This window comes from Rattus norvegicus, chromosome 14 (genome assembly GCF_021556685.1).
Source record: "Rattus norvegicus strain SHRSP/BbbUtx chromosome 14, alternate assembly SHRSP_T2T, whole genome shotgun sequence".
NCBI classification, from domain to species: domain Eukaryota; kingdom Metazoa; phylum Chordata; class Mammalia; order Rodentia; family Muridae; genus Rattus; species Rattus norvegicus.
In genome coordinates this window covers 44,524,537-44,596,625 of record NC_141547.1, presented here as the reverse complement: position 1 = coordinate 44,596,625, position 72,089 = coordinate 44,524,537, and the positions used below count along the sequence as shown (strand labels likewise).

The 72,089-nt window shown below is 42.7% G+C and overlaps 1 protein-coding gene and 1 pseudogene across 2 annotated transcripts; one reads left to right on the top strand and one right to left on the bottom strand.

Annotated features, from left to right (window-relative positions):
• Window positions 1–23,969: 23,969 nt before the first annotated feature.
• Window positions 23,970–24,138, bottom strand: LOC120096845 (U2 spliceosomal RNA; annotated as a pseudogene).
• An 8,787-nt stretch (window positions 24,139–32,925) lies between these two features.
• On the top strand, window positions 32,926–66,457 carry Pgm2 (phosphoglucomutase 2). Of its 2 annotated transcripts, XM_087582521.1 has the most exons (15): window positions 32,951–33,100; window positions 35,687–35,875; window positions 36,911–37,078; window positions 37,898–38,004; window positions 39,984–40,068; window positions 40,484–40,567; window positions 40,672–40,865; window positions 42,680–42,869; window positions 43,851–43,948; window positions 44,862–45,042; window positions 45,429–45,522; window positions 46,990–47,119; window positions 48,430–48,619; window positions 52,463–52,596; window positions 66,161–66,457. In XM_087582521.1, the coding sequence occupies exons 3-15, from the start codon at window positions 36,992–36,994 to the stop codon at window positions 66,261–66,263; spliced, it is 1,677 nt and encodes a 558-aa protein (XP_087438647.1). In that variant the 5' UTR covers window positions 32,951–33,100; window positions 35,687–35,875; window positions 36,911–36,991; the 3' UTR covers window positions 66,264–66,457.
• The last annotated feature ends 5,632 nt before the right edge of the window (window positions 66,458–72,089 follow it).

The window sequence follows — 72,089 nt, the reverse complement described above, 5'->3', positions numbered from 1 at the left end:
TCCTCCAAACCAATTATTATCCCTTGATTATCAACCAATTATTAACCAATAAGTACCCCTTTGTTTTCCACAGGGAAGTTAAAATCATGATGACTTTTTTTTTTTTTGCCATTGTTAAATGTACTTAAGACATCCTCCTCACCATTTCAAGTGCTAACTTTTTTCCTTCTCTTTTCTTTTCCTTTCTTTTCTTTTCCTTTCTTTTCTTTTCCTTTCTTTTCTTTTTTTCCTCCATAAAGTCAGCTGTCTCCCTAAAAGGAATTCTGGTGCCAGGTGTGCAGATAAAAATATCCTCTACTTTCCTACATAAAATATAAGGCATTTCTAAATCCGATCCTAACACTGAGTGGTGTCTCAGAGATGGAAAACAGGATGGTTCTGCCAGCACTGCTGAGGTAATGCTGCTCAGGAGTAAGAATCGATCACAGAGTCAGGGATGAGAATCCATCACAGAGTAAAGGATGAGACTCCCTTACAGTACTGACTCCTTCTGACTGGAAAGCACTCCCCAAAGGCTGAGCTCTTCTCAACAAAGAAGGTCATTGTCTTGGGCTCAGGCAACACCCACTTTGAGGTGACAAGGTAAATATTAGACTAAAGCCCCAGTCTCTGCCGGCTCTTCTAAAACCCTGAACTGGATCAACCATGTGTATTTGGCTTTAAAAATACTTTTATTTAAGATTCATATTTATATAGAATGTGTTTGGATTCCCATTCTCACCCCTCCCCCCACCATTGATTTCTAAATTGGCCATGTCCATGTTTGGCAAAGAAAGTATGTTCAAGGTTCATACACACATACACATGAACCTCCAGGGACCTTTGTTCATAAGTCTTGTGACTTCAAATTGCCTTTTGGAGTCACCACTGCTTTTCGCTGAGCTCTGGAAGCCCTTTCCACAGAGGACCCATGTCTCACCTTCCAGTAACTCCGAAGCACCAGATTCAGGGCTCATACAAAAGACATTGAGGCAGTTAATAAGCAGATAAAGTATACATCGCAGATCTGCGTACTTAAGGCTGTGAGTCTGCTGTTTTATGTCCTTGATTCCCAGATTGGCCATATTGATTGACTGGGAGGAAACACATTTTGCCTCCCTCAGAAACTTCTTCCTACAGTAAAGTGTCTTAGGTAAACTTGGCTGTGCTTCATATAATCCAGTCAGGACCAGAGAGAAACTGGATCCATGACCTTCAGCGATATAGTTGATGTAGAAAAATGTCAACAAGCTTAAGGAGAAAATGTCAACCAATTAAATGAACAGACACAGTTGTTAAACATTAAGACTTCATCAAGTCTATTTGTGTGAATCCAAAACCTGCACATTCCTGAGGCATGAGAGCTGACTTTCTAGTGTTTTCTTTGAAATAGAGCAGGCAACACAATAAGGAAAAACAGCCCAGGAGAGATGTTTTCGCTTCCCTATGATCAGCTACCTGTTAGATGCATGCTTGCCCCTAAGTCAAAAGACTGGCCTCAAAATAAGCCGACATATGAACTATGAAAGTGTTTCTTTCAAAATAGAAATGATATCTTAAAAATCAAATGGTCTACCCTCCCATATGGTACGAATTTTTCTAACTTCCCATAAATGCATCGTTTGTAAGTAATGCCTACCCTCATCACTGCGGAGCTGGTCTATAGTCATTTATCATGGGCTGTTCATTCCTAAAGTGTTTTTGCTCAACCAAAATGGGAAACCAACACATCTCACAGTTTTGAGTATCCCAGACTGCCAGCCCACTGTGGCTGTCCCAAGACACCATCCAGGATTGAAATACTCTGGGGTGCATGTACTTCTGTGGGCAGTCTCTTTCTCCATTAGGTAAGGAATCCTAAGCAGTTGATAAAGGCTGGACCCAAAACAGAATCGAAGGAAGAACACAAGCCTGAATGTGAAAGTGCTGGGCCAGTACCCTTCAAATTTATCATGAAAAGGTCAAGGAGATGGGTATTAGACTCGGTGTTGAGCTGCAGCTTCAGTTCATGAAGAGAGAGAGCATGGAAAAGGTCAAGGGACGAGGGAATAAGGAGAAACAGGCCCTTTGGAAGCAGCCCTGCAGCCTGGGCATGCTGAGCAGCTCCCTCCCTGTACAGACGCTGTGACCACGGTAGGAAACAGCGTGGGAACACAATTGTCCTTCCTTCCATTTAACCCCTGTAAGCTGATGCTCCCCCAGCCCTTTGGATCTTCCTAACCTATTAACAGTTCTTCCACTAAATTCCTGTCCACTGCTACATGGGGACAAACTGAACAATGACCTGTGTCCCTTGCAGCAAATGAGGAGGAGGATGTCATCAGTCCTAATACCAGGGACCAAGTGAAGCTGAGTTCTACACGGTTGTATCGCTGTTCACTTCATTGGCCTGACATGGAAGCTTCCAGAGGAAGATGGAGTCAGCTACGGTATGTTCCAGGATCAGTGGTGGAGAGAATGGGACCAGGAGCCCAGGAAGAAAGTTCAGCAGTCACGTGACTAGCTATATACTGCAATCCAACTATAAATAGCCCGTTACTCAGCTTGTAAGTTTGGCACCAGCGTTAAGTGAGACACTACCTACTGAAAATAGCACATGGGGAAAGGAAAGCTGCTTCTAAGATCTAAGCCACCTCCTGGTTGACCGATAACAAAATGGCTAGTGGTTAAGTTCTCGGTAATTACATGCAGAATGAAACATGCAGAATTATGCCTACCCGATATGCTCTATGTGTACACTACATATAGAAGTATGCACAGTAATTCTTCAGCATTTCATCATTGAATAGTACTGTATGTAATACATGCTGTGCAGCAGAGAAAACTAAGGCTTAGAGGGATTTAGTGCCTCAAAGTCACACACTGAGCTGAGGTTCTAGATCTCGGGATCTACTAGCTCAGGTGTGAGCTGCTCTGACAGATGAAACTCATGAATAATTACAGAGGCCTTCTTTTACCCCTGTCAGGTTTCTGTAGAAAGAGTGGCTCATGGAACTAGAGCCTGTCCCACTGAGGTAGAGAGTAGGGGATTTCTCACCTCCTCCTCACTGTGTATTTCAATGTTGTCTGCAGCACTGGTACACAGAAGTGTGGAAAAGGGGGGTGGGAGAGATGATGAGGGGTGGGAGGGGAAAGAGGTGGAGGGTGAAGGGGAGGAAAAAGAAAGAGGGAAGAGGAAGATGAAGAGGGGAGGGAGAAGAGGATGGAGAGAAGGTGAGGGAAATGGGGAAGGAGAAGGAAAGGATGGAGAATTGAATGGTTTGGGCATTTCCCAGCAACCCACTCATGCCTGGGGAATGAAGTGCACTGAGAGTTTAGGAGGACAGAGAGGATGTGATGGGCAGATTATTGCTTTCCGAATGGACAGGAGTATTCCAAGGTAACTCAGACTTAGAAGTTATTTGAAGATCAATGACTTCCATGGTCTTTACTGTTCACCATTAACCAACCTTGTGTCAATCTAGAGAAGAAAGCAGACAAAGCTGCCCTTCAAACATGAGAAGAACTGAGACTCAACAGGGGGCTGTGAGACTATGCAGAGGTTAGCAAGCAGAAGGTCCCTGTCTCCCCAGGAAGAGAAGGTCAGTAGAACACAGAGGTGGTGTCAGAGTCTCAGGGCAGAAGACAAGGCCAGGAATCCTCAACTAACTGTCATGGGGTGGCGGTGGGGGTGCAAGACCACAGGATGGGGGGCCTGGGACCTTGACTGAACCTAGCCTACCAAGAAGCAGTTAGCAAAAAGTCTGGCAAATGAAGATCCTTGCAATGCAGAAAACAGCAGAGGACAGAGAATTGATCTAAAAGCAGAGACAAGTGATTAACCACAGCATCTACACCCACCCACCTATGCCTCTTGGTCTTTAAATCTAACACCGGACACACGGACTCAAAATGTTCAGCTTCTGTGTACACAAGTGTTAGTCAGACAACTATTCAGACATGGGTAATAAAGTCACCCAGGCAAGTACATTTAATAACTCTCAGGGCAACTACTCTGTTAGGTTCAACCTTTTTTTTTTTTGTCTTATCTATTAACTACTATTAAGTTACTAAAACAGTGGTTTGTTGGACTGTGCCTTGCATCAGGAGAAACCATTTTACAGGAGGCAGAAGGATGATCTCAGCTTTCTGAGTACCAAGAAACTGTATCAGGAACACACTCTCCACCCAGAACAAGCTGATACGTGACCTATTTCTAGGGGTACAAAGGAGCCACCTTATGTAAAAATAACTTTTATTCTCCTGAAGTAACTTAAAGTTTTTCAGTCTCTGAGACTTACTGTGGAATAAGCTTACCCTTTCTTGTTCTTTCTGAACTCTGGCTGGCTGCTTCAACTCAGCTGCTTTGACTGAAGCGCCTTTCCAAGCTGACTGATTCAATCTGGCTTCTCTCAGCTTCTTCTGAATTGTTCTGCTTGGCCTCATACTAACTCTGTCAATATGTTCTAATCTTCTGGCTCCTTCTCATTCTCTGCCTCATTCTCTGTTAACCTGTGTCTGGCTTGTTCTCTCTGTGTAACCCATCTCTGCACAACTGTCCTAGTAAAACTTCTTTCTCTTCTCTCTCTGTGCTGCTCTCTCTTAAGTACCCTTCTTTCCTCTCTGTTCTGTTCTGTCAAATCTTTCTCTGATTTGTCACTTTGTCTGCCACTCACTTTCACATCACTTTCAAGCATGAGTGTCTCCTTTTACCAACTAACTTTACCTTAATTGTTTGTGATCAAAGGTGTGTACTAAGGGTGTGTGTGGATTCCAGCCAGAGGCATTAGAGGTGGGTGCAAAGGGTTGAGCCACCCTAAAACACAATCTCAAAGTTCACAATACGGTCAAATGTCCTGCCACAACCATATAAGTTTATTGAGGTGAACCAAAACCCTAGAGGAACAGGAAAATATTAAATAATATTGGGAAATCAGGCCTGAGAACTTATCAAGCCCTCCAGACCAAGGGAAGAGTGTAATTCCTTTGCCTGGACCCCATAATGAGATAGACCCCCCAGCTCTGTGATGACATGGTCCCCTACTAGCCTGTCATCTGGTGTGTGGTCAAGGACCAAAGTCTCACAGACTGTCCCTGGAATTCAACTTAGTGCCCAACTGTTGAGACCTACTAGATTGTGCCAGTCCACCTGTCTGTCTGGACCTAATCTGTCGTTTCCTGCTTCAGGCCAATCATTCACCTCAGAGCTTCACTCTGAAGCCTTTATGCAGATCCAGCAGGGGCTTCCTCTCCTCTCTACACTGCTCTTGTTATCAATGGACTCTCGGCCCACTAGAGAACTCTCTTGAATTCTGCTGGTGTGTGTGTGTGCGTGTGTGTGTGTGTGTGTGTGTGTGTGTGTGTGTATCACACATGTATTTTGGATGGGATAAATTTTTTCTTTATGCTTACATACACTATAAACAGGACAGGTATATTTGTACAATAACTAATATTGTTTCTTTTTAGTTTATTTCTCTAGAGTATGTTTCCAACAGGATGACTACATTAAAGCATATGAAGAGCACTGGAGAGATGGCTCAGTGGTTAGAGTACATGAACTGTCTGAGTTCAGTTTTTGGCTCCCAGATCAGGTGGCACTAAGCTGCCTGTAACTCCAGCTCTAGGGGATCTGATGCCTCTGTCCTCTGATGGCACCTGCACATATGTGCACATACCCACATAATAACACACACACACACACACACACACACACACACACACACACACACACACACATTTAAAGCAAACAAACATTTTTTAAAGAATGTAGAGATTTTTAAAAGACTTACTAATGAATTGTGTATATGAGTGTGTTGCTTGCATGTATGTACATAGACTGTGTGTATACTGTGTGTATGCAGTGCCTTAGAGAGGCCAAAAGAGGGTGCTGGACTCCAGGAACTAGAGTTACAGAAGGCTTTGCTATCTGCCATTTGGATAAAAGGAACTGAATCCCAATCCTCTAGAGCAGCAAGTGCCCTTAACCACTAAGCCACCTCTCCAGAAGTGAGGTATGGAGAATTTTAGAAGAACCTGAAATACCGTAAAGTGATTCTAAAGAAACATGTATATCCTATCATTAGGGGGCTGGCGCAGGAAGATTCAGAGTTGAAGCCAACCTGGGCTGTAGAGAGAGGGAGTGCAAGGGAGAGAGGGAGAGAGGGATAAATCTCTATAGTGCTTTACTAAAATCTTACCTAGTTTTTTCGTGCTGAGCATACATTTGTGACTACCCTGGAAATCACTATTTCTATCCATTTTTTAAAGATTATTTATTTATTAATATATAAGTACACTGTAGCTGTCTTCAGACCTCATTACAGATGGTTGTGAGCCACCATGTGGTTGCTGGGAATTGAACTCAGGACCTCTGGAGGAGCAACTAGTGCTCTTAACCTCTGAGCCATCTCTCCAGCCCCTTATTCATTTTTTTAACACTCTTTTTCCTCATGAATTCCTTTTCTACAACATTCCTCATGTCTTGCTCCACATCACCTTGAATTAGCCACCGAGTTCTGCCTGTCGGTGTCTATATCTGTATGTGTAGTTAGACCTTGCGGCAAAGGTGTTGACACGCGTTGCCAGTATTCATTCATTCCTTCCCAGGTTGGTTTTAATAATTCTCTGCGCGTGCACATGTTCATCTTGCTGAATGTATATGGACTGCACATCTCTGAGTTCACAGCCTGTCCTGTGCAGATTTTCAAATATTTCTCTCCACAGCTGTATTCAATTTGTTAGGACGTTTTTCTTGAGTGATTTTATTTCAGCAGACTCCAGTTCAATAAAACTGAACTCTCCGGCCTGTTTGAAGTGTACTTACGAAATGAGGATTCAAAAGATTTTTTTCTCCCCCTCTTATCTGCTTGTTTGGAAATGTTTATGTTACTGTCATTTACTCTCCATGTGTGCCCCCACCAGTTTTCAACTCCCGACAATCATTTCGAGGTTCAATATTTTGAGTACACACTAGGGGACTGTGGACTATGTCTATCTGTGGTACTGTCTACATTGTAGGAGACTAATGCAGACAATTCTAACCTAAAGACTTTCCTTTGAGGGGGTCAAGATGTATTTTTTTTCTTCAGCTCATGAGCATGTGGAAGGTAAAAGCTTTGTTCCGTTTCTCCCTCTTGTTTCAAAATGAGGGAAACAGAAGATACAAAAGGAGCCACCTATGGCAAAAGATATTCTGCTGGGAATGTGGGAAAACATGGAGAATTAAAGCATCAATGAGAAGTTAAGAAGATGACTAGCAGAGGAGCATTAAATGCATAGAAGCATAAAATCGACCACTAATAAAATATATAGTTAGTATAAAAAACACACCACTACAGCACATTATTTCTAATGAAAATAAATTCTGGGGAATGGAGAGATGGCTCAGCGGTTAAGAACACTGACTGCTCTTCCAGAGGTCCTGAGTTCAAATCCCAACAACCACATGGTGGCTCACAACCATCTGTAATGAGATCCGATGCCTTTTTCTGGTGTGCCTGGAGATAGCTAGAGTGTACTCATATACAATAAATGAATGAATGAATGAATGAATGAATGAATGAATAAATAAATATTTTTTAAAAAATAGAAAATATACTACTCACAGTGATGGCCATGCCTACAAGCTCCATGATCCAAGCCCTGGGCATCTCTTCTAAGCTCCTGACTCTCTGTCACTGTTCCCATTTATACCACTGGTAATTTGCCACGATCTGCCACCCAGTGGCAAAAGCCAGAGCTCACCCGCCCCATGCTTTTCCTGTACAACAGCGCCTCCCAGCCACCCAGTGATAGAAGGCAGGCTAAAGCTCCACTAAGGACTTCAACCAGTAAGGTGACCCCAAAGTGACTCTGGAACTGTTTAGCCAATCTGACTCATTGCTGCAAGTGTGACTTAAGACACATCAGGTGGGGTTGGGGATTTAGCTCAGTGCTTGCCTAGCAAGCACAGGCCCTGGGTTCGGTCCCCAGCTCTGAAAAAAAAAGAAAAGGAAAAAAAATGACACATCAGGTGACCGTTTAACCCAGTTTACCCAGCTGTGAAAAGAGTAGACAGACAGGAAAGGCTCAGTGTAGACAAGACCTGAAAATCACTTCCAGTCTTAGCTTTTAGGATGCCATTTCCTGCTGCTCATTTTTTGTTCTTCAATGAAGAGTGAAGAGTACAAAATTAAAAATTAAAACATCATGACATCGGGGTTGGGGATTTAGCTCAGTGGTAGAGCGCTTGCCTAGGAAGCGCAAGGCCCTGGGTTTGGTCCCCAGCTCCGAAAAAAAAAGAACCAAAAAAAAAAAAAACAAAAAAAACCCAAAACATCATGACATCATTCCCCCTTTCCTTCCTCCAAATGACCTCATCTACCCTACTTGTGTCCTCTCTCTCTCTCTCTTTTTCTCTCTCTTTCTCTCTCTCTCTCAAGTCATGTCCTTTTTCCTTTGTTTATATGGATGTATGAATATATATATTCTTATATACATTCCTAAATATATAAATTCAACCTGCTCAACTGATAAAATGTTACTGGTATGTATGTGACTTCACTGTATTGGATAACCGGTTTGGCAGCAATTCCCTGGAGAAGTGTGTGTGTGTGTGTGTGTGTGTGTGTGTGTGTGTTAGAGTCAGGGACAGCCTGTGAGGGTCAGTTGTCTACCTTAGCTTCTGGGAATCAAGCTCATCTAGTGTGGGTGGCAGGTGCAGTTTGTAAGTGAGTCATCTTGCAGGCAGCAGAACCCATTTTTGAGCCAACTAAAATCTATTTCTCCACTCAGATCCCGTAAAATTTCAGGTGATCATAAAAGAAATAGGAAAATAGCTGTAATCTTTTACAAAAATTTCAAACTAACATAAGATATAAAAACAGATTTTTAGTTTGTAGAATTTATGACATTAATCTATTATATTTATTCATAAAGCACGAAATTGTGATGAATTGCTTTGAAAGGAAAATACACCTGGGTAGAGAGATAACTTAGCAATTAAGGGCACATGACAGTCTTTTAGGGGATCTGAGTTCAGTTCCCAGCACCCACATCAGGAATCTTATAACCAACCAACTGTAGCTCCAATTCCAGGAGAGCTCCTGCTCTCTTCTGGCCTTCACAGACATCTGGATACATGGGAAACATATGCTTACAGACATAGAAACATATGCATAGATTTAAAAGCTAACTGTTAGAGAAAGAAAATTATGTCTTTTAATATATCATATATATTATATGATGTGTGTGTGTGTGTGTGTGTGTGTACTCACTATGTAGCTGCAGTTAGCCTCAAAATCACAACAATTATCTCGCCTCAGTCCCTCGAGTGCTGTGATTATGAAAAGAAACATGAAATATTTTATGTATCCTTAAAAGGTTTCTTTTTTTTTCTTCTTTTTCTTTTTTCTATTTTTCGGAGCTGGGGACCGAACTCAGGGCCTTGCGCTTGCTAGGCAAGCGCTCTACCACTGAGCTAAATCCCCAACCCCAAAAGGTTTCTTTTTTATATGAAAAAATGAAAATACTTCTTATGTAAATATTAGAACATTTATTTGTCTTTCCATCCCATCTTCATTTCTATTTGGCGATAGGCTATAGAAAAGTAAATTTTAAATTAAACACTATCATCTGTTATATCAATATTTCTATTATCAAGATAATTATTTATCACCTAGAGTTCAGTCTCTGAAGCTGCTATCCATGGACCAGGGTGCTGGCTCTGTGGGTAAAGGCACCATCTGACGAGGCTGATGACACGACCCGACTCGAGTGCTCTGAAGTATGCACACGCACACGCACACGCACACGCACATGCACACGCACACGCACATATACATGTGAGCACGCACACTACAAAATACAAAAGCCATATGTTTTTTAATTGCTACTCACTTTTGAAAATGTTTTGGGAAGAGCAATGACAATACAAATAATAAAAAAGATGTGTAAAATATTAAAATGCACTTGGCTACATAAATATGAAAAATACCTTATTTTTGCTCTAGCTACAAATGTATATTTATGCCACCCTTAAGTCTGATGAGCGCTCCCAACAGGACATCTGGGTAATTAGACCATAAAGTCTCTGCAAACAGATGCGCTGGCTCGAAGGCTCACTATAGTCCCTGACAACTAGGAGGCGAATAATTGATGTAAAACATCACCCATTAGAGATAAGGGATGCAATGAGAAGATGCTCCCCCTAGAACTGTGTATATCATAATGTTTTATACTCCCACAATACATTACATATAGAGAGCAAAATGTCAACATGTCACTTAGGGTCATGTGGAATCTTCAGTTTTCAAGGAATATAATAAACACATTTGAATGAAAGTAAATCCATTTGTTTCAACAAGCTATAACCATGTTGAATGGGGTTCTATTTCTAACAGTTAAAAGCCAAATCCCAGCTGTAAGACAATTCTTGGGAAACTCAGAGTACAACGCCTTACATATCACCAATCTTCACTATCTTCAGACTAGATTTCTTCATTTCCTGAAGAACTAGGTGTTTCTGTTTTATTGATTTTTTTTTTTTTTAGGATTTCAACATGTTCTGAAGATTTTTCCTACGTCTTCTGACTTCTGGCTTCACCTTGGATGCCATCAGGTGGCATCAACATTGCTATCTTACAGCCTTGTAGATTTGTCCACCCACCACCTGAGGCATGGATCCACACCTTCCTGCTTGCTTTCTCTGTAATGTGGCACACGACTCCTTGCACTCCTGCTGCTGTATAGATCTTCCCACCAGACTGAAGCCTTTCCTTGTGGAGGAATGGGAAGAAGCTCCAGGAGGAAGAAAACTCACAATAAACTTGAAAGAAAGACTACAGGGCCTGTCCCTGAGCGAAGTGAGTAAGCAGTGCACAGCTGCTGGGGAAGAGAAGACTTGGAGAGGTAGCTGCTACCCATCGTGCAGGGGACTCCAGCAGTGAAGACAGAGATGATTGGACTGACCCGGGGTTTTCAGTGATGTGGATTCTTTCACCCGTGTTCAGAGGACTAACTCCTCACCTGGGTTCATGTAAGTAACGCTAATAAACGTATTGATTCTTCAAGGTAGACTTTGATGGGAGTTTTCTTTGGTCTGTTTTCTTCTATATCTGAGGTGAATAAACATTGCTTCAGTCGGTTCCCAGGACTTTGATTTCTGGAACACGCTATTGTGCATCCTCTTTCAACACCAACTCTCTTTATTCAGATTCATTTTTCTTCGTACCTCAGCACCTGTTTTTGCTTCCCTTGCCCCCCTTCCCTCCTCAGCATAGCTGTTATGGTGACCATGGTTGGGGGATGGGAGGGGCGAGTCCTTTCCTCCAGCTACTACTGGCTGGGTGGGCCTGAATGGTCAGTGGCAGGCTCAGAACACAAATGTCTATAGGCTCAGACTTTTCAAGACCTTGAATTTAATTATGGTTCTTCAACATTTCAACCTTCCTTCTCGGAAACCGTGGTTGTGTTTAGAAATAGTTCTCTAGGGCGATTCCAATCTTCATTGTCAACAGTCCAGTTTACTAGCAAAACACCAAACAGGAATCAGCAGCAGCTGGTCCAGAAGAAACCAGGAGGCTCTGCAGATCGGCACGAGTCAGCAGAAATGACAAGAAGCAGCCCGATACCACCACAAGTTCTTTGGTGCATTGCTCTCTATGAAGTCATGACAAGTAAAAAATCAGTGGAGAAAGGCACATCAGTGCAAGAGGGTAGTCATCCAAGAACAGCCTCAGCGAAGCCTAAAGACCAGCAATGAGTTGCAAGATGAACCAACTCAAGATCATCATCCACTGTCTGTTGGACTGTACTCTTTCCAAACACCATGCGCCTCTCAAGCACTCACTCCAGCAAAATAGCCCATGCCTTTCAGCCACAACTTCCAGAAAAATAACACTTGCCTGTTCTCAGCAAAACATCCTCTCATAAGACAGTTTCCAGAAAAACATTACTTGACACAACTGAGTCTCCGACAGAAAAAGAAATTCCAATTCAAATGTCTAGTTGACCACTAGGGGTTTCTGATAAACCTCAAGTGCACAAGATCTGGAAGTTGCAAATAATAGAATATTTTTTAAATAAATTATTGTTTCAAAGATGATACAGGGACATCAAATAAATATTTTCATTTAATCTAATGCTACAATAATTATCCTAAACAAGTAAAAAAAAAAAGAAAATGTTGTTTAACTAAATTATGATGACAGATTTAAAAATAGATCTACTAATTATTTTTAAGCTATAGTTGCTATGACTTCAACTAAATTTGATGCAGTCATTGACTACCTGGTAATCTCTGCTTAAGTCATTTCCATATACTGCATTTTTACATTTACATGAAGGTGTGTGTTAAATATTCAGTCTAACCAGAGTCAGGCTGGCTAAGATCTTAGAGCAGAGCAGATGTTTCCTCTCTGAATAGAAACAGAATTCTGAAAATTCTTTTAAGATTACATAAGCTGTTGCGAGTATAAAAAAGATTCAGCCTCTGTCTCCGTCGGCGGTGTCATGGCAGGTCAAGAATGCCCCATGTAGCAATTCTGTACTTGTAGCTTTCACTTTCCAGGGGAGGAACCTACAGGGTTTGTTTTGTTTTGTTTTGTTTTGTTTTGTTTTGTTTGTATCAAAATAAATAGAAATGGGAATTTTCACAATATTTTATTCATTTATTTTATGTATATAAGTGTATATAAGTGCCTGAATGTATGTCTGTGTGCTGATAACATGCCTGGTGTCTGAAAAGGTCAGAAGAGAGCATAAGATCCTTATGTAGGTGCTAGGAATTGAGACCAGGTCCTTTGGAAGAGCAGTCAGTGCATATAACTGCTGAGCCGTCTCTCCAGTGCCTATTTTATTACTTTTAATTGTGTGTGTGTGTGTGTGTGTGTGTGTGTGTGTGTGTGTTGTGGGGGAGTGCTATGTGCATGCAAGAGCAGGTGCCCATTGAGCCAGTGCGGATCCCCCAGATCTGGAGTTACAGGCAGTAACAAAGGTGCTGGGAACCAACTTCATATCCTCTGGAAGAGCAGTCAATTCTCTGAGCCAAGGAGTCATATCTCTCCAGCAAATGGGGAATTTTTAAAATTTGAATTAAGTAATATTATTAAATACAAATAGAAAAAAGTCTATTCCTCCACATTTCTAAAATAATTTGAACTGGCTAAGACTAGGCATAGAATGCCTCTTCCCTCATCCCATAGTTTCTGATGTTTTTATTTATTTGTTTGTTTGTTTATGTATTTATTATAAGTACACTGTCATCAGACACACTAGAAGAGGGCATCAGATCCCATTACAGATGGTTGTGAGGCACCATGTGGTTGCTGGGAATTGAACTCAGGACCTCTGGAAGAGCAGTCAGTGCTCTTAACCACTGAGCCATGTCGCCAGCCCAGTTTCTGATGTTTTTAACTCTACGTTTTCTATAGAAATTCTTTCGCCAACATTAAGCATGGTACCCGAAGAGGGCAGCCTTTCCTGTAAAAACCAAAACCCATTTGCTAAGCCTTCAACGCTAAACTAATCCGAGACAGGTAGTAGTAGTAGCAGTAGTGCATCAACTTTAGAATTTTAATAGCAATGTTTTTAAATATCCAAGTAAATTTTAACAAAAATGAATACTGATTAGCATATTGTTTCTGTTATATCATGCAGTTTAAAACAAGGTAAGGCACTCCTACAAGCCCTGAAGCCCAGAATTAAATTTAGCACATTGTGGGATGATGTCACAGGTGAGGCAGGTACACGATAGAATGAGGCCCGTCATTGGACGAGAAGGAAGGATGGGCGGGAGAAAGGTTTGAAGGAAGAGGAGGAGATGGGAATGGAAGAGAGGAGGAGACAGAGAGAATCCGAGGCCGAGAGAGAACACGGAGGCTGACGTTAAGATTCCATGCTGTACCTTTACAGGTTGTTATGGATGTTCTTAAGGGATGGATGTGTACAGGACTTTGTATGTTTAGGTGGGCAATTATATCTTATTAATGGGATCAAAGGTTATTGTGTTGTGTGTTCTTTCATGTAGTGATTTAAGTGTAAGAAAGTGTGCGATGACTAGAGACGCTGGGCCGCCGCGGAATTGAGATGTGTGCTTCTGACAAGATATTTACCAGATATCTTGGGACACTACAGTTCCAGATCTAGAGTGGGATAAAAGACAGCTTTTTATGTTTTATATGTTTTATATTTTTACAGCAGCACATGACTAGTGATATACAGTTCAAGGGTGGGGACAAGAACTCATACTAAGCTAAATGGGGTGAAATAAGCCCCAATAACATGGAACTGACCTTGTATGTGTTTCTCAAAGTGTGACATTCACCCCATTTCCTGATTTTTTTTAAATTTTCTCTCTTTATATCAGTTTTGTGACTTTTATATAACTTAGTTTCGCCTCTGTCAAACCTAAATACCGCTGTATTGTGCTGTAAGATTTCTTCCTACCTTCTTGATCAATAGAAAGAGCTTGAGATGGACCATGCTGGCCCACGGAGCTGTGTGAGGTTCTTGCATTGCGGGTACCACATAGAAGTCATCAAATGGATACATCACACGCTACCATTTATTGCCTGTGCTAATGGTAGCTCTTTGTGTTGTTACTGTTACAAATTATAGCAACCTTCTTTCAGGACTGCAAGGGAATCTGAAGACAGGGGTCAGCTGACTGCAGTCAGTAGGGTAAGACATCTCTCTGCCTGTATTTATCTAGTTCACAACTGGTGCATGTTGTGCCAGCTAGTTCTGTGTGTCAACTTGACACAACCTGGAGTTATCACAGAAAAAGGAGCCCCCGTTGAGGAAATGCCTCCATGAGATCTGGCTGTAAGGCATTTTCTCAATTAGTGATCAAGGCGGGAGGGCCCACCCCATAGTGAGTGTTGCCATCCCTGGGCTGGTGGTCCTGGGTTCTACAAGAAAGTAAGCTGAGCAAGGCAGGGGAAGCGAGCCAGTAAGAAACATCCCTCCATGGTCACTGCATCAGCTCCTGCTTCCTGACCTGTGTGAGTTCCAGTCCTGACTTCCTTTGGTGAACAGCAGTGTGGAAGTGTAAGCTGAATAAACCCTTTCCTCCCCAACTTGCTTCTTGGTCGTGACATTTGTACAAGAATAGAAAGTCTGACTAAGACACGTGTATTTTTATACTTCTCAATTTTGTTTTGGTTTGTCTTGTTTTTTCAAAATGGGGTTTCCTCTATATCCCTGGCTGTCCTGGAACTCACTCTGTAAAACAAGCTTCCCTCAAACTCAGAGATCCACCTGCCTCTGTCTCCTGAGTGCTGGGATTAAAGTCATTTGTCACCACCACCCAACTTTCAATTTCTACTTATTATTGTGCTTGTAGAATGCATATGTGAGTACATGGACTCATATGGCATTGCATGCTTGTGGACATGAGAGAATAACTTTTAGAATCAGTTCTCTCCTTTCATGATGGATCCAGTGGTCAAATTCAGGTCATCAGGTTTGGGCACTTTTAGCCACAGAGCCACCTTGCCTGTCCAATGTTTACATTTTAAATGTCTGAAAAGGCAGAGAGAAAACACTTTTTCTCGTGTCAAAAGTTACCCACAATGCAAATATAATTATAGGTGGGGTTTTATTGGACCCAAACCCATTCATTCACACTCATGCTGTCTACCCAGCAACCACAGCGGCAGTTGCAACCTCCTGGATGGTGTAACCCAAGAGATTTACTGTCTGGTCCTACCAGTAAGCTTTGCAGGTCCCTATTATAGGTGGAACATCCCCATGAGAACCACTGCAGCAGGACGTACTTGCGCTGTTAATTTTATTGTTTTACAAGCCGCTTCTATGACCATATTCGTATCAAGGAAATAAGAGACTCGGGGTTTTCATATAGTGGAGACAAGAGAAATTAGTTATCCATAGAAGCAATTGTGTTACATTTCTGTGCCTCTGTGTGGTAGCTTGCAAAGCTAGTGCTGCAGTTTCAGTGAACTATCTGTAACAGTGCTAAGCTTTAGCCTAGCTGACCTTGGCTAACATTTAGTAATTTAGTTCTTGAATGTTGAGGTAGTCCACACTTCATCTACCCTGGGATCTTGACCAACTCCATGCCTGGGGAGTCCTACTCCTGGGTGTAGAAGAGATTTGGGCCTCTTAAGAGAATTGGATAGCCTGAAGGCCATTGGTGTGTTGCAGTATAATTAAAAAAGAGTCCCATGACCTGGTTCCCGAGAGTTCCCCTCTGTGCAGATCCGAGCACTCCAGCTGTTTCTCTGTCAACTGCTCTCACACACTGTCCCCTTGGCGTGTTTTTACCATGCCTCAGACACACATAACGTTCCACAGACCATGCTAGGATGATCCCATACCACAGTAGCCCCAAGCATTCTATAGCCTAGCATGGCTTCCTGTCGTGGACTCTGCTCACACTCCCAACTACCCAGTGAAATCTTTACTCAGCCAACTAGAACCCATAAACCAGATTTACGTGTTAAATGCTCAATGTACAATACATCCACACAATTAACTTACAACCAATTGATACGAATATAAACTGCCCACCTACATTAGATACAGTTTGTTCATCTAAACATACAAAGTCCTGTAGGCCTCCATCCCTTAAAAATATTCATAACAACCTGTAAATTTACAGAGAGAAATTTTAATCTGCCTCCATGTTCTCTCAGCTGCTCCCCCTCTAAAACATTTCTCCTGCCCATCCTTCCTTCTCATCCAATGGCAAGCCTTGTTCTATCTTATACCTGCCTTCACCTACATAATGACATCAACCTACATTGGTGTAATTGCCAATGGTGTGATTTCAACTTGGGAGTTGACTGGAGATGGTTAGCTGGTTCTGATATATTGGTTCAGATAACCTCTGAGTAACCTAAGCTAAGTTCTCATGTGCCCTGGCTTGGCAGCCCCCACCACACTCGGCATGCAAGATGTCTGTGACAGTTTAAGATCTGTTGTGCACTCTGTATCTAGCCTCTAAAAAGAGGAACTGCAGCACCATTCAAGAAAAATATGGAAAGCCTCAAACACTACCAAGGGAAACTGGTTTTAAGCTGATGACAAAATAATCATGATTATAGTATGGATATAAAATGCTCCCCCAGGCTCTGACGGCATTGTCTGGAAGATTTTAGAAGTTTATGGGCATGAGGTATAGTTGGGAGGGTAGCCTTGAGCAGTATAGGCTGGCTCCACTTCTAGTCTGAGCACCTCTGCTTCCTGATGTGAAGGCCTGTGAAAAAGGAGCCTACACTCTGGTCAGCAGAGACAAGAGCAGGTCCCACCAACAAACCTTCCCCATTGTGAAGAACTGGATGCCTCCAACCAGGAAACAACAGAATTCCTCCTCCCTTCTGTCAGATGCTTGGTCACAGAGACCAGAAAAGTCATTAAGACAACTACAAGGTGTTAAGAAAGCAATTACTGGGACTGTGGATGTACATCACCTGATGGAGCTCTTCAGCACACACACAAAACTCTGGATTCAGTTCCCAACATCACAGCCATGTAATCCCAGCATGAGGGAGTCAAAGACAGGAGGATCAGTAATTCAGGGTCACTTCAGCCACCTAGTGAGTTTGAGGCCAGCCTGAGTTACATGAGACCCTGTCAAAAGAGAAAGGAAGGAAAAGGAAGAAAGGAAGAAGAGGGCATAAGACGGAGAGAGAACTGGATTTAATCGTGTCAGAGTTTTAAGCTGTTCTAACTCTATTTCTCATGTAAACCGAGGGCTGACATCTGGAAGAAGTTAAGCATACAGGGGTGGGAAACACAGAGGATCTCATCCTTAAAGGGGGTTACTTTTCTGCTGTGTTATAAAGTGACATCACTAGGAAAAGCTTCACAGCCGTTGGGAGCTCTTAACTGGTCATGGTCTCCATAGACAGGGCTCTGCTGTGTTCTTGGGGGAAAAAATCATCAAGAAATCAACTTTCTGTCTATCAATTTTTCCTCCCAAGTTTTATTCTTCAATGCATGATAAAAAACAAAAGCAGTATGAATTTTTCAATTCTTTTTTCTTTTTGAGATTAAAATATAAAGACATATTTCTCCTTCACCCACCCCCTTTTCTTTTCAAGCACAATTTCTACCAGTCTTTCTGGCCTTAGTCCCATCTTCCCCTTTACTTCCAGAGGCATGTGGGTCCTTGGGATTCTGCCTGAGAATGAGTTGGTATCAACAGACAGTCTAACCTTAGTGCTTCAGGCTGCTGTAGGAGTCACTAGGCTTCCTCCAGCTTTCCTCCTCTGGGATTTTGTGCTGTGACCTGGCTCTCCCCCATTTTCTTTGTTATAAAATGTCCAATTTTTTTGCTCCCTCTTAGCATGGTTTTAGAAATGGTTTTGTATAGAGCTCTTTTTGTTTGTTTGGTTTTGAAACAGGGTCTTCCTAGGCATCCTATGGCTTGGAACATGCTAAATATCCCAAATTGAACCCAATCGTTTCATCCTCACACACACACACACACACACACACACACACACACACACACACACACACACAAAGACAAAACAAAGCAAACAAACAGATGAAAACAACAACAAAAACACCAGAGAAATGCCCAGCTCCTGCTAACTGAGGGCATGGCAAAGAAGTACCACCTGTTAGAATGGGGCCCTCAGCAGACATTAAATCCATTTCACCTTCACCTTGGCCTTCCAGTCTTCTAGGACTGTCAAAAATCCATCTCTGTGGTTTATAAACTGCTCCTTCAGCGGTATCTAATTAGAGTTATCTGACTGGACCAAAGCACGTACTTATTAACCCCAAACATAAATGACCATTAAGAGACAAAATTACGAGATGGTGTCTCTGTCATTCAGAGATTATTAACCTTGCTGAAAACCTTTAATTATTTAGGTGTCCAAGCATACAATTACCTGTATTAGTCAGGGTTCTCTAGTGCCACAGAACTTAGGGAATGTCTTTATATATTGAAGGAATCTATTAGAATAACTCACAGTCTGTAGTCCAACTAAACCGACAATTGGTAGCTATGAATGGATACCAAGTCCAAGTAGTTGTTCAGTCCCATGAGGCTAGCTGTTTCAGCTGCTCTTCTATATAAACTGGCAAAGAAGGAAGCCTTACTTCTTCCGTTGTTCTTCTGTAGGCCTCCAGCAGAAGGTGTGGCCCAGATGAAAGGTGTGGACCACCACACCTGGACCTAAACTTTGCTTGGAACTTGCTCTGTTCCAGGTTGGACTTGAACTCAGAGATCTGCTTGCCTCTGTCTCCTGGGATTAAAGTGTGTACTACCTTGCCTGGGCCTAAGCTTTCCGTGACCACTATGCCTCAAGATCTGAATCATAGCCTGTGTCTTCCAGCCTCAAGATCCAGAGCATGGGTGAGACTTCCATTTCTGGATTGTAGTTCATTCCAGATAGAGTCAAGTTGACAACTGGGAATAGCCATCATGTCACCTAAGCCTTTAATTTGAAAAGGAGTCTGTGTTAAAGAAATTATACTCATCAAATCATGTTTTGATAAGATTCTATCTAGTCAAACTATGTCGTCATTTTTTTTCAGGGTCAATCATCACCAGGAGCCAAGAACCAGAGACATTTTCCCCTGAGTGCTTCTTGCAAAAGTCCATTTAAGACATTTTGCAATGCCAACCATTAACATTTTACAAATAACAACCTTTATGGTGTGTGAAGAAACAATTTGAGAAAGTCCAAGTGTGGCTCTACACATCTTTAAGGAAAGGGATAGTGCTGTTTCCTTAAGGGGCTCTTACAGGTGGAAAGGGCAGAGGGGGTTAAGATCTTAAACAATGGAGAAAGACAGGATTAGGAAAAAATTGAATAGAAACGAGAATGGAAAGGATAGCAGGTTTTTAAGTTGCCATTAGTGAACTATATATAATTCCAGGAAAGAAGCATGGCTGCTGAGAATGACTGACTGAGGAGAATTTCAGTACTGTGGAGAGTTTGGAATGTCGTAGGCCCAGAGTATAGAGCTGAAGTTGGCTCCACACCCCAACCAAGTTCTCAGAGGGTAGGGATAAGGGATGCTGAGGGAGTCAAAGGGAGAGGAAGAAGGGAGAGGAATAAAAGACAGGACAGAAAAAGGGAAAGGGAGAGAAGGAGGACAAAGCCTGTGGACAGAGAGGAAGCAGACATGACCCATAGCCAAACGATGGTTTATAAAGGTAAAAAGGAAAACCCCACGATAGGATGATGCGTTGAATTTTAATTGGACATGTTAATTAGGTGAGCCAAAGGGGGCTGTTTTTTGCTGGATTACAATACTTGGAGAGCTGGACTTTTGTACTCAGCCTCGGAGGAGGGATTGGCCAAATAAGGAAATAAAACTTGGGTGCTTGCTGTAGGAATGTGATCTGGGTTTTTTTGTTTTGTTTTGTTTTGTTTTTCGGAGCTGAGGACCGAACCCAGGGTCTTGGGCTTGCTAGGCAAGCGCTCTACCACTGAGCTAAATCCCCAACCCCTCTAACTGTTTTGGTTTTTTTTTTGTTTTGTTTTGTTTTGTTTTGTTTTGTTTTGTTTTGTTTTGTTTTGTTTTGTTTTGTTTTTTGCAAGGCGGAGGGAAACAAGGAGAAGGGCAAGGCCTGACAGAGCCATGCTGGCCACGCTCCATCTGAGCCCCTTCACTAACTACTTTGTCTTGGGCCAATTATAGCCTTCTTGAACAGCCAATCCTTGCCCACTTCTGTCTATTAGTCTTATGTCTAATGATATAAAAGTCTTTCTGGAATCTATCCACTTACCAGACCACTAGCTCCCACCAGTCCCAAAGCTAAGAATACTACCGTAACTAATATTATCTCAGGCTAACGGAGAAGTTTCCCCCGTCTTGTTGTCCCACCGCTCTGATGTACTTAACCTTTATCTACTAATTTTGTTGTTCTGTAAAACTATAAAACTTTAGGAAACTGCTTCTGTGTTGGAATATGGAATCTGGGGTCCCCTAAATCTGTGTTCCTGGACCGTAGTTGCTCAAGGTAGCTCCAGAGTAAACAAACTGTCTCTTATTTCCGGTAAGATGGCTGCTGTGGCTTTTGCATTTACACAATTGTTAAACACAACAGCCTTTCAAAGGCTGCTAGGCATGCCTTTGATCTCAGCACTTAAAAGGGAGAAGCAGGTAGATCTCAGGAATTCAAGGCCACAGCCTGGTCTACTTAACGAGTTAGAGAGCAGCCCCGGTTACAAAGTACACATCCATCTCATTCCTCCCCATCCCCACTAAAAGAGCCTTAAGGTTAAAACTGGATATCATTTACCTGTAATCCCAACATTTGGGAAGTGGAAACAGGAGGATCAGGAGTTCAAGGTTGTTTTCCAATGCAAAGCAAGTTTGGCAAATTTGAGATTAACCTAATAAATTGTCACCTGTGTTTGAAGATGCCAGAGCTGGAGTTGTGGGTAGATGGGAGCTGCCTTGGACAGATCGTGGAAAATGAAACTTGAGTACCTGGAAGAGCAGCAACCACCGAACCCTTTCTCCAACTTCATACACAATTTCATTGGAGGCCAGAGTTTCCTTCAATAGTCTAGCCATATCTCCTTCTTAATACTGTTAGTTTCATGAAGCAGAAACTGAATTCTTTATGGACACAGAAGCAGGAGAGAAGAATTAAAGTCATTTTGATGTGGAGGGAGGCCACACTGAACCACCTGCTCCATTTGAAGTGATATTTATCAATACTAATCAATATCGCCTATAATCTGCCAAGATTCTTCAGCAATTTGTAGGGCTGAATTTTAAAAAACACTTTGGAGCAGTGATGTCCAGTCTTTTGGCATTGCAATATAATGGTAGTGAATGTAATTCAACCTGTGGGCTGCAGGTCAGATGCTCCTGGTTTGGAGGCTTTCAGTGTCCACCCCTGATTTTCCCCATGTTCTCACAGGGCTGGGGTAGCACTCCGAGTCAACACTGACTCTTAGCAGTTTGCCAAAAGTGCCTTTCAGAGTTCATAAATCCTTAGTGCTTTTCAGATATAGGGTTTCCTGAGACAAAAAGACTCAGTAATCCTGACCCAGGCACTACTCCTCTGCTGAGAGAGTGGCTCCTGCCTTGTGATGGTTGGGACTAGCAGGCACCAGTGAGGCAGGGGGATGCTGTCAATGGGTTCATTAGGAAGAAAGAGAAGAGAAGGGAAATGCCTATGCAGAGACACAGAGCAGACAAGGTGAGTTAATTTTTCTCTTTCTTTTAAGCTCTGGAGATCAAACTCAGGGTCTGTGCACACTAGACAGGCCCTAGCCCTGAGCTACATCCCCAGCCACAAGTTGTTACATTTTAATAACAGAAAAGCCTAGAGGAAGTTAAAAGGCAGGACATTATTAAAATGAGCAATGAGAGAAAACGAGTCAGCTTGAAGAATGTCATGAAAAAGGATATAAATAATTGATAGTTTTCATTTTCACTGGCAAGGCAATGGCATGTGAGCCTGCTGCAGAAGCTCCCACTGTTGCTGTAGTTTGGATCTTGCCAGTGATAAATGCTAACAAGGGTCTACCACCATAGGATTAACTCTCACCAGCCTTGGAGCTAGGTCACCGGAGCACAATGTTAACAGTGTCATTTTCCTTTGTTATGGTCAGATAGTTTGACTTATTAGTTCCTGTAGAAAAAATCATGTAACACTTAAACCTGTATATTATTATGTTTTGACTTCTTCTTCATAAACCTTAAATGGTCCATTGATTACTTCTTCATTAAACATCGATCGATTATCTATAACTGATAATCTATAATAACTGATAAGTAATATCTATAATGAACTTAGTATGCTCTATATACCCAAGACACAGAAAAGAGGGATGATACATAATAGCTTTGTTTTATTTATTTAATTTGTTAAATATTTTAAATTTCAGTGTGTATGTGTGTGTGTGTGTGTGTGTGTGTGTGTGTTTGTGTGTATGTTTGTATGAACATGAGTGCATGTACCACAGAGGCCAAAAGAGGATATTAGAAGATCTTCTCAAGATGGAGTTACAGGTAATTATGGGCTCCCCAGTGTGGATGCTAGAAACTGAACTGGGGTTCTCTGCAAGGACAGCAAGTGCTGTTAGCCACTGAGCCATATCTCTAACCCAACAGCTATAATTTTAGTAAGGAAAATTTTAACACTGTGACACAGAATGATCAACTTGCTTAGAAGAAAAAAATAAATAGAAAAGAAACTGGTGAAGGCCCCTTTTGGATAGAGTGTTCATGAGGGTCAGGCTATGCTGCTGGCGGCTTCTCCTTTTTCCTGAGCACGCACTAACACAGTTTGGGGATTTTGCAGGTCAGTCATTACTAAAAGGTAAATTAATCCAGGCGTGGTGGTCTATGCCCGTGGATTGCTGTCTACATCAGGTGAGAGCAGGCACAAGATAAGGCAAGAGCCTGTGATTGGGCAGTGGATAGAGAAGGCAGACTGAGAGTTTTAGAGACAGATAGGGACACACAGGGAGAGAGAAGGAAGGAAGATGGAGGAAGAGAAGGATGACCCAGATCTGCATGGCTTTGAATAGCCACAGGTAGCTATGATTATCACAGAATGGATGGAATAATCAGGACAATTTGTCCCATCTAGGTGGGCAGCTTATATCAGTATCAATCAGCTCTGAGTTCATTGTGTGGGCGTCTTGTGGGTTGAGAATTTACTGATATAAATCTGACTGATAAATTACAAGCCTCTAGAGTTTTGATTTTACCCAGTTACAGTGATTTGTACGGTGGGTAGATGGCTGGGAATATGAGCAAGATCTTCAGCAAGAGAATGGCCGTGAGTTGGGCAGTCACTGGACCTAGGGGACCTTGGGGGTGGGGAAACTGCATTACTAGAGCATAGCCAGTGCTAGCATGGGTTGCTTTTTTGTAATATTTCACGAAACATATACCAAGAATCACAGCACTCAGTAGATGGAGTTTGGATGATTGCAGTGAGTTCAAGGCTACCCTGAATAATACAGTGAGATACTATCTTCAAAACGCCAACTGGCAGATGTGGCTCAGGTGGTAGAAGTGAGTGTCTACCATACAAGAGGGCCTGTGTTTGAAACTCAGAACCCTCTAAGCTGGGGTTAGAGGTAAGAGGATCAGCTATTTAAGGTGATCCTCAGCCTATAAATGAATTTGAGGCCAGCCTGGGCTACATGAGACTCTATCTCAACAAAAATAACAAACAAAAAACCCAAAACACTAAAAGCACTTTTACACTTGATCTTAGCCAAAAGGCCGAGAAGCGATCTAAAAGCACTTTTAAAAGTTAAATTATATTAACTTACAAGCACTTCTATTTAAGACATAAACAAATATTCAAGACACCACTTGAGGATCGACCATGTGTCGTGAGTCATGCTCTCTGAGCACAGCCAGACCTCATCACTTCATGACCAGCTGTGTGTTGAAAATGTGTTCCAAAGCAATTTCATCACTGAACAAACATTTTTCTTACACAACCTACACAGAACAGCTGTATGAGTGCATGTATGTGTGGCTTTCAAGAGTAAGTGTACACAAATGTGTGTGAGAACATAGGTCTTTTGCTGTTAGGCCATGATGAATAAAACCATGGGAGATGAAATGATATATAGGGAGAAATGATGAATTCTAGTGACTCAGGCAACATGAGCTCGGTGATGTTGTTGTCTGTTGAACACAGCATGTGCTTCTTAGTAGTTTTTGTTTGTTTTCTAAGACGTGGTTTCTCTGTGTATCATGTCTGTCCTGGAACTCATCTTGTAGACCAGACTGATCCTGAAACTCAAACTCAGAGATCCGCCTGCCTTTGCCTCTCTTCATACTAAAGGCATGCACCACCATGGCCAGCTAGGTTATTTGTTTGTTTGCTTGCTTGCTTGTTTGTGGGTTTTTTTTTAAGTAAAATAAGTATATTCTAAAAAAATGGTTAAGAGTTGTGTCTTAGTTAGGGTTTTACTACTGTGAACAGACATCATGACCAAAGCAATTCTTATAAGGACAACATTCTGTTGGGGTTAGATTACAGAGCTTCAGTCTAGTATATGCAAGATGGGAGCATGGCAGCATCCAAGCAAACATGGTGCAGAAGAAGCTGAGAGTTCTACATCTTCATCTGAAGGCCATTAGAAAGAAGACTGGCTTCCAGGCAGTTAGGATGAGGATCTTAAAGTCCATGCCTACAGTGACACACTTCCTACAACAAGTCCACACATACCCCAACAAGGCCAAACCCCCTAATAGTGCCACTCCCTGGTCTGAGCATATTCAAACCACTGCAGTCTGGGAGATGGCTATGGTCCTGTACCAGTGGCCAGGGCAGGAATACGTATATATATATGTCCCTACAAATATAAAAGTGGTTTAAAAGTGCAGCAACAATGGAGATACAGCTTGGTAGAGCCCTTTCCTAGCACTCATAAAACCTTGGGTTTGAATCCCAGGACGTTAAATACAAGTAAAATAAACAGATAAACCAGGAACATTGCCACTATCAGGCATTCTGTTCTGTATCCTATTATGACCATCCATAAGAAACTACACAAACCCAACCCAGGCAAAAAGACAAATGGCTCAGAGCTATCAGGAATGAAGGTGCAGATCACGTATCCAGGTAAGGCACCAAGGCCAACTAAGGTGCCATGGAAGGCAGGAAGACCCAGAATGGGTAGTATAAAAGATAGATATAAATTCCAGTTGTGGCCATGTGGCCAGTCACAGAATCAGAGGTTATAACTGTCATGAATGTTTCTTTTCATTTTGTTAAAACTGTTTATACACATACACTATGCAGATATCCTTTTTTTCCTATTTCTTTATCTTATAACATAAGGTCAGAGGTATATTGTTACATATATGTCCCTGGGGAGGTGGGCAGGGTCTATGGGCCAAGGCTTTATATATACCATTGGCAGAGCAGGGATGTTGGAAGATGATTCATCTGCAGACTCAGGGCTTGTAGGGTCCAGGGGGAGGTGAGAGGTCCTTAAAGATCAGATAAGGAGTGAAGCCTGACAGCTGGCTAATCAATTCTTTCTAGGGTGGATGGTGGGGGAGTGGACTTTATGGAGCCTGGTTGGGAGTGGAGAGGTAGCCAACTCCTGTCATCCTCATATTTGAGGTATCTGAGGTTGAAACTTCCTCAACACTTCCTCAGTAACCCTGGGCCATGATGGTCCAGTGCATCCATATCAAAAGAAGAGTAGGCATTCATCAAACCACTGTAACTTATTCTGGAGAAGGTATAATGTTTTCAACTGTCCTGGTTATACCACAGAGTAATTATGACCTTGCTATTGTCTATTTGAAGGTTAACTATGATATAAGGAAATAGCTTTGGGGACAAACAGATGATAAGGTTAGTCTTGACTGTCAACTCCATTGGCTGGAGAGATGCCAGAGGATTGGTCAAGAATGCTTCTGATATGTTTGTGAATGCCTTCCCAGACAGGATTGGCATATGGAAGAATGACTGAGGGGGAAGGACCTGCCTTGAATGCTGACAGCACCCACCATCCAGCAGGCTGGAGAACCAGATGGAATAAATCTAGAAGAGACTGAAGCATGTGAAAGCTCCTTCTCCAATCTGTCTATTGATGCGGCCATCACCATGGAAACTGCACTCTTTTCAGTATTTCCATGAAGCCTCAAGAGGGCAGCTCTGCAGGGAGCTTGCAAGCCTTCAGCCTTAGAGTAGGGATGCATTGCTAGTCCCCATTATTCAGTGTTCCAGCTTTTTTTTTTTTTTTTTTTTAGATTTATTTTATATATGTGAGTACACTGTAGCTGTCTTCAGACACACCAGAAGAGGGCATCAGATCTCATTACAGATGCTTGTGAGCCACCATGTGGTTGCTGGGGATTGAACTCAGGATCTCTGGAAGAGCAGTCAGTGCTCTTAACCACTGAGCCATCTCTCCAGCCTAGTGTTCCAGCTTCTTAGACAGAATAATTATTGAATTTTCTGCCTTTCCAGCATGGAAGCCATTGTTGGACTACCCAGCTTCCTGTTGTGGGAATCAATATAGGAAGTCCATTTACAAACACACAGATATGTTTGCACATGCATTCACAATTCTCTCTCTCTCTCTCTCTCTCTCTCTCTCTCTCTCTCTCTCTGTCACTCACGAATGCACACACGGGGTTGGGAGGTGGGGATTACTGGTTCTGTCTCTCCAGAGAACTCTGACTAATACACGATTATTACTTCTACTTGAGAAATAAAGAAACAAAAAATAACATTGCCTGTTGTCCCCAGAAAAGAAAGGGAGGAGCTAAGAACTCATCACCAGCAACCTATAGTCTTCCATGTTCTGAACTGAGGAAAATACAAACAGCTGCAGTATTTCCTCATTTTTAAATGTATTCATTGAAGACTTACAGTGCTGGATTCTAAGAAGACAAAGATAAATACGACACTGTTTCTGTTCTCAGAGAGTTCACAGTTCAGTGAGGAAGGATCTCTCCCATAAGCAGAATATTATAACAAACAAATTTACAGGAGAGGAAGGAAAGAGAGAAATAGGTCAAAGAACACCCCAGAGGCAATCGGCAAAATTCAGGCTGCAGGACAAGGGACTCTGCTCCTTCACAGGCAAACAGCAGGAAACCAAGGCTGTACCTATAGACTGAAGGAGACTTGAAAGAGCATCAACCAATGGGAAGCTTCCTTGGCTCCTAATTCCAGCAAACTGAAAACAAAACAAAGGCAAGACAGGATAGAAATGTGGACACTTAATGGACAGTGACATTGGAGAATAATGTTTGATTTTTAAATGTTTAGATGAAATCACTATGCTATGGTCACTTTGAAATGACTTTAGGTTTCAGAAAGATATAAGCAGATATATCTGTAGACAAATGATACAATATCTGGAACTTTTTCAGTAGCTTGGGAGGAAGGCAGTAAGTGAATTATTGCGGTAAAATAGAGAAAAGGGCAGACAGTTCCCACCCACACTGCCAGGTTGTGCTAGTTCCAGCTCCAGCACTAATTTATCTCAGCAGCTCCACACTGTCCCCATCTACTTTCTGACCTGCTGTCTGAGAGCTATTCCAATGTGACACCCTGTCAGAGCGCCCCACAGCTCTCTTGGCTGGTTTCCACCATGCCAGGAATATGCATCCCAATTCTGTGGTGGCCTGGAACGTCCTGCTACCATACACTCTCTTGAACTCAACTAAGTCGTCACATGAAAGAACACATCACACAATATCCTCTGCTCCAATTGATAAGATCTAATTTGCCCATCTAGACAACACAAAATCCAGAATACACCTCTCCCTTAAGAATAGTCGTAACAACCTGTAACTATGCACAGAGAAGAATCTTAACATCTGCCGCCATGTTCTCTCAGCTGCTTTTTCTTGTTCCGGCCTCCTCTGCCTCTCTAAAACTTTTCTCCCACCCATTCTTCCTTCTCATCCAATGACAAGCTTCGTTCTATCTGTACCTGCCTTCACCTGCATAATGACATAAACCTACAGTGAATAAGGCAAGATTGGCCACGAAATAATCATTCTGTGTCTACATGAGAGTTACCAGGGATCAAAGTGAGCAAACATTTAAAATTTCTCATACTAAAGAACTTTAGAAAAACAGTGCCTGAGATGGATACAAATCCATTAGAAAGGGCTAAGGATTGGGACATGCTGGGACGCTTCCAAGGACATCAGGATATTCACATGAGAAACAGCTCTTAGGCAGCAGGGAACATGGCAAACAAGTAAAATCATTCAGAGAATCTCCTCCTGATGTCCATGTCAAAAATGGGCGGTATTTATTTATCATGGAGGGCAGCTACTGTCACATACAAACAGGCTACCAGAGTTCATGGAACCTCCTCCTATAACATAACTTAAATGAGTTGATGTCACAGGGGATTAGATGTTTGTTTAGGAATGCTTTCTTACAGAACCAAGGACTATCAGACCAGGGGTAGTCCTATCCATAATGGGCTAAGCCCTCACCAATCAATCACGAATTAAGAAAATGCTCTGCGGATTTGCCATAGCTGATCTTATAGAGGCGTTTTCTCAGTTGGGGTTCCCTCCTTTCAGATGATTCTAACCTGTGTCAGGTAGACATCAAATTAGCCAGCACATTGCCCATCACGAACTGGTCAATATGAGCTCCGATGCATTGAACTTTCATTATTGGGAAGCACCTCAGCCCCATCTTGGCTTAAGGCAGCAAAGTTCACAGACAGGGCATGAACTGTGCTGTGGCATTTGAAAGACAAACAAAAGTGAGTGAGACCAACTAGGTCTGACTCTGTCCCTTACAACTGCTGTCACAGCGTGGCTGGTGCAGGGAAAGGAGATACTAGAACTGACAGAAGGGAAAGCAAAGACAACTTCTTGCTATGGTTTCAATACGCTTCTTAAAAGTTTATGATTATGGTCTTCTTGGTTTCCAGGTCCACTAGTGAAAGAAACCCTTTATTTGTTTATAAATATCATGTATGTGTAATATATATATATATATATACATATATATATATATATATTCTCCAGTATACATTCAGCCATAGCTGAGACAGCATCCTTCTCCTTTTCTCTGTTTGTTTCCACCCCTCAGCCTTTTGGGTCACAGACAGGATCATTTTCTGTTTAAAATGCATTTGCCAGGCTGCCATGCCCAAGGTCAGCCACATCCCCTTTCTTGTCTCTATATTAGCTTGGAGTACTCAAGGAAGCCCCAGAGGCCTCTGTTAATCCTTGCCCTCAGGCCTTCCCTCACTTCCCTGCCAGTTCTGCTCTAACTTAGTAACTATGTGTTAGATCCTTTGTACACACACCATACTCCTAATGTGTGCTCTTTTATCTAACGCTCCAAAGAACACAAGGAAAGCACCCAACTCTTAAAACTGTAGCTAGGTGTGGTGGTGTGTGCCTACAATCCCAGCACTGAGGAGTTAGAGACTGGAGTGCCAGGTGTTTAAGGCTGTACTTAACTACATATTGAGTTGAGTATGGGCTACAGGAGACCCAAAACCTAACCAAGCAACCAACAAAAGGATTGTAGCACTATCAAGTAACATATGTGAATGCATCTATACTGTCTCCATTCAGGTCATAAAGGAGAATGGGTCCAAGCAAGGGATGCTGGCAAATATCTATAATCTCAGTTACTGAGGCAGGAGGATCATAAATTTCAAGCCAGCTTTAGCTACAACTATAGCCAGTTTAAGACCAATTTAGACAAGCTTTGGCAACCCAGTCTCAAAGAAAAGAAAAAATGTGAAGATTAGGGGTTGGGGTTGGGGATAGAGCTCATGGCTAAGGGCTTGGCTACCACAAGCAAGGCCCTGATCAACTTTCATAGTAGGGAGGAAGGGCAGAGCAGACACAGAATTCCTCCTTCCCAAATATAACCAGTCTCCTAATGCCCATAGATTAATTCTTCTGTAGTTTTTTAACTTTTAAAAATTGAGATATGAAACAGTGAGGTGACTCACCAAGTAAAGTCTGTAAAAGTATCTTCTATTTGCCTAATGTAATTGTTGTCTCTGATACTTATTTCCTCTGTCTACTAGCCTAGGCCTAGTCCTGGAAACTTCTAGCCTCCGTACATTCTTATCTAGGCCTAGAACGTTTTCAGCCTCTGAGACTTGCTGCTGACTAAGCTCTATCCTCCTTCTCGTTCTCTGACTGTCTTTCCCTGTGTCTAGCTTGTTCTCTCTCTCTCTCTGTGTAACCTGTCTCTTTAAAACTGCCCTCTCTCCTCTCTGTGTTGCTTTTTTTTAAGTAGCCTCTCTTTCCTCTCTGTTCTGTTCTCTCACATGTTTCTCTGATCTGTCACTTTGCCACTCAATTAGACATCACTTTCAAACAGGGTTGCTTCCTTCTATAAATGAACTTTACCTTCATTGTTTGGGATTAAAGGTGAGTACAAAGGGTGTATCCCAGCCGGAGGGATTAAAGGTGTGAAGGTGTGTGCTGAGGCTCAGTCATACCACAACTAGAAACAGGTTTCTCCAGTAAACAACATGAGCTCAGAGTTCAGAGTGTGATTAAATAGCCTGCAACAAAAGGCACTTGCCACCAAGTCTGACAACTTGAATTCAATCCCTAGGACCAATGTGGTGGAAGAAGAGAACGGACACATGCACACACACTCCATAGATAAATGTAGTTTCAAAACTGAGATATGACTTAGCTGACAGCCATGGTTCTAAGTTGTGATGAGCACCTAGATCCAGACAGCCACAAACTCAGTGACTATAAAACCATCCCTTCTCTTCACCCCAGTGACCTTTCTAGTGAACCCCCATATCCAGTTCTGGAAAACACTGATTTGTTTTCTTTCCTAGTGCTTTTTTTTTCTTCAATTTTTATTAAATTGGGTATTTCTTATTTACATGTCTGGTTTTGGGTTTTTTGTTTTGTTTTGTTTTGTTTTTTTCTTTTTTTCAGAGCTGGGAACCAAACCCAAGGCCTTGTGCTTGCTAGGCAAGCGCTCTACCACTGAGCTAAATCCCCAACCCCTCTTATTTACATTTCAAATGTTATTCCCTTTCCTGGTTTCCTGTCCATCAGCCCACTATCCCCTCTCTCTCCCCTTCTACATGGGTGTTTCCCTCCCCACCCACCCCCCATTACTGCCCCCCAACAATCCCTTACACTGGGGGTCCAACCTTGGCAGAACCAAGGGCTTCCCCTTCCACTGGTGCCCCAACAAGGCTATTCACTGCTACCTATGCAGTTGGAGTCCAGGGTTAGTCCGTGTATAGTCTCTGGGTAGTGGTTTAGTCCCTGGGACCTAGTGCTTTTCTTATTGTCTGTCAGACCCAGTGTCTGTCAGAGGTCTGAATTCTTTTACTCTATGGGATGTTTATGAACTACATCCATGAGGTTGTATACAGTCCTTCATTCTCATTGGGCTGAGTAACTCGTTATGAGCAACCATAATGCATTTATATTCTTTAGTATGAATATACCACTATATATTTATCCTTTCTATTGTCGGTGATCTGGATGTGCCTGATTGGAGCTTTTTGTGACTAAAGCTGCTAGAAACTTTTTAAATATATTTTTTAATGTTTGGGGGGTTTGCCTGCATATATGTCTGTGAAGCATAGATATATGTGACAATGGAGGTCTGAAAAGGATGCAGGATTCCCTGAAGTTTCAGATGGTCTTGAGCAGCCAAGTGAGTGCTGATAATCAAACCTAGGTGCTCTGGAAGAACAGCCAGTGTTCAACTGTTTTGCTTTTTGTTTGCTTGCTTGGTTGTTCTTTCTTTTTAGGGTTATTTGTTTGTTGAGACAAGGTCTCATGCTGTAGCCCTGTGACCTGGAACTCACTTCGCAGGTCAGGATCAGAACTCACAAGGGTCCCACCTCAGTCTCTCAATAGTTGAGACTACAGGAGTGAGAGAGGCACCACCTCGTGCAGCTCGAACCATTCTTGCTTGTGCTCCCTCATGGCCAATCAAGTGTGTACATCCCCCAGCTGACCTGGAATTCTCGTTTTGTGTGTGATGACTTCAGGAAGATGAGTCGACATTCCTTTTACATTTTCTAGTGTAAAAATCCAGTTGACTCAGCATCTTCAAGTGACAACTTGTCCTTCAGGGTGCTCTTCTGACATAAACTGTCTTCGTCAAGTGTTACCTCATTTCTGGTTTGCTGGAATAAATTTGGTCGTGATTTATTCCCCACTTGGCTCTTCTTTGTCAAGATTTTTTCCCCCTCTGCTATTCTCTAATTTAATTTACATTTTCAGACAGGATCTCACTATGTACCCCTAGTTAGTATGGAATTCACTAACGTAGATCTGATTGGCCTCACGGAGACCTGCCTGCCTCTCCCTTACTGCTACTGGCCTGTGCAGTCAGACTAGCATCCCAGGCGTATGGGCACCAAATGCGCGCGTGATGTTTGATGGAAGACAATGGGAGACTACTAGAGTAAGGCGATCCTCCTGCTCTCCTAGCCACCAATCATTCTCCAATTTCCTAGCCCTCCCGGAGGCACACCTTCTAATGGCAAGTCTGGAACTGGGCGGGGCTGCTGCACGTCCTCTTCCCTCTGGTTCACTAACTACGCCTCTGTCCCCGCCCTCTCTCCGCCCCTCCAGAAGGGTGACCGGGCCTCCTCCGCTGGGTTGTGGCTCGGACAGGATGGCGGCAGCGACACCAACACAGACACCGGCTCCCGAGGCCAGCGGCTTGGGAATGGACGCGCGACTGGACCAGGAGACCGCGCAGTGGCTACGCTGGGACCGGGTAAGGGCCGATCTCCGGCTCTTGGGTTCCCTGGAGCTGTGACGTTCGGGGTAGGAAGCCGGGCCCAGCTTCCTTCCTTCCCTGCCCCGCCACACAGAGCCTGATCGGCATAAACTGTGGCGGGACTGAGACAGCTGTGTGGCTCGCCCGGCTGCTAGACCGGGTAGAGGAGCGAGGTGGGAAGGGGTGAACGTAGAGGGACTGGGGCCCAGGGTAGTACACGCACAAAAAGATTTCTGAAGTTCTATGACAGCCTGAGCATCCTCATCCATTCAGAATCCGCTCTGTCCCGCCTTTTCAGGACCCGGACTTCTCCACTGTTCAGACTACCTTTCCTGATTACATGGTTACTAAAGGGTCCTTGATGGACCAGGCTGACCGGGAGTTTTCTAGAGGAAAGGTGACAGGATACGCTTTGGTTCCAGATGCGTCTTTCCCCTGTAACTCTGTCTTATGGCTGAAGCAGTCAGGCGACCAGCTCCAGACATCACTTCCTTAGCCCTCTACAAGTTCTCTCTGACCTGTGCTTTTGTGTGCCTTGCTGCTTCCTCACAATGTTCCTCTTGCCTGTGTTCTGCTGACTTTATTTCTCTTCTCGTTACTTCTGTGTGAACTTATTAGGCCTTTCCCGTCACCCAAGTGCAATTTATTTAATTCAAATATTCGCTCTAGACTGCCCTGTCTTTTCATTCCCATCTCTTACTGGGATTGGAAGAAACAAACCAGCAACCCCCTTACTGGTTTGTTTGTGTGTTTGTTTGTTTGTTTAAAGTCTATCAGTGTCCAGAGCTGACTTCAGAAGGTGACACCCTTGCAGATCCACTGAACTGGTGTTCAGGGAAGGGCCTATGCTATATTTTAAAGCATTACCTTGAGATTATTGTTAAACATTGAGTCTTTCATTTTAATTGTGCATTGGCCTCCGAAAATTATGTAGCTGGTGCTGTGTGTCTCTGCTGCCTTCCATGGTGCACAGCATTATATAGTATTATACTACATGTCTATGGTAGATCCCTGAAACATTTATTGACTGGATAGAGGCGGCAAGGCTCAGCAGAGGCCATTTCCCCACTGAAAAGTCAGGCCTTCCTGTTTCCAGGATGCCAGTGCCAGCTCCTCATTGTGGTTTTTGTTTTGTTTTTCCTGGACAGTTAAAGCATTCCAGGATGTACAAGGGAAGGAAACTGTTTCTGATAACTTAGTAACTTGCATTGTGTGGCCTTCCCTAATGCCTGAGTTAAGAAACCTGATAGTCAGGCTACCATACCACTTGACTAAGTGAGTGGGGAAAGAACTGCTTTGCTCAGACTCTGAGATGGTTTTATCCTTCCTGATTGGAAAGGTGTCAGAGCTGTTCCTGTCATAGTGGCTAGGAAGTAGAGAATGTGGGAATACAGTAAGCCATTGTGGAAATATATCATCCTGTAACAAGTCCCAGTAACCTTGATCCTCCAACTAGCTCCCAGTTCCCACCTTTTGTCAGCTTCTCATAATCCCAGTACATTATGGGTCCATCAAAGGAGGGACCCTTTGATTCTATCAGAGCCTGGGATCTTGGTCCTCAGAAGGTACTTCACAGATGCACTCAGAAGTAAACAGAAAATATAATTACTACAGAACATGGAATCTCTTGGAAAAGTACCTCCATGAGGTAGAGGTGGAAGGAAATTGTACTTTTCTCCTTTGGAGAGGCTTCATTGTTAATTTCCCAATCGTATGGTTGTGTCTGCGTTCATGTGCTTGTGTGGGTACCTGTGTGCATATTCATGCAGAGGCCAGAGGCTGAGGTCAAGTATCTTCCTCAGTCACTCTGCCTTAGTAAGGGTTTCCATTACAGTAAAGAGACACCATGACCAAAACAACTCTTACAAAGGACATTTAACTGGGGCTGGCTTACAGTTTCAGAGGTTCAGTCCATTCTCCCCATACCAGGAAGCATGGCAGCATTCAGGCAGTCATGGTGCTGGAGAAGGAGCTAAGAGTTCTACATCTTGTTCTGAAGGCAAATAGGAGAAGCTGTCTTCCAGGCAGCTAGGAGGAAAGTCTCTCAAAGCCCACCTCCACAGTGACACACTTCCTCCAACAAGGCCACGCCTCCTAATAGTGCCACTCCCTGGGCCAAGCCTATTCAAACCACCTTATTTTTTTTAAGACAGGGTCTCTCTCGTTGAATGTGGAGCTGACAGGCTAAACTGACTGACACTGTTTGTCTACCTCCAGAATTAGATGTACAGATAAACTGTGCTTGGCTAGGCTTGTTAGTGTATGCTGGGGATGCGAGGTCGGGTCTTAAAGCTTGCATAGCAAGCACTTTACTGGTAGAGTTGACTTTAGTCCATCTAAGTTACTTTAACTGGAGATGGACTCCTCTCTGGGAAGAACCCACCATTCATTCTTCAGGGAAGCTCCCACCAGCCAAAAGCACTGTTATTGTTGGCAAGGACCCTGGCTGTGCTCTCTGCAAGACTACTGTGTTCCCTCCCCTGTGCCTCCCTCTGCTGTCAGTTTCCATCACTCCCAGGTCTGACCCTTATCTCTACTGCTCTCTTCTTGACTTTTCTTTATCTCTTTGCTTTGTTCTCTCAGGCTGCTGAGTCTTTTCTAGCATCCAAGGCCAATTAAGACTTTTGAAATCTACTGTAGCCCTCAGAGAAGCCCTGGATATTGGGTGTGGCCAGGAAGTCTGTGTTGTCTCAGCCACTCAGCAGATGTCTGTTGAGCTCCTTTTGTATGCCAGCTGTGAGCCTTGCCTTAGGGCACCTGACAGTGTAATGGGTAAGATGGTTCTCTTCAGTTGGAATCTAGCATTTTTTTTAATCAAAAGGTTGGTCTGGGTTCCTGTTGAAACTGGAACAATCTGGAACCATAGGCTAGATCCAGGAAGCCAAGGTTTTATTGCAACCACATTTCAAAGTTTACGGGGCCTTATCAAGCCCAGTGTTCATTTTATCAAATGATGACTACAAGTACTCCACTCCAGCATTCCCTCAACTCTTAATGTAAAAGTCCATGTGGGGTTAGGTAATTCTACAATCTTCACATCTCTTCCAATCGTTATGTGAAGAAAACAAGGCCATGTAAAATGTTCTTAAGTGATTCATGCTCTTATCTGTTTGCAATTCATGTAATAGAAAAGGCACTAGGATAATATTAATGTTCCTCATGCAGTTTGAGCAAGCCATTCAATTTCTGTAGTGTAAAATACTACCAAAGTCATCAGCTATTATTGGCCTGACTTGGAGTCATTGAAACATGACCAGATACGAAGGAAACACTTTGCAAAAACTATAAAGCATGACAAAAGTAAGGCTTTCATGAAACTGTCTGACCCTGGGAAAGTTTGAGGACCTTAGGGAAGGAGATGAACATCACAACTCAGTGTCAGACAAAGGCAAAGTAATTTAAAACCTTGAAAATTATTCAAGAGAGGTGCTAGCTGGTTCCCCTTTACAGATGGGGAAACTAGGTACTTTATAGCCCTCTCAAGCATAGGATTGGGAAGTAAATGATCTGAGACCTCCCTGAGTATGTTAGATGTCTGTTTCTAAAACAGCATCTTGTTCATTTTCTCTATTACCTCAGTTAGAAAGAGAACATGACTCGCATCATACTATCAAATTCCTGTTCAAAAACACCAGAAAATGTAAAAGCCCATATTATTTATTTAGGTTTTTCATAGAGGTTAGGGGTGTGTGTGTGTGTGTGTGTGTGTGTGTGTGTGTGTGTGTTTTGAGGGTGTGGTCTACCTTGTGGATTTTCTGTCATTCTCTTAACCAAGCTGTGCCTGGTATACCCATGTCTGTCTTTCAGAATCCTTTAACTTCAGAGTCAGTGAAGCAGCTCCTTGCTGAGGGTAATAAAGAAGAACTAGAGAAATGCTTTGGGGCCCGGATGGAGTTTGGCACAGCTGGTCTTCGAGCTCCTATGGGAGCAGGAATTTCTCGAATGAATGACCTGACTATCATCCAGACCACACAGGTGCCACAAATTTGTCATTGCTGGTTCCTCCTGGTATATCTCCCTGAGTCCTGGGGATCTGATAGACTTAATTTGTTTTAGTTATGGATATGTCTTTGACTCTGACCAAATAAAGAAAGTACCCACCATTTAATCTATAAATGAGACTTGTGCAGTCCTTATTTAAAATTCATTAGCTTTCTATCCACCTAGCCAGCCATGGAACAAATTTATCGAATGCCCACTGTGTGCCAGGCATAGTGAATTGATATGACAAAGACAGATTCCCTTGTGGAGATTTTGTTCTTATACAGACCCATTGACTAAAGCAATGGTAGGGGGTATGAATAAATGAATATGCCAGCCAGAAGCTGTGTTGGCATTTATAAATGAACTGTGACTCAAACAAAGTAACTAGTAAGTAAGTAACTAGTCCCCACCCTATTCTGTCTGTCTAAAGAGAAGGTCAGTGTCACCTGGTGGGGGTATATATTGCTGTGGCCATATTTGGATAATCCAATTTCTCATACCTACACTGAGCCACCTGTCACCACATCTAGATGTGCCAGCCATGGTCTGCAGGTCATTAGGTCTGAACATGAGTCGGCCTTGCTCTTTGTGTTCCCACCTATAAGATGGAAATTCTGAGCAAGTTGGTCAAGACCTGGAGATGTTAAATTCAGCACAGCCTGAGTTAGAGTAGACGGTCCCAAAAAGCTGTTTTCTTCTAACTGTTCAGTCTGCATGTGGATCCTATGAACGTGAGTAAAATATAATTTTGGGCTGATTCTTACATCATACATATAAAATATGTGCTTTTAATCCCTGGGCTACTTTCAGGGATTTTGCAGGTACCTGGAAAAGCAGTTCAGTGACCTCAAGCAGAGGGGCGTGGTGATCAGCTTCGATGGGAGAGCTCACCCTGCCAGTGGAGGCAGCAGCAGAAGGTATTTAGGTTTTGGGAGTGGGGTGGGGGTGGGGGCTTTGGGATGGAACCTGGAGACATTTTTTCAGAAAAAGGATTTTTCATAATTTCTTTTATACTTTTATTTTGAGTCATCATTTATTTCAATAGTTTGATGTGAATTATTTGAGTATGTTGTGTGTGTGTGCACACACGCTTGTGCACGTATGGGTGCAGGCACTCAGAGAGGCCAGAGACGCTAGGTCCCATCTAGCTGGGGTTACAGGCAGTTGCAAGCCTTTGTAAGAATAGTACAGATTTGTAACCACTCACCCATCTCTCCAGCCACTTGATTTTTTTCTTTAATGACTTGACTTTAAACCCATAATTAGCTGTTAAAAGTAATGGTAGGGCTGGGCAAGCCCAGCACTGGGGAAGCAGAGGCAGGCAGATCTCTGTGACTTCGAGGCCAGCCTGGTCTACAAAGAAAGTTCCAGGACAGCCAGGGCTACACAGAGAAACCCTGAGTTGAACTGCTCCCTGTCCCCAAGAAAAGACGGGATAGCCTGGGCCTTTAATCCCAGCACTCAGGAAACAGAATGGGAGGACTTCTTGAGTTCAAGGGCAGCCTGGGCTACACAGCAAGTTCTAAGACAGCCAGGGATACACAGAGAGACCTTGCCTCAAAAAAAAAAAAAACCCAAAAAACAACAAACAAACAAAAATGATGGGGGAAAATGGTCCAAACTGTCCTCTCCTGTGCCTCCACGTAACTCCTCCCTGCTATTTATGGGCGTCATTGCCTCCTCCTTTCCTGACAGATGCCTTTCTCAGGGTGAGCTTTGTGACAGTTTCAGACCAAGACTCCGGTTCAGTTGCAGGCATGTGATGCTGAAGTAGTTGCCCCAGACAACACTGTTTAAGGACAGCTCTTGTGGACTGGAGAGAAGGCTCAGAGGTTAAGAGCACTGACTGCTCTTCCAGAGGGCCTGAGTTCAATTCCCAGCAACTAGATGGTGGCTCACAACCATGTACAATGGGATTTGATGCCCTCTTCTGGAGTGTCTGACAGCTACAGTGTACCCATAAATAAAATAATATAAATCTTAAAAAACAAAACAAAACAAAACAAAAAACCCAGTTCTTTCTCTGATCATGGAGCTGTGGTATTTGCTGGAAGTGACCAGAATTTACCAATTCTTTTTGGGTTTGTGACTCCTGCCTTTGCTATGCACACACACACACACACACACACACACACACACACACACCTTATATTTAAATAAAACAACACCTAGTCAGAGTCCGTATGAGGTGTGTACTGAATTGTGACAGTGATCTGGGCTCCTAAGCCTCTACATAGCAACACATGATGTCTCTGCAGCTGGACCATTCTTTGTGGTGGGGGACTGTCCTATTAGTGTAAGGGGTTTAGTAGTACTCTACCCATGAATTCCCATTAATTGTCAGCAGCACAAACCCTCCCCCAAGCATGACAACTGACTATGCTTCCACATCAAAAATCCTTGAGAAGGACAGATGAGCCGAAACGGGAACCACTGACATAGACCCAGATGGACAGAGTTGAAAGACTTTAAGGCAAGGCAAGCCTGGCTTACATGCTCAGTGGTCTTGGACATGTGGCAAGGTGACCTCAGGCCTTTATCCTAAACAAAAGAGGGGAGGAGAGGACCCCAGCAGTCTCAGCTTTAGTGTTCTTCCTCTTTCTCTCCTTTTTTTTTTTTTTTTTTTTCGGAGCTGGGGACCGAACCCAGGGCCTTGCGCTTGCTAGGCAAGCACTCTACCACTGAGCTAAATCCCCAACCCGTTCTTCCTCTTTCTGTCACTACAGATTGCAGGCATGTCGGAAGAGGCCAGGGCTGCAATTCTGTTAGTGGAGGGTTTGCCTAGCACGAAAGAAGCCCTGGGTTCCATCCCACCATGTTTGTTCATTGTTTCTCACTGCCATGGGAAAGCTCTGACCCCAACTCTCCTTTTTTGTCCCTGTTTCTACATTTCTAGGTTTGCCCGGCTGGCTGCGACTGCATTTATCAGCCAAGGGGTTCCTGTGCACCTCTTCTCTGATATAACTCCAACCCCCTTTGTGGTAAGTAACCATTTCCCTTCTAACTACTTGTCAGAGGGCTGCAGCATGTAGCCTACAGTTGATGCCAATGAATGCTTAGTTTATGGGTTAAGGATATAAAAGACTAGCAACAGTAACCGTTAATAAAATGGACCAGTTGCAGCAGTACCCTGCCATGAAGTTATATGAGTGTGGGTCCTGCTGAAAGAGCTAAGACACATACTATCTTCCTGGACCACTAGTAACTGAAACAGAACAAGACAAAACCACAGGCAAGGGGTTGCATGATGCTGCATGATGCTTGGATGGGACGTGAGACGCTGAACAGCATGTTATGATATTGGGTGATAAAGGGGGATGAATGGCTCCAAACAAGTACAGTTGGCATCTCCATTCTGTTTAATCATTGTTAAGAATCATCTCTTGCTCTGCTTAGCCTTACACAGTGTCACACCTGAAACTCTGTGCTGGAATCATGATCACTGCCTCGCATAATCCAAAGCAGGACAATGGCTATAAGGTACCTCCCCCAACCCCATCCCCCACATACACGCTCTCTCCTCGCTATTTGGGAGTGAGTGCTCTGCATCCTGAACCTGCTAAATGCATTCCTGGCTTCTCTAGGTCTACTGGGACAACGGAGCTCAAATCATCTCACCTCATGATCGAGGCATTTCTCAGGCTATTGAGGAAAATCTAGAGCCCTGGCCTCAGGCTTGGGACGAGTCTTTGATTGACAGTAGTTCCCTTCTTCACAATCCCAGCACATCCATCAGTAATGACTACTTTGAAGACCTCAAAAAATACTGTTTTCACAGGTAACTAGAATGTGGCTTCACTTCAGCTAATGCGACTCAGCCGAATTCTATCAATGTTTGGTTTTTGATTTGATCCCTTCTACCTGGTGCGTACGCTGTAGCTACATGTGTATGGGACAGCAATAGAACTGGCCACTTTTTCTTGAAGGAACCGGTATCAAACCTCAGGGCTTTGCTGGCTACCTAGAGCCTGACTTCACCCCTCAGTCGTGCTATCCTAGTATCCAAGCAGCACAAGTGACTGGTCGTGAAGCCACACTGAGGTGGCTTTATTTACAGAAGCAGTTAGCCAATGCACAGTGGGCTCTAGTTTGAAGTGTTGTAAACTTACACATATACATTTGTAGCTGTGTCTATTTATATGCTTGTCTGGATACAACTATATGAATATATGTGTATTAAAAAATACGTTCAGGGCTGGGAAGATGGTTTCATGTGCAAGCGCACTTACTATGTAAGTGTGGGGACTTGAGTTCTAATCCCTGGTATGCATGTATGGTCGTACGGTGGGTGCTATGGCGCCTGTTTGTTCAGCCTGGGGTAAACTTGGTAGTCACAGTCAGGTACTGAGTGGGAGGGTTTACTGCTTATTGCCTCTCTGAAACTGAAATTCAGTTTCTGGTTGTCTGGTGCTGTGCTCATTATATAACCTGGGCGTGGCTACTCCAGTGCAGAGTAGACTCCAATCCCATCTAAGTGAAAAACCACACTGGCTTAGGGTCTCCCTGGACCATGGGATAGAGATCTGAGTTTCCAGGTCCCTGGATTTTTTTTTTTCCTTTACAAAAGAAAGCTCTAAAATAAGGGTTATCCTTTTCCTCCCGCTGGTACGAGTTGCAAACAAGATTCACCTGTGAGCTTTTCCTCGGCCCTCTCTGTCAGTTTCACAAACACGGAGAGTTGACGGGTGTTCATTTGTTTTGTGTCACTGTAAGTAGCATGGGAAAATGACAGTTACTTGCGTGTGTAAAATAACCCTCCTGTATAATATAGCACATGCATCCACAAGGTTGAGGGTGATCAGCAAGCGGCCCTCCGAGAACATAAGAGTGTTGGTATCCCCACCTGCAGCCTGTGGTAATAACATGGGACCCCACGTTCAAGCTTGTGCTCCACTTATCAGATTCATCACCCCCCCAATTGTTAGAAAAGCATAAAATCTCACTTTTATTTATACCCTTAGTTAGGAAAAACTTTTTTCATGTTTATTTGATCTATATTTATTGTTTCTGTGTATCAGCTTGTCTTTTGAATTTAGCAAACTTCTCTATTTAGAAAAAACATAAGTCTTGTTTCTTTCAAGTGTCTACTCTCCCTGTTGTTAACTTTCACATTTTTTAATTGAAACTTTTTTTGGAAGCTTTTAAACAATTTCATTAATATGTAGTTGTCTTTTAATTCTTGGTTTCTGGGTTTTATTCAGACTTTTTTTTTTTTTTTTTGGTTCTTTTTTTCGGAGCTGGGGACCGAACCCAGGGCCTTGCGCTTCCTAGGCAAGCGCTCTGCCACTGAGCCAAATCCCCAACCCCTATTCAGACTTTAAAAAGACTTTATACCAAGATTATAAGAAAAATAAATTCTGCTCTTTGAACTTTTGTGTTGGCATTCGGTGATAACGAGTCTCTCAAGTCATCAGTGCTCCTGTGTGGATGGCATAGCTTAGGTCTCTGAAAAGCTCACAGCTGTGCCAGCCACACACACTGACGCATCTTTCTCCCAGTCTTAAATGCCCCAGTGCATGGTATTTCCTAAACCCTGCCCTCTGGAGCGACTTCTTTACTTCTGTTGCCGTTTTCCGTTTTGTCTTACTCTAGGACTGTGAACAGGGAGAGCCAGGTGAAGTTTGTGCACACATCCGTCCATGGCGTGGGTCATGAGTTTGTGCAGTCGGCATTCAAAGCTTTCGATCTCAATCCTCCTGAAGCTGTCCCCCAACAGAAAGATCCAGATCCCGAGTTTCCAACTGTCAAGTACCCAAATCCTGAGGAGGGTAAAGGTGTCTTGGTAACCTACTTTTATTAAATAATGGGCTCTACCTTTTAAACTTTAAACCACTCTCAAGTACATTGTGTTTTTATTGTGCTGGGAAAAAAATGAACTATATCTCTGTAAGTATGTATGTTGGATGATCACTTATTCCTTTTTTTTTAAAATATATTTGCTTTTATTTCTATGAGTACACTATAGCTGACTTCAGACACACCAGAAGAGGATATCAGATCCCATTACAGATGGTTGTGAGCCACCATGTGGTTGCTGGGAATTGAACTCAGGACCTCTGGAAGAGCAGCCAGTGCTTCTAGCCAATGACACATCTATCTCTCCAGCCCCGGTCACTAATTTCTTAAAGGAACTTTCAAACTTGACATCTTGCATGCAGATATAAGAGCTAAAGTAAAAACTATGCTCTAAATTAGATTAGATATTCGTTGACAGTTCCTCTATTGCCAAGAAGTAAGGCTACAGAATGGAGAGGTCTTTCATGTTTTAATTTTCTACTCTCTTGTTAAAGAGTGTTATTGTGGCTCACATACCATTTCAAACGTTAGATAATAATGATACTGTAAGAGTTGGTTTGCCTAGAAATACCAGTCCAGCCACAAGGCTGCCACCACTCTGTGTGGTCAGTGGAACTCTCAGTATCTGACCTACAACTCAGGAAGATGAAATATAATCTGGCTAAGCGAACCCAGCTCCAGGAAGGAGAGAAAAAAATAAAAAGAAACAGAAAACAAAACAACGACAACAACCCCCACCCCGCAGTCCCAATTTGGGGAAAGGCCTTTTTAGCTCGTAAGAATTTGCAAATCTTGGGGTTGGGGATTTAGCTCAGTGGTAGAGCGCTTGCCTAGCAATAGCAAGGCCCTGGGTTCGGTCCCCAGCTCCGAAAAAAGAAAAAAAGAAAAAAAATTGCAAATTTTAAGGACTACGGTGTGCTCCGTGTTTCCCTTAAGTAATCTTTTATTTTCTGAACTTATTTTTCAGACTTTATCTTTCGAGCTAGCTGACAAAATCAAGGCCAAAATTGTCTTAGCCAATGACCCAGATGCCGACAGACTTGCTGTGGCCGAGAAGCAAGACAGGTGAAATTAACTTTGTTTGTCTGTGTCATGAAAACTATACAGACCGCCATCTTTAGCAATACCGTGTTTGCGGGGAGGCAGAGTCTAAGTGGGACGCCTTCCGTTTAATTATTTTTGTTTTTACAACAAAACCTCTGGTGGATTCCTCTCACAGGACAATTGACTGATCCTAAGGGCTGGGCGATCGCGTGTGCCGGGGCTGGACACGACTCTTTGTGACACCCTCCCTTTATGATTGAACTTAGTACATGAAGGCTTCCATGCTCAATAAGGCAAAGTCCTTTGCACGATGCTGGCTTTTCAGTTCAGTGTCTGCCAGTGAGTGGATTTAATAAAGCACCAGACCTCCAGGGCAGCATTGAATGTAGGGGGAACAGACAGGCAGCCATGTAATGCTTAAGACAAGTATTACCATGTGGTCTAGGCAAAGGAAAATAAATGCGTGGTACAGTTCCAAACTCCAGCCTTTGCCAAAGACGGAAATCGACGGGTCCCGTGTCATCCCTGGGATGCTAACTGTAGACCGTCTTCAAAGATGTTATGTTTGTCTGGAAGCATTGGCTGATAAGATGTTTGTGATGTTGTAGGTCCACTTCAACCCAGTTAATTATTTTTTCTTATTTATTTATTTATTTATTTATTTATTTATTTATGTTTTTTTGAGACTGGGTTTCTCTGTGGTGCAATCCTGGCTGTCCTAGAACTCACTTTGTAGACCAGGCTGGCCGTGAACTCACAGAGATCTGCCTGCCTCTGCCTCCCAAGGGTGAGTGTGAGCAGGCTGAGCTCAGCCCAGTAATTTAAAGGCAGGAACACTTTTATAGGAAGCACGTCCACCGAGCTTCTTTTGCCTAGCTCCGGGACTTGTGTGCCGTCCTAAAGTTTGCTGAGACAAAGCCCTGTTGCCTTGCAGTGGTGAGTGGAGAGTGTTCTCCGGCAATGAGCTGGGGGCCCTGCTGGGATGGTGGCTCTTCACTTCCTGGAAAGAAAAGAACCAAGGTCAAAGTAACCTCAAAGATACATACATGTTGTCCAGCACCGTTTCCTCCAAAATCCTGCGGGCCATAGCCTTAAAGGAGGGCTTTCATTTCGAGGTAAGGTGTTTGGGGGACTTGGGCTTCTCTGCTCCCCAAGAATTCTACCCGCTTCTTTCACTTTTCCTGTTAGATTTTGGGACAGGGTTTTATATAGCCCAGGCTGGCCTTGAACTTCATATGTAGCCCAGGCTGGCCTTGAACTTCATATGTAGCCCAGGCTGGCCTTGAACTTCATATGTAGCCAAGGATGACCTTGACCTTCTGATCCCTCAACTTGTGCCTGCCCACTGCTAGGATTTTAGGCACATCCACCACACCCAGCACAACATCCACCACACCAGTGTGGTGCTAGGGATCTGAGGGCTAGGCAAGCTCTCTCTACCAATTGAGCATCATCCCCCTGCCTCAAAACATTTCTTTTCTCTTTTGTGTTATCCGTTTAGGAAACATTAACTGGCTTCAAGTGGATGGGAAACAGAGCCAAACAGCTAATAGACCAGGGGAAGACCGTCCTATTTGCATTTGAAGAAGCTATTGGTAAGAAGCATAATAAGGTTCACAGTGTGTGTGTGTGTGTGTGTGTGTGTGTGTGTGTGTGTGTGTGTGTGTACTTTAAACAATTATTATGTATACATAATAACAAATGAGATCAATATTTGAATTTGAGCTCAACAAATCCCAATAAAAAAAGTGGTAACCAGCCATTTTGGTTACCCACCTCTTTTTGTCTTCCCTTTATTCTCCTGACTCCCCACTTCCTTCCCCTGTCTCCTCACAGGCTTGGGTCAGGTTCCTGTTCACACCAGACTCTCCCATATGTCTCTGCCTCTGGCTATGTTTTCTCTTACATCTACAATGAGCCTTCTCCCCCACTATCCCTAGAAGTGGTCATGGCCTTCCTTTCTTCTTTCTTCCTTTCATTTACTGATAAAAGTCTAATGGTGTCCACGCTGAGAGTGCCCAGGGAACAGAAGGCAGTTCTGTGGCCTCATGTTGTCACAGTCACGTGGCCTCATGTTGTCACAGTCACGGACATAGGAAAGAACATTGAAAGTGTAACCACAATCACTGCAAAGCCCTTATCCTAAACTACCAGTCAGTATACATTAGAGGAAAGGGAAGCCAGGTGTGAGCACAAGACATTCTGTTGTTCATGCAAATGCATGCATAGCTGTTACCTTAGTAAAAACTATCACCCACTTTCCGTTCTGCATCCTCCTTAAAGTGAAGAGACACTTGTTAAATTTAACCAACTCACTACAGAGGGATGGTATAGCCACTGCCTCTCAGCAGTCAGAGTTTCAGAGTTATCTTGCCTTGGCTTTTGTTAAGGAGACATTGTTTATCAATTACTAATTATAAATGTTACTTGGTGATTCTGAATTATATGATAATGACCAGCAGCTCCAATTAGTGACCACACAAAAGAGGGTAGGGCCAGCCAGTCAAGATAATCTACTAACAGCCAAGTACCACCAGGCCTCGGAAGAGAAAGAGGCAGAGAGGGTGACTGGAGCAAGGAGAGCCACGTGTATCTGGGCTGGAGCTGTTAGGATGAATCTAGTCAATGAACACCATTTGCCAGCAGGGTAAAGCTCCACACAGGTCATTCAATGTGGATTTCCTTAAGGTTCCTATATGGAAGGCACTGGGCTACATTGGTTTGTTTTTGAGGCACGAGGGTACATAACCCAGAACTCCTGGTTTCTTGCCTCCGTCTCCCAAATGCTAGAATTACAGGCATGCATACCATTCAGCTCTGTGTGAGCTGATCACACTGTGGTTTACTGGGGGCTCGAACCCAGGACCTTCAGTGTGTAAAGCAGATACAATTCGCATTATGGCATGGAGTCACAAAGTTCCCAAATGCAGAGATAAGTGAAAAATTTGTGTGTGTGCTCCATACCAAACCCTAACATGCAATAGCCAGCAGGCCTGCACTCACGTGGCCCGATCTAATGCTGTAATGAAACCCACCCTGTGTGTCTACTGCTTTCTCTGCAGGATATATGTGCTGTCCTTTCGTTCTGGACAAGGATGGTGTCAGTGCTGCTGTTATAAGTGCAGAGCTCGTAAGCTTTCTAGCCACCAAGAATTTGTCTTTATCTCTGCAGCTAAAGGCCATCTATTTGGAGTAAGTGTTTACGAGCTATCGAAGGAATATGGGTCATATTTCAAGTGCTCTTACTCGGGTGACATGTCCTGTTTCTTAGGAAGGTGAAGACCACCTTTCCCATTTGTCACCACTAATTAGTAACAACCATTTGCATCCTAACACCTGAGAAGGTTGTGCAAACGACTGGGTGGAAGAGTGTGAATTTAAGTACTCGGTGTCATAGCTAGATTAGATTTTGGGGTCAGTGTTCACAGCAAGAACCGAACTCTGCTTGTGTGATGATGCGGAAGCTGTAGAGATGACAGGAACTGGAACCGTGCAGCATGGCTGTGCTCTGTAAAGCCCTAACAGCTCTGTAAAGGCTGATGGAGGGCACATTATTGATTCGTATTCTCGCTGTGTGTGCATGACATTCAGCTTCCGTTCCGTAGGCGCTGTCCATCTTATTGACACTCTTCTGTCCTTAGCCCGGAGTTTGACAAGTAGGCGTGGCTGGCTGACATCAAGCCCCAGGCATCTGCCTGTGTCTGTCTCCCTGGTACTGGCTCTACAAGCACACACCTCCATATCCATCTTTTTATCTGGCTTCTAGGAATTTCTCAGGTTCTTGTGCTTTTAAGGCAAGCACTTTACTGACTGAGCCATCTCTTCTGCCCTGGACCTCTTTTTCATCTTCTTTTAAAATTCATTCACCTTTATTTTGTGCATATGGGTGTTTTAAGGCTGTATGTCTCTGTACACCATGTGTATATACCTGTTGCCTGCAAAGGTCAGAAAAGGTCATCGGATCCACAGAAATTGGCGTGATGTGTATGAAACTGCAGATGTTTGTGAATCGTGAACCATGAGGGTGCTGAGAATCGAACCTGAGTCCTCTGGAAGAGTGGCTCATGCTATTAGTCACTGAACTATCTCTTCAACTCCTTTACGCTTTTTTCTTTTTAACATTTATTTATTATGCGAATATGTATGTATATATGTTGTATATTTGTGAGTGGGCGCACACATGGATGTACAAATGTTGTGTGTATATATATGAGTGGGTGCACACATGGAAGTCAGAGGGACAACTGAGGAATTGTTTTTCTCCTTCTACTATGTGTGTTCTGGGGATCAGCTCAGGTTGTTACGTGTGGCAGCAAGCACCCTTACCCACTGAACCATCTCGCCAGCCCAGCTTCTTCTTTACGGTTACTTTATCCTTCTGAAGTTGGTTAGGGCTCCCGTTTCACCTACTGTAGAATGAGCTAGTTGGTATACACACCTTACGAACACTCTGCAGAATTTTTGTGGCTCACTCCGCTTACATTTATGGTTCCTTTTTCTAGGTACGGCTATCATATTACCACAGCTTCATATTTTATCTGCCATGATCAAGGCACGATTCAGAAATTATTTGAAAACCTGAGAAACTATGATGGGAAGAATAAGTATCCCAAAACTTGCGGCAAGTTTGAAATCTCTGCTGTCAGAGACCTTACAACTGGCTATGACAGTAATCAACCTGATAAAAAGGCTGTAAGTCACGTTTACCTCTCTCTGTTCACCAGGCCTGCCATGTGATCAGACTCATTTATTCACATGGTTGATTGAAAATTCAGGCTGGAGGTGGACAGCTCAGGGGTGCTTGCCAACACATGACCAGACCTTGGTTTAGGCTCCTAGTGTCAAAAAAGAATAAAGAAAGAAAATAAGATACGTGGAAAAACTAGAAACCATGGGCTAGAAATGCAAGTGCTCTCCCAAGTCTTCTGATGATGAATGGCGTCCCAAGCCAGCCTCTCACATGCAAGGTAATTGTGACTCAGAAGGGCAATGACTGGTGAGGGTCCAGGTGGAGGAGAAGCCTTTTGACTCTGGACCCAGCTTTTCCTTTTCACCAGAACATGTCACTCCAGACAGTATCTGAGTCACACACACCGAGAGAATGAGTGACTAACCCAGTATTAACTGGGCCCGATGACACATACCAGTAAGTCTTTAAATCCCTGCACTTGGGGAACCAAGGCAGGAGCATCGTAAGTATGAGTTTGAGGTCAGCTTGGGTTATATTATGACATCCTGTCAAAGCAAACACCATTGAAAGCCATTCTTGAGTTTCTCATTAAGTAGGTCTGGGATTAGAATCAAGAATTTGCATATCTAATAAAATTCAAGATGACTGGTCTACTCTGGGAGAACCACTGCTGAGTGGCTCTCTGGTGAGTTTGCCCTATCCTCTGACTGCAGGAGGCCTAAATGTTTGCATTAGGATCTCCCTTAGAGCCAGAGGTAGCAGAAGTGTAGGGCTGGCTATGCCCAGTTTAGGAGGAGAGCAGGAATAGCCCGAGGAGTTATTAGATATCTTCCTTAATATTTACCTTTTGGTATTTTGTTTCAAGTTTTGCATATGAACAGAATAAACTTATAAAGATAAATGGTATTAAAAGGGTTATAGTGAAGTATGACACCTTATTGTCATACTGAACCAACCACCTTTTCTCTCAATTGTTTCTCTTGCTATTTGCTGTGGAACTTTTTTCTGTCTCGTGGAGATAAAGAATCCATGCATATACTTCCTACATGCAGGAGCCCCTGCCTGGCCTCATGAATCGCCTCTGAGCCTTGATTATGATGGTTAATTACGACCAGGGCCTGTGCTGCTTCTTCAGACGCCTTCCCCACTCTACGTAAAAAGTTACATTCCTAAGCCAGTTAAGGTTACTTGATTTGTTTATGTTTGTATCTTGGTTGTCTGGATTTTTATGCCAAATGTCACTAGTCCTTCCAATAGCTCTCGGTGGCATTGTTCCCTGCTCCTGGGTCTCAGCTATGATGCAGCGTCCGTCTGTGTCCATTGGCCTCCCTCCTCAGGCCTCCATGCAGTTGGCTCATCCTCTGGACTGAGTGCACAGCTGTCCTCTCAGAACGCCTTTTGCCATGGCCGAGACCCTCTCTCCTGAACTCATAGCTTCCTCCTGTCTTCATTTTCTTAGATCAGATCTTTTAAATGTTTTTGGGGTGGTGGAAGTGAATCTGGGGAGGCCGTCAGGTCTGAACATGTCTTACCTTTCTCTCTCACACTCCCCAGCCTCAGAGTTTGAAAGCATTGCTCCGTTGCGTGTCCAGACGCTATCTTCAGGATCCACTCATCATTTTAGTGATGGATGTGTGATGCACACAGAGGCATTAACACCATCCTTGCCATTCTGTGCCACTCACTGTGTTCCCCTCACCATGAGAAAACCTCTCTCTAAACTCAGTGTTCTACATTTTCATAATATGTTGGTCTCTTCGTTCAATGTTGTGGTTACTGTTTAAGTGTGACAGACTTTTTGGCACTTCAATAAAATACTCTACTGGGACTCACTGTTTCAGTGCATGGTCACCTGACTCCATTGCTCTGAGGCCCATGGCAGTGTAGACATCTGACAAAGAAGGTCATGGTAGAAGGAAGCCATTCACTTTGCTGACTTTACAGACAGGAAGAATACAGTGAAGCCAAGTTATGTACACCTCAAAGACACACTCCCAGAGACAACTTACTCCAGTAGATCGCACAGTCCCACACCTCAGGACTCTACTTAAACAATGCATTATCAATGCACTAAACCATCGACTAGGTCAGAGTCCGAACGGTCTAAGTTTACCAGGAAGTGCCCTAAGAGACATGCCCAGAGCGTGCCGTATTGCTCTTCCAGGCAGGCCTCAATCCAGTCTGCTTAGCACACTGAGCCTTTTGGTCCTCAGCATCATTTCCTTTAGGTTTCAGTTTTCTTGGTGAGATGTCAAGAAAGGGAGAGAGTTGACTGTTTTCTTGAAGAGTCTTAGGTAGATGCTTGCTGTCTGGGGCTGGTGCCCTTTCTTCTTAATTTAATTTGTCTTACTTCCTATCTTCTTTTCCTGCTCTTCCTTTTTTGAGGGGTTTTTCTAATTTTAACTTTTGGCATTCCTGTGGACTGTTAATTTTTATTCTTTTTCCCGATTTTTGTTTTCAGAATGGCATTCTATTATTGTTTTTCTTTCTCTTTGTGTGCTGTACCTTATAAGATTTTCTTTTTAAAAACTAAGAATATTTTTTATTCATATTTTCCCCAAGTTCTGTTTTTTTGGTTGTTGTTGTTGTTAAAGTTTTTTTTTTCTACTTGTTTTGGCCTTGTGATTTACCCACTGTCTTTTTCTAGGGTCCCCGAGTATCCTGTGTGTGTTTATGACACCTGACCTAGTTCACTCCAGGGATCTTGAGTAGCAAGCCAACAGTTCTGAGATAGACCCTGGTTTTGGAATTTTGGCTGGTTCATCTGCTTTCCTAAGGGATATAAAGTGGCATGTCGAAGCCCTAGAGGCATGGCTAGAAGGGTCTGCGATGTCTGAGTGTGTCCGCCATAGCACACCCTCCACGGTGCCTGTCGATCCTAGTTTCTGAGCCTTTCTCGTTCAGAGAATGTAAGCATACCAGGCAGGCAGAGAAGAGTTGGGTCTCTGATTCCAGAGGCTAGGAGGGGAGATCTTGGAGCATCTGGTAGCGACTTTCTAACCTTGTCCCTGTTTTACCCCTGCCTCACACCTACTCTTGGCATACCTAATACCTCTAGTTCTTGAGACCAGATGGGCTTCTGCAGAGCACAGTGGCTCAGTCTCCTGTTTTTGCCCCTGACCCGGGAACCCTCAGTCACATCTGTCTTCTGACCTTCATGACCGGGTGACCTCCCCATCAAATGCTGTCTCCTCTCTCCCTCTTTGCCCTCCTGTTTATGCCAGTGAAAGCACATTTACTATAACTTTAGTTATGTTCTGAAGTTAACAACTATAAATACATCTGTCTTAGGGTTTCCATTTCTATGAAGAAACACCATGACTGAGGCAACTTTTATAAAAGACAATATTTAACTGGGGCTAGCTTAAAGCTTCTGAGGTTCACTCTACTATCATCAAGGCAGGGAAAATGGTGGCATCCAGGCAGACATGGGACTGGAGGAGCAGAAAATTCTACATCTTGTGCCACTTCCTGGGCTAAGCATATTCAAGCCACCACAATATCAAAGTTTTGTACCAGAAAAAAAATGTCTTTATGAACTTTTGTTGGCCAAAATTTCCATTTACAACATTGAGGTATGATCTAATTTTTTGTAGTACATTATTATATCAATTTCTTGATATACTGTGTTTTCATTTGAATGAAACTTTCATAACTTTAATGAATCTATGGAAGTAGAAAGCTACACTGTAAAGTCACCTAATGTTCACTGATTACTAGGATTGAGTCCTCGAATTTTCCAAGGGCTGTTCTTCTGTGGCCGATGTGGTATTTGGGACAGTATTCACTAGGTCAGAACAGTTTGTTGCTGTTTAAATATGTGACCTGTACAAATTAATCCCTAGGTTCTTCCTACCAGTAAGAGCAGCCAGATGATCACCTTCACCTTCGTTAATGGAGGGGTGGCAACCATGCGGACCAGTGGGACCGAGCCCAAAATCAAGTATTATGCAGAGCTGTGTGCTCCCCCTGGCAACAGGTAAGGCGTGGATGGTAATGGCTGTGGCTGTTACTCCTGATGTGTCCTGGCTCTGTTCAAGTGTTAAGTAAAAATCCCCATGTGCAGCCAAGTTAGAAACTGTGGTGATATCATGGATAGAATGACTACTTGAAATTTTTTAAGAATTAAATTAAATTTACAGTTTTTTAAGAGGAATAAGGGGGTTAACAGTGATTCTTAAAGTTGGCTACACATCATCTGGGGGAGTTTCCCAAACCTGATACCTGGGTCTCACCAGTAAGTTCTGATTTGTAACTACAGTGGAATATGACTGGGAGTCAAGCTGGGTTTTTTGTTTGGTTGATGTTTTTTAAAGATCTCTCTTCCTTCCTTCCTTCCTTCCTTCCTTCCTTCCTTCCTTCCTTCCCTCCCTCCCTCCCTCCCTCCCTCCCTTCTTCCTTCCTTCCTTCCTTCCTTCCCTCCCTCCCTCCCTCCCTCCCTTCTTCCTTCCTTCCTTCCTTCCTTCCCTCCCTCCCTCCCTCCCTCCCTCCCTCCCTCCCTCCCTTCCTTCCTTCCTTCCTTCCTTCCTTCCTTCCTTCCTTCCTTCCTTCCTAATAGTGAATATGGGGGAAAGGGTGGGCTGTGCATGTGAGTGTAGGTACTTTAAGAGGCCAGAGGCACTAAACTCCCTGGAACCATTCAGATAGTTGTAAGCTCCCTATGTGGGTGCTAGGAATGGGACTCTGATCCTCTGCCAGAGTGCTACACACTTAAAAAACAAAACAAAACCACTTTAAAAAAATTAAAAACAAAACAAAATCTTCTGAGGGACTTGGTGGTTAAGAACTTTTTCTACTCTTCCCTTCTTTCCTTCCTTCCTTCCTTCCTTCCTTCCTTCCTTCCTTCCTAATAGTGAATATGGGGGAAAGGGTGGGCTGTGCATGTGAGTGTAGGTACTTTAAGAGGCCAGAGGCACTAAACTCCCTGGAACCATTCAGATAGTTGTAAGCTCCCTATGTGGGTGCTAGGAATGGGACTCTGATCCTCTGCCAGAGTGCTACACACTTAAAAAACAAAACAAAACCACTTTAAAAAAATTAAAAACAAAACAAAATCTTCTGAGGGACTTGGTGGTTAAGAACTTTTTCTACTCTTCCCCCAAAAAACCCTGAGTTTGGATTGCAACACTGATATCAAGCAGCTCCCAACTGCCTGTAACTCCACCTCCAAAGGGTCCAACGTCTTCTTCTGGCCTCCATGGACATCCACATACATGTGATAGATATACACAGTAAAAAAACAAAACGAGACCGCCCTACATGAGTGTCTGCAGCTAAGCAGGTTCACAGGTATACCCTTCTACCTCTCTGTATGGGAAGCACATTCCTCAGCTTACTGAGAACTGAAACGTCTTTCTCGTATTGGTATTGGTGATTAGTATCAATGCATTTTCCTCTTTTGCTCCAAAATAAAGTTATTTTGTTTTAAAATAACTTAAAATCCATTCTACTTCGTAAATACCTGAGTGTCAGCTCTGCTCTGAGCTGGGTCCCAAAACAAAAAAGGAACCCCATCAAAAACCATGCTTGCCGACCCAGAGATGATGTCTGTGACCTCAGTACTCAGTTGTATTGTTTTGACCTTGAACACCCTTGGTGCATGTCCCTAGCTCATGTAAATGCCATGGTCCATAGCTAGTTGAAGCTGAGCTAGCTGGCATTTCTCTCACCGGGATATGGCTGAGGATCAACAGTGTGAATATAGCCAATACTTTCCGATAGAAACCCTACATAAAGCCATGTAGGCAATTTAAGAAAGTCTACTAACCATGTTTCAAAAGCCTGGAAAGAAACCGATGAGATAAAGTACAGTTCTTTATTTCATTTAACTTAGTATATCCCAAAATATTTATTTATTTACTTATTTGTTACTTATTTATTTAACGTATATGAGTACACTGTAGTTGTATTCAGACACGCCAGAAGAGGGCATTGGATCCCACTACAGACGGTTATACAGTCCTCAGTGTATCCCAAAATATTATCATTAAAATATATAATTTGTGCAAAAAAAAAAAACTGATGAAATACCTTCCATTATCTTTTAACCAAAAGAAGACTTAAGCATCCAAATATACACTGAGCATATCCACACAGTGTATCTCAATCTTTAAATGGCACAGTTTTATTAAAATCACTTGATCTGGACTCAACTTTCATAAACTTTATGGTAGGAAAAGTAGATTGTGATCGCCTAATGATTCCGATTATTGAATTAAGTGGTAGTTTTAAAATTTGCTATTTTTGGGTAAGATTTCAACCTTTAGACAAACAGAGAGCAGATGGTTCTCTCTGGAGAATTCTAGGTTGCCAGTATTTTATCACTAGTGCCCAGGGTCACTGCTTTTATGTGCTTAAGTAATACAGCGACTTGCACTGTGTTGAAGTGGGTTCCTTGGTCATCACTGTGATTCTTCTAATCCCCACTTATCATATTTGTTTACACCATTCTTCCAAAAGCCCTTTAATAGCCTGTGAAATGTATCTAATATTTCAGAATACTTTTGTTTGTAATAATGACACTGTTTAACATGGAAGGCTGTATCTATTCACACTCTCATGTAGCTTTAGAATAGAGTTTATTTATACTCTTATTTATAAACTGGGAGGAGCTCTGAGAAATCATCCTTGTGTTAAAATCACTGAAAAACAACTCCTGTTTATCAGAGGGACATTGGGTACTAGGTTGGACATAATGCCACTGTTCAAGGGTCACTACTATCAATTAAAGTAAGACTACTATCAATAGACTTCATATTGTACATTTCATTTATTAATAGAATTATCTAACCTATGAATCAGAATCAAAAGCCTTTCAATTCTAGATGGCACTATTTAAAAAATATTTTAGTTGGAAAAGATGTCTTTTCTAACTTTTTGTTTTCTTTTTCTTTTTATTTTTTTTTCATCTTTATTAACTTGAGTAATTCTTATTTACATTTAAATTGTTATTCCCCTTCCCGGTTTCACAGCCAACATCCCCTTAACCCCTCCCCCCTCCCCTTCTCTATGGGTGTTCCCCTCCCCATCCTCCCCTCATTACCGCCCTCCCACCAACAATCACGTTCACTGGGGGTTCAGTCTTAGCAGGACCCAGGGCTTCCCCTTCCACTGGTGCTCTTACTAGTCTATTCATTGCTACCTGTGCAGTTGGAGTCCAGGGTCAGTCCATGTATAGTCTTTGGGTAGTGGCTTAGTCCCTGGAAGCTCTGGTTCGTTGGCATTGTTGTTCACATGGGGTCTCAAGCCCCTTCAAGCTCTTTCAGTCCTTTCTCTGATTCCTTCAACGGGAGATCCCGTTCTCAGTTCAGTGGTTTAATGATGACATTCACCTATGTATTTGCTGTATTCTGACTGTGTCTCTCAGGAGAGATCTACCTCCAGTTCCTGTCGGCCTCCACTTCTTTGCTTCATCTATCTTATCTAGTTTGGTGGCTGTATATGTAGGGGCCACATGTGAGGCAGGCTCTGAATGGGCATTCCTTCAGCCTCTGTTCTAAACTTTGCCTCCCTATTCCCTGCCAAGGGTATTCTTGTTCCCCTTTTAAAGGAGTAAAGCATCTGCATTTTGGTCATCCTTCTTGAGTTCCATGTGTTCTGTGCATTTAGGGTAATTCCAGCATTTGGGCTAATATCCACTTATCAATGAGTGCATACCATGTGTGTTTTTCTGTGATTTGGTTACCTCACTCAGGATGATATTTTCCAGTTCCCTCCATTTGCCTACGAATTTCATAAAGTCATTGTTTTTGATAGCCGAGTAATATTCCATTGTGTAGATGTACCACAATTTCTGTATCCATTCCTCTGTTGAAGGGCATCTGGGTTCTTTCCAGCTTCTGGCTATTATAAATAAGGCTGCAATGAACATAGTGGAACATGTGTCTTTGTTATATGTTGGGGCATCTTTTGGGTATATCCCCAAGAGAGGTATAGCTGGATCCTCAGGTAGTTCAATGTCCAATTTTCTGAGGAACCTCCAGACTGATTTCCAGAATGGTTGTACCAGTCTGCAATCCCACCAACAATGGAGGAGTGTTCCTCTTTCTCCACATCCTCGCCAGCATTTGCTGTCACCTGAGTTTTTGATCTTAGCCATTCTCACTGGTGTGAGATGAAATCTCAGGGTTGTTTTGATTTGCATTGCCCTTATGACTAAAGATGTTGAACTTTTCTTTAGGTGTTTCTCAGCCATTCGGCATTCCTCAGCTGTGAATTCTTTGTTTAGCTCTGAACCCCATTTTTTAATAGGGTTATTTGTCTCCCTGTGGTCTAACTTCTTGAGTTCTTTGTATATTTTGGATATAAGCCCTCTATCAGTTGTAGGATTGGTAAAGATCTTTTCCCAATCAGTTGGTTGTCGTTTTGTCCTAACAACAGTGTCCTTTGCCTTACAAAAGCTTTGCAGTTTGATCTTAGAGCATAAGCCACTGGTATTTTGTTCAGGAAATTTTCGCCCGTGCCCATGTATTCGAGATGCTTCCCCCCTTTTTCTTCTATTAGTTTGAGTGTATCTGGTTTGATGTGGAGGTCCTTGATCCACTTGGACTTAAGCTTTGTACAGGGTGATAAGCATGGATTGATCTGCATTCTTCTACATGCTGACCTCCAGTTGAACCAGCACCATTTGTGGAAAATGCTATCTTCTTTCCATTGGATGGTTTTGGCTCCTTTGTCAAAAATCAAGTGACCATAGGTGTGTGGGTTCATTTCTGGGTCTTCAATTCTATTCCACTGGTCTATCTGTCTCTGTACCAATACCATGCAGTTTTTATCACTATTGCTCTGTAATACTGCTTGAGTTCAGGGATAGTGATTCACCCTGAAGTCCTTTTATTGTTGAGGATAGTTTTAGCTATCCTGGGTTTTTTGTTATTCCAGATGAATTTGCAAATTGTTCTGTCTAACTCGCTGAAGAATTGGTTGGAATTTTGATGGGGATTGCATTGAGTCTGTAGATCGCTTTTGGTAAAATGGCCATTTTTACTATACAAATCCTGCCAATCCATGAGCATGGGAGATCTTTCCATCTTCTGACATCTTCAATTTCTTTCTTCAGAGGCTTGAAGTTCTTATCATACAGATCTTTCACTTGCTTGGTTAAAGTCACAGTGAGGTATTTTATATTATTTGGGACTATTATGAAGGGTGTCATTTCCCTAATTTCATTCTTGGCTTGTTTCTCTTTTGTGTAGAGGAAGGCTACTGATTTATTTGAGTTAATTTTATACCCAGCCACTTTGCTGAAGGTGTTTATCAGCTTTAGTAGTTCTCTGGTGGAACTTTTGGGATCAATTAAATATACTATCATATCATCTGCAAATAGTGATATTTTGACTTCTTCTTTTCCAATGTGTATCCCTTTGATCTCCTTTTGTTGTCTGATTGCTCTGGCTAGAACTTCAAGAACTATATTGAATAAGTAGAGAGAGAGTGGGCAGCCTTGTCTAGTCCCTCATTTTTGTGGGATTGCTTCAAGTTTCTCTCCATTTAGTTTAATGTTAGCTACTGGTTTGCTGTATATGGCTTTTACTATGTTTAGGTATGGGCCTTGAATTCTTATTCTTTACAGGACTTTTATCATGAAGGGGTGTTGAATTTTGTCAAATGCTTTCTCAGCATCTAACGAAATAATCATGTGGTTTTTATCTTTCAGTTTGTTTATATAATGGATTACGTTGATGGTTTTCCATATATTAAACCATCCCTGCATGCCTGGGATAAAGCCTACTTGATCATGGTGGATGACTGTTTTGATGTGCTCTTGGATTCAGTTTGCCAGAATTTCATTGAGTATTTTTGGGTCGATATTCGTAAGGGAAATTGGTCTGACGTTCCCTTTCTTTGTTGGGTCTTTGTGTGGTTTAGGTATAAGAGTAATTGTGGCTTCATAGAAGGAATTCGGTAGTGCTCCATCTGTTTCAATTTTGTGGAATAGTTTGGATATTATTGGTCTGAGGTCTTCTATGAAGGTCTGATAGAATTCTGCAGTAAACCCATCTGGACCTGGGCTCTTTTTGGTTGGGAAAACTTTAATGACTGCTTCTATTTCTTTAGGAGTTATGGGGTTGTTTAAATGGTTTATCTGTTCCTGATTTAACTTCGGTACCTGGTATCTGTCTAGGAAATTGTCCATTTCCTGCAGGTTTTCAAGTTTTGTTGAATATAGGCTTATGTAGTAGGATCTGATGATTTTTTGAATTTCCTGTGATTCTGTAGTTATGTCTCCCTTTCCATTTCTGATTTTCTTAATTTGGACAGACTCTCTATGTCCTCTGTTAGTCTAGCTAAGGGTTTATCTATCTTGTTGACTTTCTCAAAGAACCAACTTTTGGTTCTGTTGATTCTTTGTATGTTCCTTTTTGTTTCTACTTGGTTGATTTCAGCTCTGAGTTTGATTATTTCCTGCCTTCTACTCCTCCTGGGTGTATTTGCTTCTTTTTGTTCTAGAGCTTTTAGGTGTGCTGTCAAGCTGCTGATATATGCTCTCTCCTGCAGGCACTCAGAGCTATGAGTTTTCCTCTTAGCACAGCTTTCATTGTGTCCCATAAGATTGGGTATGTTGTACCTTCATTTTCAGAAATTCTAAGAAGTCTTTAATTTCTTTCTTTATTTCTTCCTTGACCAGGTTATCATTGAGTAGAGCATTGTTCAATTTCCATGTATATGTGGGCATACTTCCCTTATTGTTGTTGAAGACCAGCTTTAGCCCGTGGTGGTCTGATAGGATGCATGGGATTATTTCTATCTTTCTGTATCTATTGAGGCCTGTTTTATGACCAATTATATGGTCAATTTTGGAGAAAGTACCATGAGGTGGTGAGAAGAAGGTATATCCTTTTGTTTTAGGATAGAATGTTCTATAAATATCTGTTAAGTCCATTTGGTTCATGACTTCTCTTAGTCTGTCTATGTCTCTGTTTAATTTCTGTTTCCATGATCTGTCCATTGATGAGAGTGGGGTGTTGAAATCTCATACTACTATTGTGTGAGGTGCAATATGTGCTTTGAGCTTTAGTAAGGTTTCTTTTATGTATGTAGGTGCCCTTGTATTTGGAGCATAGATATTTAGGATTGAGAGTTCATCTTGGTGGATTTTTCCTTTGATGAATATGAAGTGTCCTTCCTTATCTTTTTTGATGACTTTGGTTGAAAATCGATTTTATTCAGTATTGGAATGGCTACTCCAGCTTGCTTCTTCAGACCATTTGCTTGGAAAGTTGTTTTCCAGCCTTTCACTGTGAGGCAGTGTCTGTCTTTGTCTCTGAGGTGTGTTTTCTGTAGGCAGCAGAATGCAGGGTCCTCATTGCGTATCCAGTTTGTTAATCTATGTCTTTTTCTTTTTCTTTTTTTTTTCTTTTTTTTTTCTTTTTTTCGGAGCTGGGGACCGAACCCAGGGTCTTGCGCTTGCTAGGCAAGTGCTCGACCACTGAGCTAAATCCCCAACCCCAATCTATGTCTTTTTATCGGGGAGTTGAGTCCATTGATGTTGAGAGATATTAAGGAATAGTGATTATTGCTTCCTGTTATATTCGTATTTGGATGTGAGATTATGTTTGTGTGCTTTTCTTCTCTTTGTTTTGTTGCCAAGACAATTAGTTTCTTGCTTTTTCTAGGTTGTTGCTTGCCTCCTTATGTTGGGCTTTGCTATTTATTATCCTTTGTAGGGCTGGATTTGTAGAAAGATATTGTGTAAATTTAGTTTTGTCATGGAATATCTTGGTTTCTCCATCTATGTTAATTGAGAGTTTTGCTGGATACAGTAACCTGGGCTGGCATTTGTGTTCTCTTAGGGTCTGTATGACGTCTGTCCAGGATCTTCTGGCTTTCATAGTCTCTGGTGAGAAGTCCGGTGTGATTCTGATAGGTCTGCCGTTACATGTTACTTGACCTTTTTTCCCTTACTGCTTTTATATTCTTTCTTTGTTTTGTGCATTTGGTGTTTTGACTATTATGTGATAGGAGGAGTTTCTTTTCTGGTCCAATCTATTTGGAGTTCTGTAGGCTTCTTTTATGTTTATGGGCATCTCTTTCTTTAGGTTAGGGAAGTTTTCTTCTATGATTTTGTTGAAGATATTTACTGGTCCTTTGGGCTGGGAGTCTTCATTCTCTTCTATACCTATTATCCTTAGGTTTGATCTTCTCATTGAGTCCTGGATATCCTGTATGTTTTGGACCAGTAACTTTTTCCGTTTTACATTATCTTTGACAATTGTGTTGATGATTTCTATGGAATCTTCTGTTCCTGAGATTCTCTCTTCTATCTCTTGTATTCTGTTGGTGATGCTTGTATCTATGGCTCCTTGTCTCTTCCTTTGGTTTTCTATATCCAGGGTTGTCTCCCTTTGTGCTTTCTTTATTGCTTCTATTTCCATTTTTAATTCCTTTACCTGTTTGATTGTGTTTTCCTGGAATTCTTTCAGGGATTTTTGTGATTCCTCTCTATAGGCTTCTACTTGTTTATTTATGTTTTCCTCCATTTCTCTAAGGGAGTTCTTTATGTCTTTCTTGAAGTCCTCCATCATCATGATCAAATGTGATTTTAAAGCTAGATCTTGTTTTTCTGGTGTGTTTGGATATTCAGTGTTTGCTTTGGTGGGAGAATTGGGCTCCGATGATGCCATGTAGTCTTGGTTTCTGTTGCTTGGATTCCTGTGCTTGCCTCTCACCATCAGGTTGTCTCTGGTGTTACTTTGTTCTGCTATTTCTGACAGTGGCTAGATCGTCCTATAGGCCTGTGTGTCAGGAGTGCTGTAAACCTGTTTTCCTGTTTTCTTTCAGCCAGTTATGGGAACAGAGTGTTCTGCTTTCAGGCATGTAGTCTTTCCTGTCTACTGGTCTTCAGCTGTTCCTGTGGGCCTGTGTCCTGAGTCCACCAGGCTGGTCGCTTGGAGCAGAAAAGTTGGTCTTACCTGTGATCCCGCGGCTGAAGTTGCTCCTGGGTGGCTGCTTTTGAGCTCTCCATGAGGGCGGCAACCAGGAGGGCTTGCACTGCCTTTTCCTGGGGCCCCCGTGCACCAGGGTCCCCGATGGCGTTAGGTGTTTTCCTCTGGAGTCAGAAATGTGGGCAAAGTGTAGTCTCTTCTGGCTTCCCAGGTGTTTCTGCCCCTCTGAAGGTTTAGCTCTCCCTCCCACGGGATTTGGGTGCAGCGAGTTTTTGTTCGGGTCCCTTCAGATCCGGGTGGTGTCTGGACCACAGGGGACCTGCTGCTTGGGTGCCCCTATCTTCCGGTTCCCAGAGGTCCTATACAGTTTCCTCTTGGGCCAGGGATGTGGGCAGGGGTGGGCAGTATTGGTGGTCTCTCCCGCTCTGCAGTCTCAGGAGTGCCCACCTGTCCGGGCGGTGAGCTCTCTCTCCCACGGGGTTTGGGAGCAGGGAATCTAACTTTTTGTTTTTAAAATCTTTCAGACATAGAAATACTAAAATGATAATTCACTGAACCCTCATGGTTTTTACTCGAGTCACAAGATGGCAAATCTGAGACAGATAAAGTCTCAGTGTTCCCAGGTCCTATGGCTGCCGTGGCGTTCTCCTGTGGAGGTGTAGAAGCAGGATGTGGTGGAGCATGCCTTTAATCAAGGGAAAGAAAGAAAGAAAAGAGAAATGTAGAAACAACCATGTATGTATCAATGAATGGACATAGTCTGTGCCCCAATAAAACTTTATTCACAAAACCAGACCACGAAGGATAGTGCAGACCACAGCACAGCTTCTACCATTGCTGGTATCTTGCTGTATGATTCTTTCCTTTTCTTTCTTTTTTTCTTTCTTCTTCCTCCCTTCTTCTCTTTCTTTCTTTCCTTCTTTCTTTCTTTCTTTCTTTCTTTCTTTTTCTTTCTTTCTTTCTTTCTCTCTTTCTTTCTAAGACAGGGTTTCTCTGTGTAGCAGAGTCCTGGCTGTCTTGGATCCATTCTGTAGACCAGCCTGGCCTTCAACTCACAGAGATCCACTCTGCCTCCTGAGTGCAGTTAAACTGAACTTAAACTGAAAGTTAAGGTCATTTGAATGTTATCCATCCCGGCCACCAAGGACAATTGCCTTCATTTAAAGTAAACCGTTTGTTAAGTGGATATCAGGGTTCCTAAGTGGATGTCGTTTCATGAAAATCCTTTCTCAGCAGTGTCAAGATTAGCATTTGAATAACCAGGGACTATTTGTGAGCCTAGCCTTCAACCGGAATTCAGATTTGCCCTGAAGTCCTCAAAATAGCTTTTCCCCCCTTTTCTGATTCGGAATTGCATTGAGAACTGGGATTGCTTCTCTTGGCATTTATTTTACATAGATTTTTGGCCTGGTTAGAGGGGTGTTGCTGCCTGATTGTGAAAGACACTTCAATATCCATTTCCATAATGTGACACACTGAATTTAAACTTAAGAAATAAGGATTGATTACTAACCCAAGTTTCCATAGCCTTGCAGTGTGTCCTTGTCTTTAAAATATTATTCAGCAATATCACACTTTTCATTTCAAAGTGGGTCATTTAGGATTGGATAGGAGAATAAATGCTAAGATCAAACTTTATTTTTAGTAATAATCACATCACTAAATCCTATAGAGTAGTACTAGTGCCCAATACACATTAAACATGACCCATGGAAACATTAACTCAATGAGCAAAGGAATCAATATGCAGATGTGTCATGCTTGGGAACTAAATATTTATAAAGAAATTGGTAATTGGCAAATTCACTGAGGTTATTTTAGGCTCCAGTTTTAACTAATTATGACCATATTTGCCTTCCAAAGAATTATTTTTTTCAAAGCACATTTATGGAGAACAAAGAGAGCAGCATAATTTAGATGCATTCATGAATTTACTATATATGCTTACTATATATGAATTATGAATTTACTATATATGTTGCTAATAGGAATAAAAATAATTCTAATGATAGCTCTTTTTATTGAGGTCTTTGGGCCAGGTTCTGGGCTAATTGCTTTATATAGTATATCTAAATATACACAATAACTCCCTGGAGAAAGTAAAGTCTCTATCCCAGATTTACAGGTGAAGAATATGGGTCTTAGAGAGCCCACGCCACTGGTCCAAGGGTACTTAACTTGTAGAGCCAGAATTGGTTACCTTAATTATAGAATTGCCATCACAATGTCAAAATGATCTTAACCTATTGCAAAAATTTTCATTTCCTTTCAGATAAACTGCCTGTGAGACAGGTAGCCAAGAATGACATAATAGAAGTGTGTGAAGGGTTAATTTCCAAACTCAGCTGCATAAACTCACATTAGACTCTAGAAGCTGCTGCAAATCCATTTCATTGGCAAGCAGACTTATGTCATTGCTTACATTCAGGGGTCTGCTATGTACACATAAAGGTTTCATATATGCTTCAAAGCCTGCCTTTCTTAAAGGGACCAATTTTCCTAGATTTGTTTTATACTTTAGTTTAATTTGGTTGTTTGGTTTTAGGTTTAGGTTTTTGTTTTCTTTTGTTTGTTTTTATGAGTTTTTCCTTCCTTCTTCCTTTTCTTCCTTTTTTTTTTTTTTTTTTTTTGTGATGTGCGATAAAGTTTCAACACTGTAACTCCCATTTCCTGTTATGTGCTTTGACCTATTAGAAGGAAGTTTGGGCACAGAAAAAGAGACAGCCACTCCAACTAAAGTGGCTGCCAAGGCAAAGTTGACTCTTAATCACGAGGGTGTATTCAGAAGAGCAAGCACACGGACACCGGAAGTGTGACCATCTTTTCCCCATTGGCTGGAGTGGTTTTAAAAGCAACCAGACCCCACCAGCCTCCCAGGGACTAAACCACCAACCAAAGAGTACACATGGAGGGTCCCATGACTGCAGCTGAATATGTAGCAGAGGATGGCATTGTCCAGCACCAATAGGAAAAGCCCTTGGTCCTGTGAAGGCTCATTTCCCCAGTGTAGGGGAATGCCAGGGCACTGAGGTGGGACTGGGTGGGTGGGAGTTGGAGCATCCTCATAGAAGCAGGGGGATAACATTTGAAATGTAAATACATAAAATATCCAAGAAAAATAAAATTAAAAAAAAAAAGAAGCAGCACAGGCACAAAGGAAAGGAAGGAAACAGCCAGCCAGAGAGACTGCAGACTTTACAGAGGTGATGTTAAAGCAGAGCAGGATTGAAGCACAAAGGAAATCAAGAATGTTTCCTCTGCGATATTGGGTACACAGTGTCATCCTCTGGGGATGCTAGGACTAAAACTGTGGTTCTTTAAAAGCCGTAGGAGAAGAGTAAGTAATTTTTTTTGTGGAGACCTTGGGTTAGAAAACCTTTAGGGAACAAAATACATATTGTCTCCTGGGACTTTCCCCTCCTCTAAGTCAACATGTGTGTTTTCACTCAAAAGACCATAGAGTTCTGTTTTTGTGCGAGCATTTGTTTTGTTTTGGTCTTGGGTTTTGTTTGTTTGTTTGTTTGTTTGTTTTCTGAATTCCACACCCTTGAAGTTTAATTTTCTAGGTCCACGAAGGAAGCATTTCCTTAATGATAGATTTATTTTTATTTTTATATGCATTGGTATTTTGCCCATGTGTCTGTGTGTCAGATCCCCTGCAACTGAAATTACAGACAGTTGTGAGCCGCTGTGGAAATTAAACTAGGGACCTCTGGAAGAGCAGCCAGGGCTCTTAACCACCAAGCATCTCTCCAGCCATGAAGTAGAGTATTTTAAAACACATAGTGGAGGGACTGGAGAGATTGGGTCAGTGATTAAAAGTGTGAAAGGCTCTTGCAGGAGATCCTAATTCCTTTCCTCACACCAGTGCTGGGTGACTCACAACCGCACGTAATGCCAGCTCCGAAGGCACCTGCATTGACATACACACATACACATAACTAAAAGTTAAAATAATTAATTAATTAAATCTTTAAAACCCACACACTTGTTTTAAATTTTTAATTTTGTTTCGAAAATAGGGAGTAGTGGCTCATATTTGCAGTCCCTAATTCCAGCACTCAGGAAGCTGACCTCAAAGACAGCCTGGGATGCATAACAAAAAAGAGTCAAATACCTCAAAAGAGAATCAAGGCCAGACATGCTACTGCATACCTCTCTCTCAGCCTTCAGGAGGCAGAGACAGGTGGGTCTCTGTGAGTTTCAGGCCAGTCTATTCTACATGTAAGTTTGAGGCTAACCCAGGGAGAGAGACACTCTCTTAGTTAGGGTTTCCACTGCTGTGAAGAGACACCATGACCAAGGAAACTCTTATAAACATTTAACTGGGGCTGACTTATAGTTCAGAGGTTCAATCCATTATCAAGGCAGGAAACACAGCAGTGTCCAGGCAGACATGGCACTGGAGCAGCTGAGAGTTCTACATCTTCATCCAAAAGAAGCCAGGAGCAGACTGCCCTTCTAGGAGGAAGGTCTCTCAAAGCCCACCACCATAGTGACACACTTTCTCCACAAGTTTGGGCCTCCCAATAGTGCTACTCCCTGAGCCAAGCATATTCAAACCACCACAGACACTGTCTCAAAAATATCTGATATATGTACTTTTTTTGCATTGGAATATTATCCATTAATCTCAGTTTCCCCCCTTATATTTTTCAGTGATCCGGAGCAGCTGAAAAGAGAACTAGATGAGCTAGTCGGTGCCATTGAAGAACATTTTTTCCAGCCACAAAAGTATAACCTACAGCCAAAAGCAGAATAAAATATTCCAGTGCTGGATATGATTAAATTTACCTCCAATTAGGCTGAACTTGATTTTTAAAGCAACATTTTTTAGGACCAAATGATTCAGATAATCGTCACAAGTATTTCTAGGATAGCCACTTTATAGAAATATTTATTCCTGTGTTTCTGCCAGTTACTTATAAAGTAAAATAAAATAAATCAAATAGGCTACTAAGATCTATTTTTTTAACCTAAGACTTTAGTTTTAATAATATTGTGCACGTATTCAAATTTTACTTGTGGGGAGTTAGAATGTTACAAATACAGTACCAAATCATTTGTCCTTAGCCCTCTCACTAGTCCTTCACATCCGTGTGTGTGTGTGTGTGTGTGTGTGTGTGTGTGTTTGAGGCGGGGTTGAGGCAGGGTCTCACTGTGTATCTCTGGCTTGCCTAGAACTAGTTATGTAAACAAACCACTATCAAAGCAGATAAGCTTTGCCTCCTAAGCTATGTCCTGATCTAACATCTTCTTTTTGGCTGTTGGGGTAAGCTTCAGAATGTCTCCTTAACAAACGTGTAGCTTCTACCCATCCAAAAGTGAAGCAAGTTATCAGCTAGTACACAGACCTATGGCAGAGACTGCCCTGTAGTCCCCACCAAGGCATTTGGTAAATGCCTTCACTTATGACATTCATGTGTTCTATAATAAATAAAAGCCCATGTAACCAATTCTATGTGGAGCATGGTATCTAGGGTAACAGGAACCCATGTTCCTGGGCCATGATCACTCATATTGGCTCCTGACTAAACTCTTACTGCTTTTGAGGTGAGAGCTATTTAGCACTGACACTACGTTTGTGTTGAAATTGGTGTTTCTCTCTAATCATTAAAACCAAACAACTCATGGCTGGTCAGTGGTTGGTCAGCAGTTGGTGGTATCACAACTTTAATCCCTCAGAAGGGAGAGGCAGGTGGATCTCTAGTTCTAGGATAGCCAGGGCTACACTGAGAAACTCTGGTTGGGGTTGGGTGCGGGGTTGGGCAGGACAAACAACTCAGAATTTTCAGCTTGAAACATTATTGGTTTATTCTTTCAGTCTAGCAAAATTTAATGCAAACTTTGGTCCTGAGGCAGCAAGCACTGAGAGGAATATCTGCAAATCTGTCTACCAGAAGTTTTAGGGGTGACGTACCTCATCAGAGTCTGTCTGAAAGTATGAAGTTGGTAGAGACCCAGTCTTGCTGGAACGGGGTTCACAGTCTAGTGGGTGGCTGTCACTCTGCTTTCTGCTGCTGTCACAAGGTTCCTTTTCAAGTAGTGTAGAAAGCTGGGGAGGGCTTCTGTCTGCTCAGAGGAATGTCACAGGCAGGAAATTCTTGGTGAAGGACCAACCTCTGAGGGCAGTTTCCCAAACCCAGAGCTCAGCATCAGCAAAGACGTAGACAAGATTCAAGGGGGGTGAAAAACCCTCATAGGAAACTTGAGGGTTATACATACCCTCATCCCCATTCCATCCCCTGTCACCTGGATTTCTAAGAATTAGCATCCTATAGTATTTCTTCCTCCTGTTACTACAGAATATATAGTAACATCACTGCATGGTACACACCTGCCCATGGTTTGAAACAATGCTCCCAAGTTTCCAACTTGACCTGCTATGGGGTAACTCAGCGACCTTGGCCAGTTTGCTTAACCTCACAAAGCTTTGGTTTTGTGTGTGTGTGTGTGTGTGTGTGTGTGTGTGTGTGTGTGTGTGTGTGTGTGTTAAAATATTTCTAAGGACAGTTTTAAAATTGAGAGGAACATACAATGATGTGCTTAGACTCCTTGCCTCTGTGCACATCTAACTCCACACTTAGCACCCTTCCACGAGAGTGTGCACATGTTACACCAGATGAAAATGAACACCCAAACTGTGTAAATAGTAAACTGATCAGTGACTGCTGGAGATTGGCATGGAGGAAGGAATAAATAGGTAGAGGATGGAGGCTTTAGGACAGCGAAAGTCCTCTACTGCATTCCATTGTGATAGACACATATCATGTATTTCTCCAAACCACAGACTGTACCACACCAAGAGTGAGTCTAATGTAATTTATGAACACAAAGTGATAACTTTGTAGTTTCTAATTTGTTTTTATTTCACTGATATGTGTGAGAGAAAGAGAGACAGAGAAAGGGGGGAGGAGCAAGGGTGAGCAATCAAAGGACAACTTGCAGAGTGAGTTTTTCTTCTACCATTGGGGTTCTGGGGATCAAGCTCAGGATACAAGGCCACCCCCTCCAACTTCATTGTTTTTAAAGTGAAGACATTTCACTCTATGATCTCAGAGGTCATTCTCTTGTTGCAGGTTTTTAACTTAGGTGGAAATCCATAAAGAGCATTTGTTGCCATATATCACTGATGGGTCTATGACAGAATGCTTAGTCTGCTCCCTTATATGACCTAATCTGTTAGGTCTCAGAAACCAGGCACAAGTGGCTAACTGATATGCCTATTAACACATCAAATCTGATGCTGGCCAGCTCTCTCAGCCCTACTCAGGACCTGGGGCTCCTCCCAGCCTTTCTTACCCCTACCCTACCCTAGATCTCTCCCTCCTAAGGGCTGGGCTTCTGCTTCTCTCTCCCAGGCTGATCCCTATATAACTCAGCCATTTTGTCTGCCCTGGTTTCTTGGCCTAGGCCTTCTCTCTTGCTCTTGCTCTCCCTCCCCCTCTCTTCTCTCATGGTCCACTTTAGTCTGCTGGCCATGTTTAGCCTGGACTCTTTCCTCTGTTTTCTCCTTTATATCTGTAATAAAAGTCTTCATGCTTTAGGAGCAGTCAAGTCGTCCTCCCTTTGTTTCCTTTATTCCAGTCAACTGTCTTAGTTGGAAGTATTTCATACCACAAATGGCAGCCTTGTGCTCCTACTCTACTGAGCCTGAACATGACTAGAAGCATCTGTGAAGTTAGGAACACACAAGACAGAACCGTGAGGCATGCAAACACTAGGCAGATACCTGCGGGACCTAAACAGTGGTTACCAGCCTGTGGGCAGAACTGAGAGCTGTCACAGCACCCTGGACTGCATCCTATAGTCTCAAAACCTCCTGGGGAAGGTGGCCCCATGTGACACTAGAACGGTAGTCTATTTTTAAAAGCAAACAACCTAAACTGTGTCTAAGAGACTGTGCCTGAGGAGGAGATGTGGGCCCATTAACTTACATGTTTATGGTCTCTAAAATAATAACCGTTACTCTTTCCTTTGTGAGATCAAGGTGTATCGATCATCAATTTCCTTTATGAGATGGACCTCTTCCTTTTAGACTCAGAAAGGTGCAGCTCTCCCTTTCTCCCCTGTCTTGTTCTTTTGAATGCTAACCAGCCCCTGAGCATGCTTTTTCTGCTACTCTGGGCTTCCTTACTCTTTCTCTAAAGCCCTCCTCCCTACCGTGTAGCTGCACACTGCCACGAGGTCACAGTGGACCCAGAAGCTGGTAACTCAGACAACCATGGCTTCCCCTTTCTGTATTCCATTCTCCTCTCCAGGGCACTTCTGAGTTACAGCTTGCCAGCTTTGGGAGGTTTCTTTTAAATTCTGGTAACTGTCCAGCAGCTTCTAGTTGAAAAACAAATCAACAAGAAAGAGCCATTTGGAGTGCTTCTCACTTACTTATCTCATTGATTTATCCCAATTATGATGCTATTAAGGCAAAGAATTGCTATTTCATCGAGGGTAGAAGCTGAGGTTTTAAAAGATGTGTTAAGGGACAAGACTAATACATGCATCCTACTCTGAAGAGCTTTCGAATAGATAGCATATAAATTACATTTTCATACCCTAAGCGACAGTGTCCTCAGAGTCTCCTGTTTATCCTTGCTTTGTCACTTGAGCCTGCCAAGTGACAAAGCCTGTTTGAATCCTGCCAGAGTCTGGGCAGTTTTCTGGATACCAATAAAGACAATAAGCCCTGATCTCCCATGTAGCCTAGTAAGAGAAATTCGCAGGCACACAGGTGATGCCCACCCATGCCCCAGTGCAGTCTGGAGCTATCTGAACTGTGCATGCAGTTTTGTGAGACCCCATTTTGAACATGACTCTATCAAAACTGTCACACTCAACTACGTAACATTTATACCTAAAACAAAGTGAGTCTGGGAAGCTATTTCTATATATTTTTCCTCCACCCTTTCTTTGTTCCATTCTTTCTTTAAAAATATTTTACACAGTCTTATATGTGAATGTCTGCCTACACATATGTATGTGCGCCATGTGTGCACAGTGCCTCTAGAAACCACAAAAGGGTATCACATCCCCTGAAAATAGAGTTCCAGGTGGTTTTGAGCCTCAATGTAGGTGCTGGGGACCAAACCTGGAGCCTCTGCAAAAACAGGAAGGGCTCATAACTGGTAAAGCTGTCTCTGAACCCCTCTTCCAGTCTTCCAGAATAGGTATTAGTTCAACCTTTAACGGAAAGACTTTAGGCCTAGGGATGTAGCTCTGTGGGTAAAGTGCTTAGCTTAGCACTCACAAGGCCCTAGTTTTACTTCCCAACACCAAAATACTTCATGGCAGACAAATCAGTGTGCGTTCTCTAAAGGAACAGAACGAACAGACGGCTCTAATTCCCATGATCCATGCTTATATGAACTTGGCCAATGAGAATGAGAGTGAGCAGGCAAAGAGCAAAAGCATCCTTCTTCCTTGTCCTTTATATAAACTGCCAAAAGAAGGTTGCCCCAGATTTAGGGTGGGTCTTTCAACCTCAGTAATCTGGATTTAAGGTGTATCTTCCCACTTCAAATGATCCAGTTAACTAAAACTCCCTCACAAGTGTGCCCAGCTGCTTGGGTTTTTAGTTTATTCCCAGATGTAGTCAACCAAAAATACCCATCACCGCATGTGAGGGTTTCAAGGTTTGAAATAGCATCATGTCTTCAGATTTCTCCATGGGAGCAAGGCATGACAGGAGCCTATATCAGTCTGTAGTTAAAAACAAAAACAGAGGCCTGAGTAACCCCAACACGATCCAGGCATGGTCAAGAAAGTGGAGAACAGGATCAGGGATGTGAAAGATTCCCTCCTGCTCCTTTGCTAGTTCCTTGATGAAATTTGAGGAGCAAACTCTAAGTGACCTCTCAGATGAAGCCACTTTAGCATCTGGCCAAATCCTGATGCAGAATGGAGATGGGAACCCAACCCAGGAGCCAACTGTAGGTCTTACTAGCTGTTGAAACTATTTCAACATGGCATTGTGTAATTTCCAAAGGGAAGTTAGGGTTGAAAGTTACAGAGATGGGTAGCCCAATTACCCTTTAATGCACTGTTCTATACTCTGTCTACCCTCACTGGAAACAAGAATCCCTAGATGGCATGATTGGAGTATAGAGTGGTTTCTGATATGGGATCCTGGGTTTAATGTTCCAGCAGTCAAATGTGGCCACACGCTAAGGTTAGCCTATGACTTAGAGTTCCAGTGGCTTCCACTATTTCCCTTTCGGACCCTTTACTGCTTTCTGTCCTCGGGCAAGCCTCTGGATGTTTCTGGCTATTGATGTTCTAGGGTTCCAAATTTCCCTTCCAAGTCCTAGTATTGGCATCAGCATTTTCTTACTTGGACTTTCCCACTAGATGGCCTTAATAGAAGCAAGTGTATCCTGGCCACAAATCAGTTCCCCCTTGCCTCAGTGTCCGCGCTGCCCTTCCCTTTCCTCTTATTCTATGTTCATACTCCTGAGGAGAACAGTCAATGTCTGAGTGTCTTGGTTCTACCTGTCCTTTCTTCCCACGAGAATGCACTTTACATACTTACAGAGAATTTTAAAACAAAATATTAACACCCACCCTTGGCAATAGCCATACCTCAGTTCTTGGC

What these genes read in the sequence shown, in the direction of transcription:
- Pgm2 (XM_087582521.1), top strand. Translation starts at nt 36,992, where the DNA reads ATGGAGTTTGGCACAGCTGGTCTTCGAGCTCCTATGGGAGCAGGAATT. An exon ending in AGTGGAGGCAGCAGCAGAAG is followed by an intron (nt 38,005 to 39,983) that starts GTATTTAGGTTT and finishes CTACATTTCTAG; the next exon opens with GTTTGCCCGGCTGGCTGCGA. An exon ending in TGCATTTGAAGAAGCTATTG is followed by an intron (nt 45,523 to 46,989) that starts GTAAGAAGCATA and finishes CTTTCTCTGCAG; the next exon opens with GATATATGTGCTGTCCTTTC.